The sequence below is a fragment of the Aphis gossypii genome, chromosome 3 (assembly GCF_020184175.1).
Source record: "Aphis gossypii isolate Hap1 chromosome 3, ASM2018417v2, whole genome shotgun sequence".
In the NCBI taxonomy this organism is placed as follows: Eukaryota; Metazoa; Arthropoda; class Insecta; order Hemiptera; family Aphididae; genus Aphis; species Aphis gossypii.
Window position 1 is genome coordinate 34935949 of NC_065532.1, and position 72089 is coordinate 35008037.

Genomic DNA, 72089 nt, shown 5'->3' on the forward strand with positions numbered 1-72089 from the left:
TATGATATTGATTTCAACCGTTTTTTTTTTTTAATGTGTGGTTTGTAATTACATTTTTTTTCATAGTGGTTATTGTAGACTGTAATTACCTACACAGTCCAATACACGGTAGCTTAAATTCGTGGTGACCTTAGTGGGCACGTCCAGATTTGGTCGTAGACTTTACAATAACTCTTACGACTAAATAGTAAATATAATATCCTCGTTCAGGTTTAGGAGGGTTATGACTCATGATTGTTGTATTCTTTGATTTGAATGATTTACCATTAAACAAAATTGACCAGCAGTCGATTACTACGAATATCGAAAAGTACGATAGTCGATTACTGTGATATTCGCGTGGGAACCATTTTAAATCGCGGTGGGAACGTAGCGGAGGTTCGTTATTTGTTTCCCACCACTACAACTATATTGTATTTGTATATTATCTATGGTGCTACAACTACTACTGCGAATGCCTCGTGAGTTAGCTTGATGTTAAGTGATAACGATAAGTGATTTCCCATTTACCAATTTTGTTTTGTAACTGTGCGGCACGCGTGTTATTTACGTTAGCTCTTCGGCGTTTCCCGTTGTTAATCGTGAAATTATAATTTGTAGTCGTTGACTTGTACATTTATACTGTATAATTTCATTTTTAATTTCGATTTAGTTAAATCCGTATTGCATAATGTCAAATAGCAATGAAGAGAGGTTTGATTCAATGCTTCTGGCATTGGCTCAGCAGCATGAGAAAGGAGTAGAACAAGTAATTATTAAAAAAATAAATAATAAATCTAATAATTAGTTATATATATATATATTTTGAATTGGGTTGCTTTTGTTGCTGTGAGAAGAAACGAACATATTTACAACACTAAATAGTTTGACTAAAGTTTTCAAATTTGATAATATTATATTTTTAAAAAGTACCTATATAGTAAAACGTTTTTGTTTATTTAATTTAGATAATTGTACGATTTAGTATTAATTTTCTCAAAGTTTTGTGATGATTAAACTTTTTTTTTCGTATTTTTATTTCAGTATCTAGGTATAATATCTATTATTGATTTTTCTATTGTTATTTCAATACTGTTGTTGCTATAGTAACATACTTAATATAGTTAAAAGTTGATAATTAGAAAAACTAGTAAAACATAACCAAATTATATTTAGGTACTATTTCTATTTATACAATTTATCAATCAAGATGTAATTTTAATTATTTTTTTCTCTTCTCTCTTTTATTATATCAATGTACTTATACTGTCTTATATATGTACGAAAAGGCTTAGCCTGAAAATTCTAAAATGAAATATATTTTTTTATTAATGAAAAAATAATAGGTACTTATCGGTAATCGTGACTGCCTTTCTTTTTACAACATAATTAAAAAAAAGGAATTAAAAATTACTAAAACTATTATAAAAGCAATAAATAAAATTCAAAATTTATAAGTTTATTACTCGGTTTATTAGTAAGAGGAGTAAAATGTTCAGCCATGCAATTTAAATCACTTATAAATGGATTATTGTGCTTTTGATACTACATAAATTTAATCAAATAACTGTTTAGATGAGGATTGGGGGCCACTGTTGCCAAACAAAAATATCCCTCGATTTGCTATGCAACACCACTTAAGGTTATATATCCCTCTATAGGGTTAAGAAACTTAAAAACATTCCATCATATATCAGTAAATGTCCTCAAGGTTACAGTTATTTGGTTAAGTAGTCATGATTACTGATTAGTACCTAAAAAATAAATATTTAGTAGGTGAGTGAAGTACTAGACCAATATTTTGCGAAGAATGGGGGTACCATTCCACTTCACTAACCAAAACATTAAACACCTATAACTTAATATTAGATACTTCAGAATTAAAATTTTTATGTATCTAAATAATACAAGGGTTAGGTTTTTACATTATTTTATTATTCTATTAAATATCTTTATGTTGATTAATTTTTATTGTGTTTTAGCTTTTGGATACATTTTTCAGTTTTCTGGGTCGAAAAACTGATTTTTTTATTGGAAGTCCAGATGAAAAAGCTTCTGAACAAGTATATATATTTATATTTAAAAAAAAAACATTAAATATAAATTTAATATTCTTATTTATATGAATACTATGTTGATATTTTAGATGTTAATGTCAGTATTTAATAGACATCGTGATATTGCTTTAAAAGAAAAACGTGCACTAGATGAAAAACGAAAATTGGAAGCATTAAAAAGATTACAAAAATCACAAAAGGAGAAAGAATTAGAGACTAAGCCAAAACTAAAAGAATTAACTGATGAAGAAGCTGAGCAACTCCAAAAAGAGTTAGATTTGGTGAGAAATTTAAAAAAATATAAATTCATATTTTATTTCATTTTACTTTACTAAAATTATTAATAATTTTTTAGTGGTTTTAATTTACATATTGTATATTATTTGTATTTTATATGCGCCTAAACAGAAAAAATCTATTCTTAGTCATATTACCCAACACATTTACAAAAACTGTCTATGGAAACTATCTCATAAATGCTGATCATCATAATTAAATAAATATTTAGTGTTAAATTCAGTTTTTAGTTAGGTATGTTGTTTGTGTTAAAAAACATAACAAAAATTTTATTTTATTCATTTTTTAATGGTATTTTCTAATAAATTTTAACAAGTTATTAGTATCATTTATAAAGGTACTTTTTAGTAATGAAATAAAAAAATGGTTGTCTGAAGGCGCACAATACGATTTTGTACACAAAAATTTGCTATACAGGAATAAGGATCCTGTTTTATAGAATCAACCAAATTTGATAATTTTTTTTTTTTAACTAATAGAAGGTAATATTTAACAGCCCGCATTGATCTCCGTTTTTTTAATATTTTAATCTCAAACTTAATAATCTGTTTTCATAAATATACAATTTTGTATAAATTATATTTTACTATTATTTTGAAAAAAATAAAAATCGAAGTTTGATGTGGCCTGTAGGAAGTCTTCTTCTTTCAAATAAAAATATAGTTACCAAAATCCGACAATTCTATAAGGCCTGATAATTATTCCCATGAAGTAATTTTTTTGATATAATACACCCTTATCAACCCCCCTTAAATAAGTATTGGGTAGTAAATTAATGGAAAAGTATTATTATTAAGGTGGTAACTAAAATACAAAATTTAATTTTCAAATTTTTGTAGAATCGTGGGAAATTTGAAAATCTGGCCCTGGGCCCCTTAAGTATTTTTTACAGTGTTGCTATTCACATTAAATCAAAATGATGTTGATCAAAATTTAGAAATATTTACTCTACTAATTATTTGACTCTGCCTGTTATTAATGTGAATATTATGAATATGAGCAATGAACAACAAAATAATTTAGTATTATTTTTAGGTTATAATTTATGTGTAATTATTTGTTTTAGTACACTAATATAATGCTGTGGCTTAATATGTCTGCCACCATATTCGTACCTGACCAGGCTGACCATACTATTTGTTGTGTTCAGACCAAATTAAATGAAATATTATTAATTATAATAAATTTTTTAGTTGTTTGAAGTAGTTCCTTCAATTACTTGGTATGGTGTATATAATCCATTTTAGCATAATAAAAATAACATTGTTAATTTAAGTGAATTTGACTATTGTCTTCATCTTACAAACATCCAATATAGCAAATTTGTATTTAATAGCACAAATTATGTGTTCTTAGCTATTATATTAAAATGAATTAACTTATTATTAAAGTTATAGGTGTACTATATATTAAATTTTGTTATGATGTTTACTCAAGATCCATCATCCCCCTTTTATTATTTTTCAATTCATTAAATTTGTGTTTAAGAATACAGCAACATTTTCATTTTAAAATAAAAATCAAGAGTAAATTTAGTCAAAATTTAGAAAGGTGGGATAAACTTCAGATTTTTAATTTTACCACTATATAATTGCATTACTACAATAAAGTTAAAATGTTATTGTTAAAAAAAATAATAATAATAAAATCTGTATTCAATTTTTTGGATATTATAAATTGTTTTATTCTATTATTAGTAAATAAAAAGAAACAAAAAAAAAAAAATATATATATTAATCATTATTCATTACGTTTGAAAATGTTTCAGGAAGTGATATATTTATGATTTGGTAATTATTTATCTGTTGTTACTGTAATATAATCAATTTGTGGTTTTAAATGGTTCTTTATTTATTTTCTCATGTTTTTGTGTTGTGTAATTGGCTGTTTGAAATTATTTATTTTAATAAGTTTGATAATAGGTAGTAAATTAACTTTAATATTAATGCTAACAGCTTAAAATTGATTTTGCCAAGTACGAACTTGGTTTTATAATTGTAAGACGGAGACAACATATTATGCTTGTATTATGTCCTCTTAATGTATAATTTTTTATTGTGAGTTGTATAATTTTAATTTTATAGTAGTCTGTTAAGGAAATTGTGTACATTTGATCTTTATTATTTCTTAACAAATTTTAATATATTTTGTACCAATTTGAATCTTTAAATGTCATGTCAATTAAAAAAAAAATTATTGGATTATTAGAAAGCAACTAGAAGAAAGGATTTATGAACAGTTTATACAATAATTAATTTATGATAATGTTAGGAAAACTTTGAATGTTGCAAGTTAGATACTATAAGACATAAGTAAGGACATAAGTAATACTATAATATAAAAAATGTTTATTATCAGACTTCTCTTAGATTATTCTGTTATATGTGTGGTATGTGTTATATTTAATAGATGATACTCAAGGTGATTATAAATTATTAGCAAAATTATATGATGTTTTTCTCTGGAAACACTTATTATCGACAACAATCGTCACAGTACCAATCATATAGCTATAATACGTCTATAAACATTGTTATTGCTTTATAAAATATATTTTATTTTCATAATTTATTGTAGAAATATTAATTAAAATCATGTATTTCGAAAATTGTGTATCATTGACGACGATTGATGATGGAACAAATCAACGAAAATAACTTTAATACACTAGTCACTTTACAATATAATTATAATATTTTATTTTTGTCATTTTATAATACTCTAGCTATAATGATCTACAAAAATAATCAAAACATTCTGTGTAGTATATACATAATATCATACATATTTGTAGTAATTAAAAGGGAGGGGGGTGATCGCCCACTTGGACTTTTCTTGGGTCTAAACCATCATTTTGTCATTGATAAAAAAATATTTAATGATGCAGCTTGTGAAAACTGCATCTCATCATTATAAATACAAATTTTAATAGTATCTAACCAATGTATTGTATTTATTAATTATTTTTTTTATTAATTTAATTTAAATTTAAATTTATAATTAATTACTCATCATTATTGATCATTATCTATTTTTAGTATAAAAAGTTATAAATATCTATCTTTTTAAATATAATAATTTAAATGTATAAAATAATTTGGACTAAGAATTAAATTAGTGGCGTTTTAATTAGGCATCCAATTTAATTGAGCGATGTGTTTTAGCATTGATGAAATAGTAAAACATTATATAATCAATAGTTTTAGTAATGAAATAAATAAAATTAGTTCATATCTTAATCTCATTTAAAAAAAAATTAGCATTGTGTAATTATTTTAAATTATAATTACTAAAAACTATATTAATGTTCTTATAAACAATTTGCTAGCATTTAATGTATTTTTAACTATTTTATTAATACTGTTTTTTTAATTGTATGTTTTAGAAAAAAAATTTAAAAGCTCAAGATTCAAAAAATTCTGTTGAAACAAATGAACTATCACAACCAATTGAAGAAGATGAAGATGATCCAAAAGAAAAAGGAAAATTGAAACCCAATGCAGGCAATGGCTGTGATTTACCTAATTATAGATGGACTCAAACATTATCTGATATCGAAGTAAGTTATTTTTTTAATTTTTATATTTTTAGTTGACTTTTCTTACAGATTAATTGTTTTTTTCGTCTTATAAAATATTATATTAGATGTTTTGATATTTTCCCCTTCTATTATAGCGTAATCACAGTTATATTTTGAAAGTGTATATAAAATATCCATATTCATTTGATGCATATTTAATTTATTTATATTAGCTGCATTACACATGAGATTGTTTGTGTATTATATTATTACAAATAACCAATTTTAAGATTTAATTCATATCAATTTATTTAATACAATAATTTAAATAAAATCTTAAAGTAGGTGTATAATTAAATATACATTTATACTTCTTGTCTTCTTATATACTACACAATTTATAAATAATAATATTCCATTTTATTATAGTAGTCCATATTTCTTTGGGATCTTGTAATATTGATAAAGTGAATGACTTGGTTTTTAAGCAAAGTTGTTTGTAGAGTTTATTGCACTTCCTAAAAAAAAAAAATATTATTCATTATTATCGTAATAGTAATCTACAAGTATAAAATGTTACTATCGATAATATAGCTAATAATAATTATTTTATGTATATCAATATTATTTTTAATAATTGGCTTTTATAATATGATGTTATTAAAAATGTATTAAAAACAATACCTATAAATATAATGGTGGTTTAAAATTAACCAAAAGTTAAAGTATACAAGTTTCATCTCAATTGATACTGTTGGAAGAAATGGTTGTTTTTTATGCATTAAGAGTTAAATAAATCAAGTATAACTTTTATGCGAATAAGGAAGAAAAATATACTTCTGTAGTTGATAATTTCAAAAACTGATTTGAATTTATTGTTATTTTTTGGACGTATGTTAGAAATGTACTAAATTTATTTTTGTCAAGTAGTGCTAGTGTCTCATTAAAATATATATACAATTATATTTTATAAACTAAATATTTTTGTTGGTTTATATATTTTTAACATAATATTTGTTATTCTTAATGACTTACTGTGAACATAGTAGATGCAGTATACAATTGTTAGGAAGAAAACGATTGTCATAGAAATGACCAATACAGTAAGTTGATGTCGTTCACAACAACATGTGGTAGGCTTTCTAGACTTATGTCGATTATGCCCTATGCCATTAACAATTGTAAAATGATTTGATGATGCTACTGATAAAGTATCTAAATCATTGTTTCGATCAATATATTTGTTATGGGCATCTAAGTTTTCAGCACATAGTAGTAGCATTGAAGTTGTAGATGATTTACTCTATAATAAAAAATAAATTAGAATTATAAACATATTTTAAATATCTAATCAAAAATAAAATTTGTTTTCTTTTTCTAATGATAACATTTTGGCAAATTTAAAGTTGTATAAAAATAAATTTTGAATAAAGTATGTATAAGATATAATTTCAGTATACTTCAGAGTAGTGTTTAAATTTAGCTAGTTTAAAAAATTAGGTACTTAAATTATTTTTATTTTTATGTAGTATGTAATATATTTTATTACTAGCATTGATAATTGTGATTAAAATTATATATTAATAATCAAAATGCAAAAAAATAAATATTTTTTTTTTTATCATATTTATTTAATTTATACAATCCATATAAAATTTTTTTACAATAAGTACAATAGATGAAGGTTAGATAAAAAGAAGAAATAAAATGGATAGGTTGGCTTGATTGGCTTGATTGAAGAAACTATTCAATAATACTACTTTATAGCAAGGGTGGGAGTGATTAGTCGACTAGTAAGTCACAAAAAATAAATATTTATTAATTATAAAATAACTTTAAATAATTATTGTAAAAATAGTATATATCTTGATTTTATTAAAAATAAAATATAGTAAAAAATATATAAATACATAAAAAATTATTAAATTTTTAAGTTTAGTAAGAAAATATAGTTAAATCAACCCTTTTTAAAATTATTTTTAAAAATGTTATAAAATAATTATTTTAAATAAATACAGGTGAAATTAATAATAGTTTTTATGATCATTAAATATATGTATTTAAAATAGTAAAAAAAAGTTGATTTCTGTGGTACAAATTAGAATAATTATAAAAATGGTGAAAAATTATTATTGTATTTTTAATTGAATTTTTAAAAATGTTGGCAGCATTGGGCATTATGTTTTTAGTTTAATTATTTAAGCATGAATAATTAAAAAAAACATTATTTTCTATTAATAATTAAGTAATTCATGGATAGTTTACCTTTATGCTTAGTTGATTAGGCGATGTGGATGAGCTTGGTTGCGATTTGTCACTGGAATTGTCTTGTCTTGATGACGAAAACGACGGTCTTGGTATAGACCATCTATACACCTACATAATAGAGCATGAATTAATATAGTATGTTGTTTTAATCTATCTATAAATATAGTACCTATTACCTACAATTGCCTATGTACAAACGAAAGATATAATTTTATGATTATTGAAGATCAAGGTTATTGATGGGCGTCGTCTAAAACAATACACCTCGTCGCGATACCTACCTATAGGGTATTTGCAATAAGAAGTAATAAAGCTTAGATGCGGGTTATGTAATGTTTGAACCGGATTTTTTTCAGTCAAGTTTCAAGGTCCGGGTCATGTATTGCAATTTTCAGGACTATGTAATCTAATTTTTTTATGCCTTCGGGTATAGAGTTATCCGGTTTTAATGTTATATTCTGATAATATGTTAAGAAAATATTTCTATTATTTAATTTTTTGATACATAAATATAAAAATGTATAACTCGTTATAGGTACGTATGGAATTTTAATAATTGCTTAGTTGTATCTTGAGTCAACTAGTATTGTTTTTTAATTACAATAGATACGTACGAGTATATAAAATAAATACGTATATAATATTGTCGGAATTTGTGATCTTAGTTATTTTTACTTTTTAAAGAGTGCTTAAATTAAAATATTTTATTTCAACTTATTTTTGGTATAACACATTAAATATTGTATTTAAAAGTAATTAAAGATTATCATTTTTTATTTTAAACATCCCATATTAGGTAGTATTTTTTCAGAGACTTAAAATTTCATACTACAAAATAAATAACTAGTTAAATATAATATTCCATGAAATTTTAACTATTACTAATTAAAAAAAATTGCATATTTATACATAATATAATTTATCTTCTGTAATTTTTCTTACTTTAAATGCTTAATTTACTATTATACTTTTTTATAAATATATTATGGATTGCCTACCTAATATAAAATATTATAAAATGTTTGTTCCTCAAAAATTATAATTTTTAGCTATGGATGATACCCTAATTGATGAGTGCCCACTTATTTATAAAACAGTTAATACTACTACTACTACTACTAATAATAATAATATCATGTCTATAAATAGGTATGTCTACTTGTTATAAATAATTAATTAATATGTTATACAATATGTTGAGTTGTGAATTGTGATTAACAGTTATCATACAGGTTTATGTTTTTAATGTATACCGACGATGCACTGGAGGCTATGCCATTAATGAGTTGCTTATATAACAATTTTATTATAGATAGATAAAGACACAGTTATAGAATGAAAGGGGTTTGTTTGACTATTGTCTTTTTGAAATGAGGATAATTCAAATCATGTTTCATTGCCAATGATTGTCATTTATTTTTATGTCAAATGAACATACATACGATTATTGTCTTTTTACTAAATTTTAGTCATAACTTCTAATATATTTATTATCAGTTAATCAAAATAATTTGTAAAAAAACTAATCATAATTAATACATTATTACAAGATATTACATCTAGGTATAAGATCATGGAAGTTATTCTATATATATATATGGTTATTTATAGTTTTAATATGTATAATACAAAAGATATAATAAAATAAATCATTGAATGTAACAATTTAAAAATCTCACATATTACTTTATCTTTATGCATTTCTAATTATCCGTATTATATTTTTTGTATTGAATTTTTCTAAAAACTACCACGTTTTACGATTAAATTATAATTTTGGAATATATATATTATTAATGTAAATAACGTTATTATATTAGATCTATTTAAAACGAAACATTAACTATTTTGTCATTGATAATATTAATTATATATTTCATTTTTGATAATAGTTTTTACTTTGTGATGTCATTGATATATTTTGTTTACGATTTATGTAATTCATTATCGAATTCTTTTTGTGTTTAGAAACTTAAATAATATATATTTAGGTGTAGAAATGAGGAGTAGATATATAAACGGATTTTATTTTAAAATTGTATATAAATACTCCAAGGATTGAGGTTTTTTAGATGGTTTACTAAAATTTTGGTGTAGTATGTTGTAAAAATATTTTAAGGGGAGTAGGAGGAAAAAAATAACTTGACGTTGAACCGCTATCCTTATTTATCCGGCCATGATTAAGGATTATGTATATTATATATTATACTACATTGTTTTTCATAATAATTTACTTAATAATATATTACATTTGAGTTTAATATTTATACTTGAATAAATGCATTATTATTAAAGTTGTGGGTGGGATATGATACATTATATATATAATAACAATGAAAATCTGTGCATCTACGTAATTTATACATCGTATCCTGGTATCATGTCATGCAGTCTTAGAATATGCAAAATTCTGTACAGGTATACGTCACATGGTGTACTCGTATATGTGGTGGTTTAGGCTTTAGGAACACAGATACAAATCCGGATATGAAGGCGGATCAATAGAGTTCAAGAGATCTGGTTTCGGGGCAAGGTCATTTATTTTTAAACTTATATTATTTTTTGTAATAATATATTTGCGCAATTTATGGTCTAAAATCATGTCAATTTAGACATAAATGCACGGTCATTATTATTATTATTATTACAATTAGGTACTACACCAGTATTGATCTTAATTGAAAATTGAATTTTATTGAATTTTTTGAAAAATATTTCTATACAATACATGGATATGTATAATTTCTTGGTCAATAATTTTTCTGTACATAATTTAAAAAAAATCATGGTACATGTGGTATCAAGGTTTTTTCAGTCATGCGTGAATGAATAAGTACGTTAGCTTTATTTTTAAAAATATATTAAAAGTAAATTATACTCAAACATGTATTTAATGTATTATTAAGTTTTTAAATTAGTTATAAAAATAATATTAACAATAGTATTTGTAAAATTCCAAAACCAATTAGTCAGTTATATATTAATCGAATTAATTTTTTTATTAAGTAACAGTTATTTCAAGTGGGTTAATTATGTATTGTTACATATTGTGTATCTTTTAAAATATTTTTTATAAACAATGTGTATTATTGAACTTTTGTTCAAAAAAAGAAAAATAATAATAATTACACAGAATTTGATCTATAAAGATAATTTTAATGTTAAACTATTGAGTTAATCATATATAAAAATTTTACTATACAGAATTTTAATAATTTGCTGTGTGTATAAAGTGTACTTATATTATACTAGTATATAAATTTATTACTAGAAATTAAAAGTGTTAATTATATCATTATGTACTTAAGCTGAGCAAGTTTAATTCATTACCCAAATTTCAATAAGTATATATCATTTATTTTAAAAAATTAAATAACTTCTTTTTATACAATTATTGTAGAAACAATATAATATTATCACTATCAGTATTTAAGAGTATTGAATGAAATAACATTATTTTTAAATTCAGCAATGGTTATTTATTTATTTATTTTTTTAATAAATAAAAAAGAACAAATTATTTATTTTTAAAGTTTTTTTAATGTGTAGGTATCGCTAAGTATAATTTTAAATTTGTATTAATAATATAATTATTATAGTAGAAACATTAAGTGTTAGACGTTTGGATTTTCTCTATTTAAATGCATTAAAATATATTGTTATGTGTAGGTAGGTACCCAATTAAAAGTAGAACAAATTTAAAATTATAATTTTAATTATATTATTTTAATGCAAGTGCTTTATTGTATACACGGTGAATGAAAATTTTATGTTAATCATTGGATGTGCCAGATCATTGTGATATTATATTCTATATCTATATGATCAATACTAGTAGGTTATATTTATTACTAGTTCTATATCGGAAATAAATGATTAGATTTTAATAAGCTAATGGAATAATTGCACGCCGGTATGTTTAATAATGTTGTATTTATTCTTTTATTATTATAATATTGAAATCTCAAATACTGTATGAATGTAATTAATTATTAATATATGTATTATGGTATGGTAATTATTTTAAAATTTATCTGGTACCCTAATAAAATTTTCTCATACTCAATATATAAATTTAATTGTACGTAACTAGGTATACTTGTTTTATAGTTAAAACTTAAAATTATGATATTTAATCATGTCAATATGATTAAAGAAAATCTTATACAGTCAGTTTTGTATCATTCATTAAGTAATCAAGTATATTGGTTTAATTTTGGCGAACAGTATGATAATATTTAAAAGAAGTGTACTTACATCAATAATAGTGTTGTCAATATCAATAACGCTATCTAATTTTGGACTCATAGTTATTCTAAAAAAAAAACTTCCTGCCTCTTAAAGAGGTGGTCTTTTTTTTTCAAAATAAACTACGCTCCTGCATCACTTGATATTCGTTAGCGATGATGTTGATAGTTTCTCGTGGCCGGCGAAACATCACATGCACCGCTTAATACAGCGCACGAGTATTTTATATTACTGGCATAATAATAGTAACCAAGTCATTTTAGTGGAGTGGGAATATTAGTTGATCTCGTTATTGAACTTCAAATTCTCGAGCACTCAGTGATCTATACGATCTATATTTTCTAGCAGTGTGTACGATTGTACCTTACATATTGTGTTTGAATTATGTACAATATAAATAACCTCATAATTTTGTATTCGAATAAATCATTGTTTTAAATAGTATAAAATGCGAATTTTATTTTGTTTAAAAAAAGGTTTGGTCATGGCACTGTCGTAAACATTTTATTCGAAAAATATTTTTGAGTTAATAAGCAGACAGGCGGATCAGTAACTATTTTTTGCGGTTTAGTTAGTATGTTATATTATAATAATAATTGTATTTATATATGTATTTATTCGGTATGTTTGGCTAATTTTTCTCCGCGAACATTATGTGTTTTCATGGTGAATAATTTCTTTGTATTAATAGCTTAAAATTAGTCTTTAATAGTTTAATTTTGTAAAGGAAATAATAATTTACGTCATTGTAAAACATTAAAATATACCTATGTATACGATTGTTATTTGAACTGTTGTTAAAACAATATTGGAAAACCTTGTACCTACCAAATTTCAAACTTTTTGATCGAAAATAAATTATTTTTTTATCAACATTAATTGAAAACAGACTAAAAAAGTAGGCTATTTTAAATATCTATAAATAGAAATATCAACATCAGATTTTTATAGTAGGAATCCTTTTTTTAACAACATTTTGATCATTCTCTTCCTGTGTCTATTTGTGTAAACCTTATTTAAAATATTGTATTTATGGAATTGTTTAGAATTTTTTGCTTCGTAAACATTATTTATTCAAATTCTGATTTTAGAAGAAGTATACTCGAAAGATCATGTTTTAAAATTCTTAAAATTGTTGTTCTAGTTAGGAGTGTTTTGTGTAATATGTTTTAAAAAAAATTTTGATTTGAATATATTGTCTAAATATACCTATTTAAAATCTCCAAAAATCAGATTTTGAATAACTGAATTACTGAAGGGAAAATAGGAGGTGAACATACTTGTTGAATGAATATAAAACTAATTTCATTTTAATTAAATGAGTTTTTATATAGCCCGTTTTTATTCCAACATAAGTTATCGTCTATCGTACTACAAAACATTTTGCATCATAACATTCATAACTCATGTAATAAAATAAATTTTATCACGTGCGTATGTAACTTGAACTAACGTTTAAACCATTTAAGGAAATCTTTACAAAAATTTTTTTAAATAAAGTTGTCTTTTTGATAATTAATATTATTAAAAATCTGTATATCATATTAAAAAAATTTGGTCAATTATAAAAATTGGGATTTAAAATAAGTATTTCTTTAAACAGTAAACAGTCATTATTTTTGAAGAGTTGTAAAATAAAAATAATTTCAAAAATGTTAATACTTTTTAAGATAACGAGTGTTTACTGTTAAACATTATTCTGTATATTTATATAAAGAAAAAAATAATTATTAATTTGTTTATGGATGAAACTGGTTTGTACAATATTATATATATGTATTTATATATATATATATATAAAACCAATTGAAAAGTATCAAACTATTATTACAATTAAGATAACGATTATTAATTATTTTTATTCAATTATTACAGGATTTAGTGGTAATTTTCATATATTCATATAATTTTTTTTTAAACCATTTATTAACATAGAATTATTATGTAGATGAACATATATATCGCATATTTATTTATTTAATTATAAATTAGTTTTTAGATGTTATTTAGGTTATATGAACAATTACAAATTACAATAATAATATTACAAATCGTGTAATTATGGTAATTATTCAAACACAATATATGTCTATAATATTTCTTAAATAACTAATACTAAGAAATAATGTATATTGATTGTTTAAAAATGTAACATATAATATGTCATCCTTTCTTTAAAATTTACCATATAAGCGAATATCTTTCTCTCTTGAATCATATTTTCGTATTATACCTTATTGATTATGCAAAAATTTCATTCAAGACAAGAGATAATATTTAAAATAATAAAGAATTTAATAAAAAAAGACAGGTATACCTTATACCATTTGTACGTATTATTTATATTTATATATTATGTGTAAATTATATATAGTAAATTTATTGTTTTATTAATAAAAAATCTATTGTTCAAAATTTTTTGTAAACCGTACCTAATGGCAACACGCTTATGCTGAAGGTTTCATTAAATTAAAAAAAAATATATTTATTTTACAATTAGGTGTTTGTTTTTGTTTGAGAATTATATAAATTTGATAAAAGTACCATATAACTTCTATACAATAGATAAATATTTTTTTTCAAAGAAGATATTTATAAAATTCTTAATAGTTAATATTATAATTTACGAAAAAACTGTTAAAATTATCGACGTATATTTTTTTATTTCAAAAGATTTAGTTGTATATTTTTATTTATTGCACTTTTTAAAATATATTTTTATAGATGTTATTAACAAAGGCCTAAACTTTTTAAATAAATACATTACAATATATATTATGTTAATTAAGGATATTGAATAGAGATTAATAACTGTAGGTAGTGTAATTTAAATAAGTAAAAGACAATACTTGGTGTTGAGTTTAATTATTATTATTATTATAATTATTTTATTTCTTTTACAAATTTCAATAATATAAAATTATATAAACAGAATATTATGTACATATCATTAATGATTAAATCACCCAGATTCTAACTAACCAATAAATATTTATTAATTTTATTTTGACCTTAAGTTCCTGTTAAAGTGCGTTTAAAAAATGTCTAAAACTATTCAATGCACTCATGTAAACAATTCATATTTTCTAAAAACAATTAGAAAAATAATTTTTTCTAAATTGTACTATTATATGTATATCAAGTATTGTAATTATATTTCGCCAAGTTTTTGCACGTCAAAAGAACGTGATCCAAAAGGGGAACGTGACATTTATGGATAGACGGGTTTTTGTTTGTTTAGGATCGTTTGTTTTTTGTAATTATCAAACTCTGGTCACGTTATTAATTTTAGCTGGTCGTTCATTTTCCACAATCGGGTTTTGTTTTTCAAAGGATCTCATAAAGTTTTTCTTTTATTGATTTGGTTGCTATAGATAAAAAAAAATCACTTATTAATATGGTTTGTATACACATTTTAAGTATTTTAGATACTTTTATCTTATAATTATAATATGTAAAATAACACAATTTATAAAAAGATATTCATTGAAACTGTCTTGGGTGTGATGATCGCCTTGTAGATATGCAGAGCGATATAATATATTATGTTGTGGTTCTTATTTGGTTACTCCCCTTTGTTTATCAACGAAATTGTCGGCATTACTGATTATTGATTAATCATTGATCATTGTTAATTTGTAGCTCTTCAATCCACTACAATAATATTAAATTATGTATTGTATATGCATAAAATGTCCTTGTGATAATGCTGTATCTACTCTTTATACATAGTTAACGTTTTTAAAGTAAGTTATTAGTTAATTATTAACAGTGTGACAATTCAAAATTAATAAATTACAAATATTATCAAATACTTAAATATTTTATTTATTTTATTTTAATTTCCGACACTTGTTTCATGGATCGTGTTTATATTTTATGAATATAAAATGAATATTTACCCGTATACCTCTATGGTGTTAAAACCATTTTATGAGTGAAAAGTTAAGTCGGGAATGTTATAGGTATATTATACTATAGGTATTTACGTGTTGTTTGTCATTCATTGGTCTTACAGTTAATCGTCTATGGATTTTTCGTGATCGTTATGGAAATCCCTAATCTTAACCAAGGTCGCGAGAAAACTGTCAAGACGTTTGTAGCTGTCTTTCAAAAATACATTCTTTATTGGTCACGACTTTTTTTATTTTGGTAGTGACGTTGGGTTTTAATGGTGTTCAGAGAAACTATTCGGAAATGTCAGATCTTAACACTGTGATCTTCAACGGATGTACAATTATTAATATATTTTTAATAATATATTATAAAAGATTAGTTATTTTATAATAATATATACATTATATATTATTATTAATTATAATAATTACACATAAAAGTTATTTTATTTTAATATAATTTCATTAAAAAAAATACATATATATATATATAATAGTTTATAGGCATTTTTGTTTAAATCGAATGAATACTATTATATTATATTATAACGTTTTATCATGTAAATTTCATAAAATATTTAACTTTTTGTGAATTCATTTGAGTGCACCTCAGTTTAGTAATTTAAAAACTGTATTTTTAATATTCTAAGTTACATATTACTTGATTATATTTGATTATACAATTATTATTTTACGTAAAAATATATTAAATTTTTAGATTAAAAATATTATTTGTTTGGTAATTATTTTAATACACTTTAAGATACCTTTTTTAAGATAGATTGTAAAATATAAATAGTCAATAGTTTTAATTTAATTTTTAATAGCATAATAATTAATTAAAATTTGAAATATATAGGACATAGGTACTAGAATTAATTGAATACTGAATACTGACTGTGGATAAGTTATTGCTGCGGTCTCCTTCTAAATTATGCTAGTGATAAAATAATTGTTTTGATTTCGTTTTTTAAAGTAATTGTAAATATAAGGTATTTTTTTTTTGTTAAATTATAACCACAACTATGAACTTGTATTTCTGTAGTTTAGCTTAGGTTATTTATGGTTCATATTTTCAACTAGAATTTTATTTACCATAAACCATAGTTATTGGATACTTAATTAAATAATTAAAGTAATATTTAAAAAATTTAACAATAGCAAGCAAAAATAAAGAACAGTTGTAAAATATTTGAAATCAATTTTGAGTATGACATAAATAATATTTGGTTTTTATCAAACTATGTCTTATGATAATTTCTTTTTAGAAATTAATTAAATCTTATTTAATGCATATTGACACCTATCCTATAGTGTTATATATATATATTTATATTTTTGCTAAGGAGAAATGTCTAATTATTATATTAAATTATTGAATATTAACATTGCTGATTCAAAGACTTCTTGATGAAGAGAAAATGCATTTATCTTTACGTACCTACTTCATATTTGAGCATTAAAATCCAATGCGTGTAATTGAAAATGTTTGACTTGAGTATTGTTGTAATTTATTAAGATTAGGTGTCTACTATTTTAAGACTTTAAGATTATTATATTGTTTTGTTCAATACATTCATATGAGGATTCAATTTTAATTTAAATTCTAATATTTTTTCTTGTCAAATCCTGATAGCCATTAGTCATTACTGATTAATGATCATGTATATTGTATATATATCTTGTAACGTAATGATGACGAAGATACATTTGTAATATAGGCACCTATATAATAAATATAATATGTTCTATATATTAACCTTGAAATGTTCCGCAAGACTCATGTCTAAATCATATATTTTAGAGATTATCAAACTACCTATTGGTATATACATTATATTGTTAATAATTAGATGCTCAATTACTTTAATGTTGTATTTTTTGTTCACAGCTTAAAATTCCATCTAAAGCTGCATTTAAGTTGAGACCACGTGATGTTATTGTGAATTTAAAAAAGAAACACATTTTCGTTAGTATTAAGGGACAACCGCCGATATTGGACGACGAACTACAGCATGAAATTAAACTTGAAGAAACCACGTGGTTACTTGAAGATGGAAAAACATTCCTTATTAATATTGAAAAGGTAAATAAAAAAATAAAATATTATTTAACTTATTGATTTAACAAAGTATTTTCTATAGTGAACTTGACTTTTTACCCAAAAAGAATTGGTAATTTTCTATTTTTAATTCATTGCTGTATTAGTGTGTGTTATTCCTATTTTTGCTCCACCATCACAGATAATAAAAAAAAGATGGATTATTTTTATTTTTAATCCCCAAATTATCAACTGAATCTAATTTGCTACCATAATTAATGCTGAAGATTTGAGTATTTTCTTTTACTGAAAATTGGTCCCATAATACAAAAATAAAATGCCCAATACACCGCTCAGATTCTGAAATGGAATTTGACTAAACTTTTTTGTGTGATCATTAATTTAAATTTAGGTTTATTACTTAATTTATTTTATAAAAATCACAAAAATAAATATATTCGGTACCTATAGTTTAATTATTAAATAGTACCGTACAGAAAGTGTCAGTGTGTTAGATTTTAAACTCCATTACATTTTTTTTAAATCTAAAAATATATGAGCACTTATTATTTTGTATGAGTAATTAATATTATTATAAATCAATTGTTTGCTTTTTAAATGTGTAAATATTGGATCCTGTATTTTTTTTTAAATATTTTGATAATATAATGTATTTGCAGATAAAATATTAATAACATTACATCAGTATATTTTAAGTAAACGTAGAAGAGTATTTCGATATTGAGAGTTAAATAGTTATGATTTTTATTGTACTACAATTCATAGACATTTTAATTTTAACTTAAGTCTCAAACTACATTTTGATCACTCGTACGTAAGCATGCGTTTTCATATTTTCTTAATCTTGTTTTGATTTAATGAAATATCAACAACTGTAGCATTTACTAAGTTCAGTTCATAATTATTATTTGATTGCGATGATTTAATATTGATTTCAAATTAAATATCAAAACACATTATTTTGCGCTCATATTGAAACAAAACGAAACGAAAAACTTAAGTTTTCGTTGCCTAGTGGTTTTATTTTTAGTATCAATTTCCAAATGATGTGTCTGACGGAATAACTATTACTATCATGTTAAATTTGTGACGCTGACTATTTGAATTTAATTAGATCTTATATTAAGATGATGTATATATTATAAGAGCTACCCTCATGCTTTTCGCTGCCCGTAGATTAACCCCATCTTAAACTCCTTTAAATTATACAGATTTTTAGCCTATTTTAACGCGATTACAACAAATCAATATTTATATATTTTATACTAATTATTATTATAGTAATATAATCAACGATAATTATTTAAATAAACAAAAAAATATTATATTTTATAAGTCAAAATTATTAATATCTAACTATTCATGCGTGAGCCACTATAGTAATCTATAATGGTTAAAAATGCTTCAAAATCTCCAAGTTCTAAGGAATCTATTGAAATAACTTTTATTAAAATGGTTTAGTAGTTTTAAAGTATTAATTTCGGATATACCAACCTCCATTTATATATATTATGTAGTTAGATTATATTTTACTTTTTTTGCAATTTATTTTATTATTATTATTTTGGTTTAACAACCACTCAATTATTTATTAGTATTTAAAAGTTGTGTTTTGATCTATTTTTTAATAGATAAATTTACTTATCACGAGAAAATTCTCATCAATTTTATAGTGTTTTACAATAGTGTGATAAATAAATCCAATGGCCTACCTTGAGGGAAGTCATAAGAACTTTCCATAAACCTTCCTTGAATGAGATGATGCATTATATTATAAATTATAATATTATTCATAATAATGTTTAATAAAAAATTCCATTTATAATTTATGAGTATATATAATTATGGTTGTGGAGAAAAGTATACATTTTTGAAACGATAAAAATGTTTGTTTTTTAAAATACATGTAGGTTGTTAATTGAGCCGAGATTATAAAACTTGAAAGTCGACACAGAATTTTTTAAACAGTAATTCACCTGCAGTTTTCAAACAAATACAATATATATAACTATATACAAAGCCCACACTATATACTTATAATTGGATAATCCAGTATCTCATTTTTATGGTATAAATGTCCAATTTTAGTTCCGAAGACTTTAAATTTGAATATTAGGCTTATCATATTATATATTTAAATAGAAATTTCTATTCTAAGTAGCTTGGAACCCTCATTTTATAATCTTTATATTATGGGTTAAACCTCTAAAAAAGTTTTTCTAAAAATATTTTATCCATTTCTGTAAAATATAAATACAAATTTCGTGAATAGTTAGTATAATTATATTACAGTAATCAAATTTGTATTTATAAAAAATGTATTTCTCAATATATTATTTGGTTTATTTGATAATGAAAAGGTAATGAATAACTACTATGTAACAACTATTTTTAAAAGTTAATTTATCAGATCTTATAAAACTACGTTATCATTGATTATGTAGGTATCATTACTTGATATTGCCTATTAAAGTTTTTAATTTTTAAAGGAATATTTTATAAATAATAAATATAATAATTCCGAAGCTTTATCTTTGTATTTAATATTTAACGATGAACAAATTTGAACAGAACTTATAAATATGATTAATACATAAAATAGAATTAAAGTATAATAATTTTAACAACTACTAATTACGTTTTTAAACATCATATTTGTCTGGAGTTTAAGAAATGAACCGATTAATATCGATTTTTATAATAAAAATCGATTTTGGTTTGTAAATTGATTGGTAAAGTATTTTAGATGATAGCGACGTCTGTTTTATGACTTAAATTTGTATGTAATCTATATGGTTTCTGTGTAAAACATTCATATATTGTTTTATTAACTGTTTGCATCAAGTTTTTATAAACAATTTTATACCGTAAACTATTTTTTTATTTTTTATTTTAAATTCCAAGGGATAGTGTTAAATAATATATAACACACAAGAATTCAAATTGTTTTGCAAAATTACTTGGGAATTATAGGACATCAAAGGAATCTTGTGAAAAGTACCAACAATTTTTGCTATAAATATTTTATTCTCGAAAAGTGACAAAGTAAAGCAACTTCAATACCTATCTAATAATTTCGTATTATAATAATGATAATATCTAAGCGTTTTTTTGATTATAACTTATTATTAATTTATAACTTCGATACTTGGTAATTGGTCTCTATGTACAGTAATAATGTATTGTACTTATTTGATGTTGGGTTGTTAGTTTTTATTTTAAAATGTTTTACTACTATACCAGTATTGTTATAAAATGCACATAAATAAATGCATTGTTTTTCATAGAAATAAAGCGTGTTTATAATTGAAATATTATATTATAATATTCATAAATATTTTGTGATATTGTGGTTCGTACAAGCTAGGGCCTAGGAAGTTACGTTAAGAAGTTATTAAGTAAACAGATGTAATGTTGTACTAGTATATAATTTCAAGCTAAGCCATCTTTTTATCCATTATGAAATCATATTGAAGCTATATTTTTTATTGATTATATACTTGTATTTTTAATATTATATATTTTAATATTTAATTTGTCTATAATGTTTTTATTGACATATTTAAAAGGTGTAAATTAAATTATTAATTTATATTTAAACTTATAAAATATATTAATATAAAATTATATATTTACATTAATTTAAAATTATTGCTACTTAATTAGTGCTACTTAATATAGTCATACCTAATGATTTGAAAATATAAGTATAATATTTTTTTTTATGAATCTTAATGACATGATGTTGCGATAACAACCAGTTTTGATTTTTAAAATACTCATTACATTTTAACAAAGAATTTATTAGTTTTATAATGTGGTGTTTTTGTTAGAATTGTTTATTTGTTTCTTTTATTTAGTTTTATTTGTTAATATTTTGTTTAATAGGAGGATACCAATAAGTATAAAGCATATTATCTTTATCTTCCAACTTAAAATCGAATCATACATATATTACATAATATACAATACATTATATACATTTATTAATTATTTATCTATTTGCTAATTAAGAGATTATTTTTTTTTTTTGAATAATTTGCTTAAGTACTAAGTAGGTACAAGAAAAAAACTATGAATAAATATTGTGACATTTTTGGTATACTCGGTTTTAACGAATTTGATTAAGGTTATTCTGTTAAAACTCAATAAATAATTATCTCATCAAAGTATTTGTATAATACTAAAATGTATACCAGTTATTTATTTCAGTATTTAATTATGTGAAATAATTTTCAAACAATATTCATTATTTTATGTTAACATAAATATTGTGCAAATGCATAATATCCGATATCTATGCTTTCTCAGTTATTTATAATAACTTTTTCTATTTTTTTTTTATGTGGGTGTACACACTATACGTCTACACGGAACAAGCTTATATTCATTTCGTGTAAAGTTGTAAAGTTTAAAAGTTATGTATACTTAATTGTGTATTACTCTTTAATGTGTAAAAAATGAAATTTTGTTTGATGAATTTCTTATTGGACTTCATTGGCTTTTAATACTACTCATTCGAGATTTTAAATATCAGTTTCTTAAAATTAAATGGTGCTTTATGAAAATATATTGTATTACATATTCATTCAAATGGATAAACTCGAGGAATTTAAAAAAAAAAAAACCACGCGAATAAATAAATAAATAATAATTTAATTACACAATAACAATATTAGGTAATATACTTTTATTGTAATGAAATCTCATCAAGTGTGTCACATGTTATGTAACTTGTATCTAAACTTAACACACATTAATTCTGCCGAAGTAGATATATATTAATATATTATTATAATAAAAACTTATAAAATAAAATATTTATAACAACAGATCAAATATAATACTCATGTGTTTTCTTTTGTAGTTGGTATTATAATAAGACTTGCGAATTCACGCAGTTTAATTGGTGTAGTTTATTTTATTACAACTATTATATAAAGTAAAACAGCCATTAAAATGTTGTACACGTATCTCACGTAGTCGTTTTAAAATTTAAACTATTTACAAAGTCATAAACAATATTATCACAGTCGATTTTGTTTTGGAATCAAAATGAGTATACTACAAAAACTATAGACACTGGACCTTCGTCTTGAAGAGTTCTTGAAGAGAAGTTAGTGGACATAGCTGTATTCTTATTTTATTCCTATTTGAATTTAACGATATGAGCGTAGCTATAAGATTACTAAATATTATTTTTAAATCGCAGTTGCACATAACAAAATTACTATTAAATATATTGAATATATATTATATAGTAATGATATAATTTATGTATACTATATAAGTAACCTTGTACTAAACATCAACTTAAATCTACAAATTGCATTATATTTATTTATAAATTTATAAATTATTAAGTTATCAATATATTATGTGTTAGGTATAAATTGTATTAGAATATAATAGATATCTTATAATTTTTATCATACAATTTTAATTGTATCAATAAAAATATGAACGACCAAATGTTAAAATTCATAAAATTAAACGTGTTTCTATAATTTAAATTTCAATATTAAAAAATATATATATATATTTATGTGTTTTTAGCTAATTTTAAAGTATCTATGTGAGAGCGTGTTTTTCTTTTTTCTTTATTATCGCCTATTGGCGAAGTTAAAATGCTTAGGTTTTCAATACAGTGATTTCTAGTAAGTAGTAACAGATTGGATCTAGTTGGTATTTAAGGCCAAAAGTAAAAGTTCATAATTTTTTTCTGTTAATAATCAGGTAAAATAACGGAAACTATAAAAAAAACCTAGAATCAATTTTTTGAAAAATCGATTTTCTTATTTTGTTATTAAAAAATAATAATAATTGTGTAAACTTAACTAGACATTTATACTAAATTTTAATATTAATAAAATAATAATATAAATGGCGATTATAGTTAGGTAGGATATGATGGCATGTGTGTTGCTGAAATTCCCAGGTGGCCATCCGATAGGAATGATGTGGATGTTCCTTTGGGAACTAGGAATGGAATTGGTAGCTTAACATCAGCGTCGTCGGGCAACTGGTGCGTCCACTGTTCCATGCCATGTCCCTTTTAGTATTTTATGCAGTATAATTTTCAAAACATGTATACTGTAATTAAATAAAAAGTTGAGCGTAAATCTACAATAATTATTATGAGGATTTTAAGTTAGAATTTTGACGGAAAATGTTCAATTAGTTATATATTTAAGATTTCAAAATTTTAACTATTTTAGGTTCTTCATGACTAGTTCTTATTGAAAATTAGAAACCTAAATAAATGTACAAGTATACAATTTTTTTTTCATATTTGGACGAAATTAAATACTTAAAAAATGCATAATTGTTTTTATCGTTTTGTTATAATTTAAAATAATATGTATAATGTATATATATATTTATATATATTCTTTTTACCTACTATATGCAAACATATTTTTAAATTATTTAGATTAGGTTTAAGGTATTGTCTATGTATAGTATTTATAGTCAATGTATTATTAACATAGTAAACTTAATAAAATTATTATATATTATAAAATATTCTAAATAATATAGGTTGACATCAGGTCTTTGCTTATAGGATTATTTATCATATATAATGATTTATCATTGAATTTAAATTTAACACATCCATTACAGTAACCTACTGAATTATGAGGTTACAATCGACTCCTATTATTGTTGAGCGGTGTTAACCTATATTTTCCCTCTTTTTTAGGGTTGAAACTACAAGTATTTAATTTCAGTATCTTTTATAGGTGAATAAAATGGAATGGTGGTCTAAACTGGTAGTTTCAGATATCGAAATATCTACCAAAAAGATCAACCCAGAACCGTCCAAACTTTCTGACCTAGAGGGTGAAACCAGGTCCATGGTGGAGAAAATGATGTACGATCAACAACAAAAGAATATGGGATTACCTACGTCGGACGAGCAGAAAAAACAGAACGTTCTCCAAAAGTAAGTTTATTTTATGTTTTTACTTTCGTTGTTTTAACTGTTAATATTTTTACAGGTTTATGGAACAACATCCCGAGATGGACTTTTCCAAGTGTAAATTCAATTAAACCCGCTCAAAACCAAGAAAACAAAAAATATATATATAAAGAACAGCATTAAATGAGAATTGAAATAATAAAAATAATGTTATCACTTACAGTTTCTTTAGATGAATTCAAAAGTTTTTGGATTAAAATAAAAGTATTGTAAATTTAATTGTGGTTTTGTGTCCTTCGACCGAGTTCCATACAATAATGTGTTACCTGATTGGTTCATTTTATTAAATCGTTCGACGTTATCTGTTTAGTCACCCGGATCAGCAAAAAGCGTTTTGGTATTATGCTGCGCATTATTGGTATTATAATTTCAAATTAATCTCCAATCAATTGATAACGCGTATTACATTTTCTTTCGTAGGTAAATATTATTGTTTTTAGCTAAACTTATAAATTTAACAATACAAAAAATGAATATGTATATTATTATGTATGGTTTCGATTTAGTGTATACAGCTTTTTCAAGATTGTTTAGTCATTGAATAATACACTTAGAAAGAAAAATCTGAATTGGTATGTGCACTGAAATTCTCCATGAGCGTTTATTGAAAAATAAATAGTATGAAACGTTGTCAACAATAAAATATCATATTATTTTAGTCGTGTCGAATAAGAAACATTACTTAGTATGAAAAATAATTCTTATTAGGTAATATAAGTAGGTATGTATACTTTGAATAGATTTTATAAAATTGTGCACTTATTATATTTAAAACAAACATAACGTCAAAAAAAAAAAAAATGTTAGAATACATTATCTGCTCGTGATTTATTTGATAATGGTTAGGAAAAATAAAAAAATATCGCTAAAAACTAGGAACAAGGTCTTAGATACGCTTCTTATTTTACTTGTACTCGATTAATGGCTATACGAAGGTATGATAGGCCGCTATTGATTGTGTGAGATTCTTAATTGAAACTTACCGTTGGTTCCTGTTCAACAGTGCGTGGTGTTTCCGTGTATATGCATTACTTACGACGCGACGTGAGTTCTGTGCTCAAGAAATTAACGTACCTACCCACGATAAGACATGGTTAATGTCAATGTGTCGGGACTCTGGGGACTAAAAGCTTAATTTGTTTGAAAATTACACAACTGCGGCGTTCTAATATAATACTCGGAATTTATTTGGTCAAATTATATTAACGTTAATGAACACATTTATCACTGATTGCGTAAAATGATTGACCAAGTGATCTACAAATTTGAATTACAGCCAACGCCGCGTTGTGTGAATAAATTAGATACGTACGTAGATGGATCGAGTCGGATAAATATGGAAATTGCGTAAAATTAGGTATTCATTATCGAGATAAATAACCTAAACGCTTAACCGAACGAAATCTCGACATTCCACAAGGTTAAACATATATCGTTCCACTGTTAAATATATAGCATTGGTTATCAATTAGATATATTATCATACCTATATTTATTGTCAATGATTATAGTACTGTAGATTGTTGCAGTATATCGCTAATCAAATATTCCGATCACGAGCACACGACTGTATCCATAAAGATTATGATATTCTTTAAACTGTAAGTCGTAAACGTTTAGGGATCGTGCGAATTGTCTTTTTATTCAAAAAACGAAACGTGTTTTAATTTGTTTTACGGGCGGAAGTGAACGTTTAATAAAGTCATAAAAAAAAGTACGCCCGACGACGAGACGAACAACATAATAATAATATTCTACTTTGTTTTTGACAGCTACAAACGGAAAATCATTAACAGAATTATATTCTGCTGATAACGTAACATGATGTTTATAAACGGAATAATAATATAAAGTTTACTGTAAAGGTTATATCGTCTAATTTAATGTAATATCGCATTGATAGAAAATCACAAAAGAATACTTACTACACAGCAAAAGGTACTTCACATAAAAATATTCGTTTATGTTAGCTATACTGATCTGTAAATGAGTCCGTACTAAATACTGTATGCTGAATCATTTACAGAACATTAATAAAATGTAGTTTGAATTAATACATCAACGGTCAACACGACAATTCAATAAATATATAACTCGTTTGTATAACGTCATCGCTACTATTACATTTTTATCCCGTTTATGGAAGTACTGTGCGTAGGTATATAGCAGATATAGTCTATCCTCTGTATAGTCTATAATATTATGATATGCAATCGCGTGCCTACAAATCGATTTGTGTCCGGTTATGCGTCACACTGTACACGTGAAAAATGTACGGCAATATCAAAAAACGGAAATCTGAAATCGTTGTTTTTATTATTTACGAGCTCACATTGTGATTGTATCCGCTCGGAGCGATAATGGAAAAATCACTAAACGAATCAACGATAAATGGAACTTTGATGGAGATCAATTGGGTATCGAAATCGCAAATGTCTTTTAGGTATTATATTATATTCTATAAGTAATAGAGCCGATAGATTATGACGTATCTCACGTACTTACCTATATTGTTATAATATTAGTTACTACTAACATTGTATGCTTTTAAAAATGCCATGTGAATATTATATCGAATGTAACTCATGTATATCTCACAACTATTGGATTTTTTTTTTTAGTTCTATTATATACATGGATCATTTTTAAAAATTTTCGTTTTTATTATTTTTTTTTACCTTATTTTTATGTAGGTTGTGTATTATACATTTATTGCGTAATTTCGGTTTTGAGACACCAGTGCAAAAATAATAAAATATTTTTGACACACTTGCCCCGTCGATATTGGTACAAATACTGTGAGGCTTAGCTCCCAATTGAAAATAAGTCTCTGTCACATATTAATCTTTATCAATGTTTTTCGGCCTTCAATTTTTTATTTTTACCTATATTTTAGAAGATGCATTTGTGTAAGATCGTAGATAAATTAAACGGAACTTGGTAAAATTAAATAATAAAAATAAAAATAAATACAGTATTTTATAAATTATCCAAGATATTTAAGTCAATTAATATATATATATATTATATTTAAATCAGTATTTTTTTTTTATTTATTTATTTATTTATTTTTTTTTTATTGTGTAAATTAACACTTTTCATGCTTAAAATATATATTTAATGTTTATTATAAAGAGTTATAATATCATGCTCACTCATCTTTAAAATTAATAAAAAAAGTTTAAATTCTTGTGTTTGGAATACTAAAAGATTATATTTGCAAAACATACTGTATTGTACTATACTTTATACTATATAACTATTTTTTTTAAATTTTTTTTATGAGTGTCTTATACTTCTGTAATAAGTAGTAAAAACTTTTTTTTGTGAAAATCTGGCTAAATCTTAATTTATGCGCTTAGTTCCCTTAAGTGTTTTTCAAGCCTCTCTTAAACTAATATTAGGTTCTGAGTAAAGAAATAAATGTAATAATTTTACAATTAAGTGTATTTTACGAGTCTGTAAACATTTGATACTGTAGAAAAAATTATTCGATCTTCGTCTTCAAGAAAAGTTTTTGATATACATGTTATATATTATGTGTATTGTGTATATGATGTATATATATTGGATCTAGTTTGCACTTTAAGGGACTAAAAGTAGAAATTTTCCAGTAAATTATAAAATAATCGAGAAAAAAAATACGAATAATGAAACTACTTATGTAAGTAATACAAGTTTTCTTAGAGATTATTTAAAAAATAACTGTAATTAACCATGTTTTTGAATTTGTTAGCTTCACGCTCGTGTGTTATTTTCATTTGATAGTGCGGTAAAGTGGACATTTCAGAATTCATCAGGTTTGGTTGTTAGTCTGCTTCTCTGGTCGCTTGTTTTTAGATGATTGACCACCCACGAATTAAAGTGATAGGTACAGTATTATACTTATAACAGTTTTAACTTATGAGACTCGGAATTTAAAGCATATTATGCTTCTTTTTTTTTTTTTATAAATGAGATTAAAATTTAATTTTTATTCGTAAATTCGTTTTACATCATTCTGATTCCAAATAAACTAATTTATTTTTACTTTTTTCGGTTTTATTTTTATGTAAATGCTTTTTTGTTTTTTTCGGTTATTCCAGATGTGAATTTTTATATGTTTATTATCTTATAGAAACAAAAAAAATTAAATTAATAAGAAACGTAAAAACCCAGAATGCGTTATAGGTATTGGATTATTATTACTGCTTTCGTTATCGGCTTGTTTATGGAATGTATTAAACGTATAGAATAGATGACCATTGACCAATCTATATGTTATAGTCTGCAGTGCCTATACGACCAGTCTACCTATAACATCGATGTCGACCAATTCAAAATTTAAGATATAGTGTTGTAATTTGAAACCTCTTGTATGAAGTATGCACCGATCACTTCAGTGGATGTATAGAGAGTTCGTTTTCTACGTTTGAAAATATTCTGTCGGACAATAGTCAGTTTTACTACTGCAAATCTAGAAAAATACAAGGTAAGTAATTAATTCTTTTTTTAAATTTTATATTCAGTTTAATAACTAGTTCATGTTAATTTTTTTTTTAAAACAATCGTGTGCTTTTTTTGTTATTCATTATGATTTAAAATCCGAGCCCTAGTTGGAACTTATATTTGAGATGTACGATTTGTACCTAAGTAGGTACAGATAAAAAAAAAAATATTGTATTGAACATAACGAATTTAATATTAGTTTTATAGATGTCTTGAATTTTTGTGCGATTAATATATAACTAGTTAAAACCAATATAGTCGCATAAAATTTTAAATTTAAATATTTAATTTATTTAAAAATTAGATTTTGAACTTTTTTTTGAATATTATGTATATATATATTTATATACTTACCTACGTTCAATAATAGATTTTTATATGCTTTTGCAGTTCTATCATTTTTCAAATGACCATATAAATCATATGGGCAGTTTAATTAAAAATAATTTTACTGGGGAGACTTTGGGCCCCAAGTCTTCCCCTCGGTCACGTTCCCGCGTATCGTTTTATTGTTTCTCCGGGCACTTGCTTCAAACGTATAGGTATAACGTGGCTGTGTTTTAAAATATTTGAAAATGTATCATTGTTCGACACCTATACACACACACACACACACCCACACGTGAAAAGGAAAGACGACAGAACGTATTTGTCGCCATGTGTGTGACACGCATATGTATAGGTAACAGCTGTATACATAATGTACAGCATAGAAAATATCGATTTTCGATGGCAATATTCGAGTCGCGGACTACTCTCCGCGCGCGTCGTTTCACCGGTATAGACGCGAGAAGAATCGTTGTGGGGAGTAACGAGAAATCCGACTTGACAGCTAACACGTTAAGGTGGTATATAATAATAATATGTACGCGTGCGCGTGTTTTTAGAGGTTTTCCCTTGCTTTTAGTATAAGCTTATAGTGGGCTCAACATCGGAAAATGGCTGACAAGACGAATCCGCACGTGTCCGCTTTTACGGAAAAATGCGATTTCGTGTCTTTAGCGCGTATGTGTGTGTGTGTGTGTGTGTGTGTGTGTGTGTGTTCTATATAATATTATGTGGTGTATAACTATATTATATTAGTGCAGCTGGTGGGCATGGCATTGCGGCAGCGGCGTCGTACGCGGAAACATATTTTTTTCAACAAACTATTATATGGGCTGCCGTCGCAGCTGCGAGCTGCAGACTCGCAAAGAGCGATTTTCCGACGTTATTGAATCTTGACATAATTAACGATATTGTATAATATGTACAATGAGAAGTATTATTATACGACTTGCGATCGCACGATTAGAATACTATATAATAATATTCAAGTCGTCTGATCAATCGTTACAATTAGATGATTTGATGTTCTCGTCGTCGTTCGCGACGGTATTATATAAATTTTGAATACGACATATTATATGTACAACGGGCATATGATTACATACTACGAAAATATTTGGCTTTTATACAATATCATAGTCGGTAACAGAATTACTACAATTAATATCGTCGTACGCAAGATTATATTGTTCGTCTATTCTAATAATTAATAATACTATAATACGTGTATAGGAACCTACGTACAATAGTATAATATGTACGTAAGGTATCTCGAGTATATATAATCTGAAAGACGGAGGGTTTAAAATATATGTTTGTCGGACTGGATTACATCGGGATCGTACGGCGAATGGACCTGAAAGAACTTGGCGGGGTTTTCAGAATGAAAAAAGTGTCTGAATCACATTTAGGTCAGATTTTTAATAAGCTCGCGAGCTTATCAAAAAAATAATATTAAACGAGTTTTGGAGGTAGGTATTACAACACTACGCGCGTATTATAGGCTTATCGCTCATGATAATATTATTATCATTACACACGGTAAATTAGTCGAATGGAATAATGTGTTAATACGATATTAGTTAAGTCAGTAAAATACATTAAGTACATTTTATAAAATTATAATGATATTATTAAATGCACAGACGGATATATTAAATATTTTTGACTTGAGGTGGCCGAAAACGATTCAGTTTCGCATATCTTTATAAAGCTTGATTGCAATTTATTTGCAATACACATTATTATTTTTTATGTAATACGTCATGATATAAGTATGGCTCAATAGTCCAACATCACATCAATTATTATAGCCGTAGAAAATCAATTTATTCAAGAATTTCCAACATTAATCCATAAATAAATAGGTTCAATTTAATTGAACATCTATATTTCAAAAACCAATTGTGAAATTTGAAATTTATTTAAAACAAGTTAATTTTTAAAAACTGTTAATTGTTTGTCAACTCGAAATCAAAAATAGTTTGTTTTTCTACATTTTTATAACAAAATATTATTTTTACAAATATCAAAAAGCTCACATAGTAGGTATTGTAGGTATTGTTAAATAAAACTTAATTAATTTAATTTTTTTTTTTATATGAATAAGATTAAAAAAAGCTTTTAATATTAATAAAAATAATTGTTAATTGTACAACCACTTGAAACATTTTTTTTCTGTATGCGTGCTATTAATTTATGATTTTCTTATAGATTACTGTTGAAAAAAAAAGTCATACTTAAATATATTGATACTTTCCAAGAAGATACTTTGAGTTATGCTGGTTTTTGTTGTGGACACCGTTCGTATCATAAAGACAAACACGTACGTATTTATGATTGTATATACGCCCTCCATCTCTGCTCACCAGATATTAAACCGAAAATCGTGTTTTATAATTTAGGAAAAGACGGGCGCGACCGAACGTATAATACATATATACCTAATGGTATCACACCCTTCATAAACTATATATAAATAAATATGTATGCTATTTAGTTAGTGGACGTTTCGTTAAATCGTCGGTATAATATATTCGCAAACGGAAATGTTGCCTTTTTTGGCAAAACATTTTACGCGACACGTGTCATTCGGTGGACCCCGCTATAAATATTCATAACGATATGGCATGGTGCGAATAACGGACCAAGAAATCCGCTATAAAGTTTCATTTAGAAAATTGCACCGATATATTATATAGGTATATGCACTTTACACGATGTTGTTTTGCATACATTATCGACCGTGCGCGCGCATCCATATATTATTTTGTATAATGTACCCAGTGTGAGTGTTTAGACTCACAATAAACAAAACGAACGTGTGCGACCCTCGAAGTCTTGGCGCTAAATCGCGAAAACGAAGTGACACCGAAGAACGACATTAGTACATAGTTTGTTTCTGAAAGTGCACTCACTTATCTTTGTCTTATATTTTTATTACTACGAAAACCGTTTGAGCGTTCGCCGTAGTTCAGTGTCGTGTGACACACATATATATATGTACATTATGGGTTGGATATACTCGTACATAATATATATAATATACCATATTATATATAGGTAGATACAAGATACACCGTTATTCATTAACCTTCACCAACGCCCCCATTTAACCTTCTAAGAACACACACACGCATTGAGATTTTTGGGAATATTAACTAAAAACCATAATATTTTCAAATACTTAGGTATATATTATGATTAAAATAAAAAACTCAAAAAATATATATTCATTTTTTTTTTTTAGACGAGAACCACCCTTTTTCCCCACTGTGAATTATTATTAAGCTCCTGGACGTTTTGGCCACGATGAAGCTATGAATGTCATTATAGGTATAATATGGTCTTATAAGCATAATTCAAAATTCTCAAATTTAAAATTTAAATAAATACGTTTTAAAAGAATAAATGTGAGTATGAGCATAATTTGTTGGTAAATCATCCTATATTATATGAAACATGATAATATATATTGTAATGGGCGTGTGACCTTTGTGTTGCTGGTGTTTTATACTCTTGGATATTATACGACGACACGATGACGCGGAGCATCAAACGTCGAGCTATTGGTTTGTATATAATATAACAATAATAATATATAAAACACGTGCGTTTGCTATTGTTTCGTAAATTTATAATGGTCCGACGTCGAACGTATATGTGGCGTATATTGTACGCCGACGATATTTTATGGTCACGACAATATATTATTTTATCGTTTATCGCGTACCTACGACTTATTAATCAATATAATAATTATTGTTGTTTTATGCCGATGCAGGACGTTGTTGTATGTTTAAAAAAAAAAAAATAATAAAAAAAAAATACTAACATAGTAACATTGAATAATTATAAAAAAATTAAAACAATAGGTGCGGGGCTCGATTGATATCATCGTGCAGCCACTCCGGCAGCCAAATGCGAACATTGAATAACGATAATAATATACGCATATGTACCTATATTATAACAGTATACATGATATAATGAAATGACAACGTATAATAATATTGTAACGATGGTATTACCTAATATGACATGTGATGGCGGTGAGTCCGAATCGAGTTTTTCGCTTCGGAAGTTTGGAATTACAAGCTATAATAAGTAGGGGAACGCGAGTTTTAATATGATTATGCATTTCCATCATCAGTTCGGCGAGTACCTATCGTCAATATTTTGTTTTTCAGTGATAAAGTGCTATATGTGTACGTAATTATTAAACTGTGCAGCTGTATATACCATTTTAGGGAAGAGACAAGATATAATAAATGTTTATTTTTTATTCTGCTATTGACGATTTTGTAAACAATATATTTTCTTGTTTGCGCTTTATTTTGTAAATTTTTTTAATAAATGTCATACTTTTTATTCTCGGTTAGTTAGATTTACAATGTTAAATTTGTTTGTTGGCAAAAAATTATAATTTATGGGATGTGTTTAATTATAATATTCGTAATAGGTTACGTTACTTATACTCAACTACGTAAAAATGTGAATAAAAAATAATAGTTTCTGCATCTTTGGTGTCGTTTACGAATTATTCGAATATTTCAGTACTCCGATATGCAAGTTATAACCGTTTCTTGGAATTACAGAATGAAAAATCGTTTTATGAAGAACTCCGGAAAAATATCGTTGGAGTAAAATATTACTTATAATATTTCTCTAAATTGTTTAATGAGTGAATGTGTGATTGAGTAAATATTTTTAAATCATTTACAATATTATTGATAATTAATTATAAATATGTAAATTATGTAGAAGTATAGATACTTATGAATTAACGAATATATATAATTTATAATTTTTTTTTTCAAAAAATATTATTAAGGTTTATAGTTATAATGACAAAGACCCTGGTTTAATGAGTGATTTCCAAGCATGACTGTACGAGTAATAATTAATAATAAAAATGGTTTATTTTTAAACTATAAATTCAGATACAAATAACAATAATCAAATAGTTAAAAAAGTATGAACAATTTTAATTATTGTGTTAAATACTTAAATAGAAGTGGTGGTCATATCTTCGTTTTAACAAACAAATTATATTTGAAAAGTTTTTAATAGATATACGAAGGATGCTTTTAAAATATTAATTACTCAAATTGAAATTTAATGAAGTGTGTATAAGTTTTCATTATTTATAATTTAGCACAGCTTAATAGCTAAGTGTGGGTCACACCTGGAACCAAAAATGAGTAAGTCGGCCGTACATGGGATAGAATTTAATTACATTTTCAAAAGTTTCTGTTTTAATCTTTTAGCAATTTTTATGAAAAAGTTGGAGTTTAAAATCGAGTTAGATGAAGGCGATTTGTTTTTGTATTTTACTAAGGTAAACATAAATTCAAGAAAAATACTTAAATATGTTTTTACTCAAATCATAGCTCGGCCTACAATCTTATTACTATTTACTTTTACCGATTCGGTGAGATATATTTCCCTAACTCTCCTGGCCAGTTCAACTTTGCTGCATGCTATTATTACATTACACTCATAATAATGTGGCCGTTTGTCCAAGCACTGCAGGACGACGGCGGCGGTGACAGAATATGAACTTTCGTATAGTCTTAGGGGACGAAAAAAAAAGAAAGTAAAGTTTAATTCCCGTGAAACGGTCTTTGTTTTCCAACTTTTTACGTGACTATTACGTTTCATGCGCAATAATAATAATAATAATATTTCATTTATATATATATACACACATACGTACGTACAGGACGTATTAACACTAATACGTAGACAACATCACATATATATATTATATACATGTATATATTATGTATAGAATGTCGTCGTTGTTTCGCTCCGTCGACTACATAATATAATATATATATATAATATTCAATGTACTCACAACTATGCGTGTGTCGTATATAGCGAGAGTGTTGTGAGAGGCCATCGTAGTAATATAATTGTGTTCTCTCAAAATATTTCTCTCGAGTGCGGAGTACACACGATTTTATTATACAGAGGGATTCTTTTAAATCAAACAATACCGTTTTATTTGTTGGAACCATCATTTTGAATCCTATTTGGTCAAACACTATACATAGTAATTTATTTCACGCGGTTAAAAAAACCATTATCCTCCTCCCTCGTTAAAAACATAACATTATCTTTATTATGATATTATTATTATTATTATTATAAAGAGGACGCCTCACTGGTGATTATTTTTCGATGCGTGTAAACAATAATATGGTGGACTTATAGATGATCGGATTTAAGTCATTATTTTAACAAAAAGTTACAATCGTTTTAAAAACAAAAAAATACACGTCATATTATTAAGGAAATCACTAGAATATAGGTACAACACAGTGAAAACCCGATACGAGATGCCGTCTAAAACGTATACTATTATATTATTCATTTCTAGAACAAGTGTCTTGGCCCTGAAATCATAATAGAAGCAGTAACAGTCGATCTCCGTCCACTCGTTTGTTGCATTTACAATGCATTATTGTTTAATCGCGCAACGACCAACTGCAACTGATGACTACGCGCGGTACGTATTACACTACCGTCAAAATTGCGACTATACAGCTATACTATCACAGTATATATTATAATACTAATAACTACATTAGTGTTTTACAGACGCTATTATATTATAATATAGCCACGGAAAACAAGCTGTCCGAATCGAGTCATCATCAGACGAGTCGCGAGCACGCTCTGTACATATGAGCGTTGATGTTGCTAGAATTTTTGGAAACATTCTACGCGTTCACAATAATATATATAATATAATAATATATCTAACCGTTGTACGAGCGTGTTGTATACGTAACGTTCCCAAACTCATTATTGGACACCTTGCGGTGTGTTTATATATAGGCACACCCTATATGCGCATATATATGTGTGTATTATATTATATGGGGCCGTTCAGGATTTGCTCGCGGGTCATTGCCGATTCAGTGGCAGTCGCTACCTCGCGCCCGCGAAAACTTCTGACCAATTTCGGAGCGGAGAAATCCGCAGAGGGTGGTGGGCGCGCGTCTCTCTAACCGTGGCGACCATTATTATTATTATTATTATTATTATATTATTATTATTATTCCTCTTCCGAAGCTGCTGCTGCTGCCGCCGCCGCGAACGTGATCGGCGCGCACAATAACACCGTGATTGTCGTCGGCGTCTCTATATACCGCGGTACATAATATAGGCTATAGCCCTACAATCCTACGTGTACAGTAGGTCGCGGTCGAGGACCGAGGGGGATGCGCGCCAATGTGGTTCACGGCCATTTCGCCGAATTCCGACTCGCGCGCCGTCATTTTGCTCATTTGCCGGCAGATTACGGATAAAATACACCGCGCGGTCTCGTTCGATTTCAAAAATCTTTCCGCGATTGGTCGCAGATCGGCGCGATCTCTCCCGTAATGTTTTTTTTTTAGATTTTACGTTTACCGGGTATAAAAAATATGACCGTTTGTTGTTTATTTCGATACGTTATCTGTAGATACGCGATGTAACACCACTGGGTTATAATATTATAATCTACGTTATTTCTGGGTTGCACGAACGATCGTTAAACGTTTAACAAATCAATAGTGATCTAATGGTCCCTTAAACATGATTTAATGGCTCGTGAATCGTGATTGGTCCATTAAATTTTATTGAACCAGTAAAATAATAATAATTTTATTACGACCTGATATGTATAATATATAATATACTAATATACTATAATATTATATGTTACTATATTATAATGTAATATTGTATAGTAAACATGACATAATATTATAACCCCGCAGGTAATTTATTAATATACTAATTACGGTTTAAAATATACCATGTCACCGTGATGCTGATCAATGATCATATAGATTCATACCTGAGAGTTTGAGATCTATAAAACATAGATGTCTAGTTTATCATCATAATCAATAGTAGATACTATAAGGATAATAAAATTAATACCTAGTGAAATTTAAAATATTTAAACAATATTAGAACTTGTTAATTTGTCCTTTTTTTTAATTAAATAAAAGCTGAAGCTGAACCATTAGTCATTGATCCACATCACTTGTATTTTTTAAAAAATCTGCTAGGTGAGATTTTAGTTGGCAAAACGTTTACGAAAAATACTTGATAAGAATATATAATGACTCATCAAAACGAGACTAATTTATATAATAAAGTAACTTTTATAGAAAACAATAAAAATTTTCTATAAAAAGAGCTAGCTTATATTCATTGCTCTATAACTTAATGTATGCAAGTAAAAAGACAATAGTGGAAAAAGTAAAAGTTTTTTATTAAATTATACAACTTATCAATATTTTTATTATTTTATATATCAAACTCGAAAATAATTCTTAGTTTTACCACTGTGTGTATTCAATATTGTATAATATATTTAAAATAATAGCCTGCCAAGTTTTGAGTTTTTCACCAATCTTGTTCTTGAAAAAAAAGTCATAAATATCACCAAGTCGATTCGTATTATTATATAAAATTGTAAAAACAAATACAAAGGTATCATTTATATGTAAAAATATAAACCATAACGGTGGTTATTTTTGTGACCGAATTATTTTTTGTCACCAACTGCCGTCAACTAAATCGAATTTTGTTCTCAACAAAACCCGATACCTTATACTGAAAATGGGTTGTAAAACAAATATCTGTATGCATAGTCGCTACTTTTTTTTCCTTCGTTTTTCGACTATCTATTATATGACTTTTATTAACGGATAAACATATTGTAGTCAAATTTAACCGACACACGTTTAGGTTATAAAATTTAACAACGAATAGGTAGTTATAATTTTCTTTTACTCAGGGGTTTTAACACTTATTTTTATCCATATGTTTTATACTCGTAAAGATTTAGTATTTACATTACAATCCCACGGCTAACAAAATATTGTATAATCGGTAAAAATGTCGAGAAATGTCAAAATTATTGTTTTTTTAAACTGTTACATAAATTATAATATTATGTTGTACAGCCATAATCGATTATATACGCTATTGTTAAAATGTTCATATTATAACAAAAGTATCCTTTTAAATTTCAAATTAAACATCGAACATACAAATTTAAAAATGAATACATTATTAGAAATCGCTATTAAACCATATTACATATATTATCACGCAACCACTTTCTGATCACAAATATTCTAATAAAAAAAAATAACTAAATCCTGGCAATCCTCCCAAAACACTAAAAGGAAATGGTGTTGTGACCTTATTTCCGTAAACCGTTCTTAACCCTATAATCACATCCCAGGAATTCCACCGGTGAGCGGGTTCTCCCCTCAATACACTGAACTATACATAATTAACCTCGCTTAAGCTTATTATATAACAATTGTATCGCTTGTTTAACTCCCCCACCCACCAAAAAAAAAAAAAAAAAAATGTATACAATCATCAACAAATTGGATTTATTTCTGTAAATAAATAATAAATATAACAAGAAACATACGAGATGGGTATCATGTGATATGTATCTATAAATGCATTTTTATTTATGAATATCATGAATGCATGATTATATGTTTATTCTTTTTTTGATTGATTCAATTGAAAAATAAAGTTTGCCATGGGTGGTAGAAAGTATGGGTAGAAGCATACACATGTCACGAGAACCTCCTCTTGTCCACTATTTACATGTATATACACCCTGTACACTATACATTAAGGTGGTTCATTAAACACGCTCAATATTTCGTTGCGGAAAACATGGTCACACTTGGAACAGTAATAGTCGAGTTTCTGTTAACCCTGTGCTGTAAAAATATAGTGAGTTTGTTTAGCGTGAAATCCTATCACACCTATATTATTGGATACATAATGATATTGCATAATAGCGCATATTAATATTATTGAGATCGGCTAACGGGTGCAAAAACATAAAAACCGTCGTAAATATAACCGAATTGATTTTTGTAATGTTAAAAAAACAGTCGTTAACCACGAGGGTAGGTAAAAGTAATAAGTAATAACCAAGCTTTATACACAGTAACCAAACTTCATTATACACATTATATATGTATATACCTATATACTGTATTTTAATAGCAGACCCTCTCCTCCGGGCCGTGGACGTGTCACGCGTCATCGTCAAAATAATTACAATAATGATATACAGTTATACACACATATATATATATGTTCATTATATTGCTATAAAAACCGATCGGCTGTTTTTTTTTTCTTAATTATCATTACGGTTAAGGCCGCAATAACACGGGGGTATATATGGGATCAAAAATTAATGGACGGGGGCGTGTCGTATCCATTATTTATTCGTTATCGCTAGACGATAATAATATTGCATCTCCACTTCGCGCTGCTGTTCTATACATAGATCCAAGTATCCAACTTAATTATTATCATGATCACGATGTAATTTGGGTCCTTAGGATAATATATAACAATATTATAATGTATGTTTTGTGTTCACTTCTATTCGTCGTGCGAAAGATGTATTATTATATTTCACTATATATGTATGTTCATAATTTTTTTCTTCCATACATAAGTACTAGTTCATAGTTGCATTTAAACCTAAAATAATTACATTCACATACCTACTGTATGAGTCGAGGAACGTCAATAAATCGACACTCTTTCAATCAATTTTATAATATATTTCTGCCTATACATTTGTTTAGTTGTGTGAAGTACTCAACGTTTGAAAAACGACACGAACTCAATTTAAAACTCGGCTTCTCTTTTCGTTTTTGAGTTGAATTTGATAACACACCCATTTTTGTTTTCCACCAATAGCATATATGCAATATACATGTACCATTGTACCATTTATATAGGTATGTATATATTTCAAATTGATATGATAACAAAACGTAATGCTTAGTAAGTTGTTGAATACAATCAGAAGTACTACATTTTAAGAAATATTGAAAGTTTAAAATATATACCTAAATTAAGTTAATTTTTGCAAAAAATGATAAAAACATGTAAAATATATGAACATCATTAAAATAATAGCCTAAACTATGTTTAATAACTAGTAGTCTGAAAACTGAGGCATAATATATTTTTTTTTATTCGGAAGAGTTTCCAATTGAAATTTTACAAACGAAATATAATATTAATTAGATCTATAGATTTTGTACAATTTTTTTCCAAAATTAAACAATGATAAATTCATTGAATCATAGACAATTATTTATCATTATTTATTATAATTTATGAGCTATTTATACGCTTCACCCACGGTATAATTTTCGTTTACTTCACTGTTAAATATAGGTAAACGTTCATACGTCAAAGTATACCTAAATTATATTATAACTGTTAATGGAATGTTTGATTAGTGAGTAGGAAACTTATAAATATAAGAATTAACAACCTCCCACGGTTAAATCAAAAATATCAAACTACCTACCTATTAAAGTGATAAACACGCCTAAATTTATAGTATATTCAATATATTGTATTTATAATATTATTTATTGAATAAAATTGATTATGTGGAAATAAAATGTAGTTTTGAACTTTTAGGGTTCTTGATGCATATTTAAAATTTACAGATTGTGTATATAATAGACAAATAATGATTTATAATTTTATTTCATACTTAAATCTAATTCAAATATAGAATTTAACACTAATGGGCCGTATTTCAATCTCGTTAACCTTCGTCCTTCACTATAGTTAAACTTTAATCATTGGCTATACATGAACTCGTTATTAATCAATAAATATATGTTTTGTAAAAAAAAAAAAAATGTAATCATTAAATCTAAAGTGCTTTATCCAAGTGTGATTATGTTAATATACTATGTTACACTTCATTTTTTTTTTTATGAATACCGTTGATGGTGAATAGAGGTTATGGATTAATTCAACTTTTTAGTTTTTATACAGTTTTCTGATGTTCTTCCTTCGAAAATTATTCAAAACTTTTAAGCTAGGAATATATATTTTCTATTAGTGTTATCAATTATAACATTTTTAATACGTATGCCTAAATATTGAGTATTGTTTATTGTTATAATTGCGGAATCACATACGATCATTCATGTTCTTTATAATAGTAAGTAATAATAAATTCCAAAATAAAGTGTAATCAAATCTAGAAAAATATTTTAATTTAAAATTTTGACAGTCAGTCTACATTTTTTTTGATTCAAAAAAGTGTTATTTCAGATTTGTTTTCTCTTAAAATATCTTATAATTATCAAATATTATATATTATCGTTTTATACTCTAACTGATTTGTGAATGAGTGGTTTTTTTCGGTATATTCATTATTATTTTATAATCATATTGAATCAGAACATCAATCACATTATAATGACGCGATTTCCTCCTGAAGTTTGTTATCAAAATGTAACATTCAAATTTAAAATTTTATAGAATCTTGATTGAAATAATAATCAATAAATTCAAATACTTGTATCCGTATTATTATTTCGTTTTAAAAGAGTAATCTGTAGAAAACATGCTTTATAAAAAGAATAATATTTGGCTTTAAATAAAAAAAAAACTTTAACGGTATGCAACAGAATCAATTGAGCTGTTTTTAAATTATTTAGATACGGTGTTTGTTTTATATAGACTAAAAACATACAAACACGACATTCAGTATACTTTCCTGATATAAAAATTAAATATATTAACTAAAACACATTTAATAAAAAATAAAAAGCGGATAATTGAGTACCGCTCTGCTGTACATTAGGTGCCGCATGGATCATTATTATATATTATAGGAGTGTGAAATTTGAATCTAATGATAGGTATCATTCTATACGAAAAACAATTCTGAACGAAGATGATTTTTCAACCTAGGATATCATTTCGAATGGTTGGTGAAAAAGGTGGTTTATGTTTTAATGGCCTGAATACACTAGAATTTAAGTTCTTTTTTAATTATTATAAGCTAAACTTATGGAAAATCTCGTAGTGAATTTTCAACTTTTAGCTATTTATACTCGTACAAAAATTTTTGTGAGTTATACCTACAAAATAATTTGCAAATATTCATGGTTTTGACGAATTTTTTTCAATATTTGAACTTTAAATGCTAATAAAAAAAATTGTGCTTATGTATTATAATTTTTTAATCACTATAAGAATAACTTATGAGGAACTTAAAGTATTAAATTTTCAAGTATTTTGATTGTGACTAACGATTTTAATTTTTTTTAGCTACAATAAGAACAACTCATAAGGAACCTTGTTATAAATTTTCAAAATTTTTTTGGTCATCAAAAATTTTTTTATCGACACATCAAAAAAAAAAATTCTCATAAAATTTCAGTGGTCTATAAATAACTCAAAAAATTTAGCTATATATAGATAACACTTGCATAAACATTTGTTTAAAATTTCAAGTATTTATAGTGATTAGTTTTTGAATTACAACTATATAAAAAAATCGATTTGGTTGAAAACTGATTTTGCATAAAAAATCCCGTTTTTCTGTCATTTTTTTTTTTGTTTTTCTTGATTTTTTTGAAAACTGTTGGATAATGTTTACTTTTAACCTCTATAATGCACCAAGGATATTCACTTTTCCATCGGAAACCACCTCCAAACTTTGAAATTGAATCATTATTATTTCAATTAGTTATGCTCTCCACAGACACAAAAAAAAAACACACACATCATTGTATAATCAATACGCATTCATTACTCTGTTCAGAATCTAAAATAAAATCTGAAATGAACCTTAGCCTTAGGTTTATTCATTTGTTGGTATTTTTATGTTTAAGATAAAATTTAAAAAAAAGTTAATCTTTATTTCACCAAATTATAAAAATATAGATACTTGAAATTATTAAAAAAAAAAATATGTATAAAAATATTATCACTTCTGTTAGCAAAATTTTTATTTTTTTCTTAGTTTATAATATTATTTATTATTTATTTTTAAAATTTAATTAAAAACATTTTGAAAAACAAAATTGTATTAATGTATGCAGCGCTTTTGCCTGTTATTGTCTTCTATAATACCTATCTGTATTAAACCTTATACTTAATATTGATCACAAATCATTAAGAGTTAAAAATTAAAACGTATGATAAAATTCATAAGAAAGAGAAATAAATTTTTAACTAGTCGTTAAAAATTGAATTATTACGTTTAGAATTTAAACACAATAGTAATATTACATTATTCCGAATGATATTGTAATAAAAATGTTGTGATATAAATATCACATAATAAATTTATTTTATCTTGTCCATGTAGTTTTTTAGCAATATATTATATGTATATAATTGTATTATTATATATGGGTATTTAGACCTTTATAAATGAGAACTAGCAGGAAAAAAGTATTTTGTATTATACTAGTTGCAAATTTTGATTGAATTAGAAAAAAAATTGATCAATTGAGTACAATTTTTCAAATTTGGTGGAATAGAAAATGATATTATTTTGACGATTTACGGCTCTGCTTTATTATTCCCATTTACTTGAAAATTATTTATTCGAGTTGAGTACGCAGTTCGCAATGAGTCTATAGGCTATAGATCGTGGGACGCGTTTTGATGTTTAGGACATTTAAATTACTGTGCACGACGAGTAAATAAAGGTGCTTGAGCGGAGAGCATATAGTATTAAATGTGACACTAAATCGAGTCCTACGTTGACGTTAATCGGCATTTAAATAAAATAAAAATGGTTTGGTAAAATATTTCGCCCAGTTATTTTTTCGACGTTTACTGAACATCTCGAATCTTGATAAATGAGTGCGTGTTTTTCAATATTTTGTTTAGCGGTAACGTACACGTACACTCTTGTATTAAATACAGAAACACATTGTTTGCAATAAGAATATGCTATTATAATATGATGGTAGGCGAGAAAACATCCACAATTATGATAATATACGTAATACGTATCAAGAGAGTTATATTATAATGTCTAAAGTTGTATAACCTTGTGGCCGTTTATGTGTATCTATAAATTATATATTTTATTACAAGCGACATGATTTCACGGGATACTGAGTGAGCATAATAACATTATATTTGTGTCAACCGAAGATGTTATAGATGTCTTATCACAGTCTCCTAGACTATTGATCTCGTTATACTCGTGTCTTATACATGTAAGTATATTATATTACATTTACCGTACTTCTTACCTCCTCGTCCTGCGAGAAAATCCTTAATACGCTTCTATAGAGCTGTTCAGAGAAGTATAATATATAATATTATATTATCGTCACGTCGGCGAAGCATTTAATTATTATTAACGTCTAAAACGTGTGTTTACACCTATTGTCTGCTGACTGAATTCGTCAATCACCTACACCGAGGCCTATAATTATTTTAACATATATTCGTTTGAAACTATGCAAGGGTTAGGCGGGTTTTTTGTGACGTATTTTGTTGATTATTTGGTCGAAATTTTAGAGTGCCTAAAATAAAAATTTTATACAAAATATAAAATAATTATTTTATCTAAACTCAATATTGTATACCTATTGTTTGTATTAACGAGAATTCTATTTGTTTGGCGCTAAAGTGCCCCTCTATAGACCTTTCTGGAATATATTTGAGAGTCGAATTATACCTATAGGCAATTTCGTCCAATAATGAAAACCATGATTTGTATTATCTGTAATATCATTGGCCACAGCGGTGATGTCCGTAAATATAGATTTTCGTGCCAATAAGCTATATATATAAATAATTTAAACTTTAACAAACGTTTACTCAAACATGATTTCCAGGAAGATTTATCGTGTTGTAAAATGAGTGTTCGATTAGGTTAACATGTACGTATAAAATGGTCTCTTTGTCTATTATAATAATTATCGTTGATGTTGATTTTATACAAAAAACAAAATATCTCGTTTAGATTCAGTTTGTAATCCGTTTATATTATCGAAAAACTAGGCTATAGGTCACAGAGTTTGGTACACACTAGGCTGGGGATGTTGTATAATGTATAATGACGCCGATAGGGGCGTGCATTATTTATTGGAAGTGCATTAGAAGAAAAGGATAACATTAATAGTATTTCGTACTTTTTAAAATGGCGGTAGTTGTAATACATAATTTAAAATATACTATGAACTTAGAAATATAAGTAGTATATTATAATGTTTTATTTGTTTTTTGTAGTATGATAAAATTTACTTATAATTTTTTTTTATAGCGTGTAAAGGAGACCCTATATAGGCAACATCATTTACATGGTGTATTGTTGTAAATAAACCAATTGCTCTCATTACGTCATGATATTTTGTTGTGAACTTGAACTAGAACTAGAAATTCGATGCGAAAATTTTAAACCAGTCCGTGTCTGTCATGTTATTAAGTAATCGGTTTATTCAACTATTATATAATAATCGATTTGCAGATAAATTATATTTATATCTATATTATCATTCTTGTTTGCATAAATTAGGTTTATATTTTACCTACTTTTGTACATACGTATACATTATAAATATAACTTTGATAATGATTATCGTATTGAAATTAATACTTGTAATATAAGATGAGCTATCGGATTCTGGAATCCCAATAATCTTGACATTATTGGGGTTCCTAGATTCAAAAATATTATATGCTACCCAAGGAAATTACGTATTATATTTTCTAGTAATAACATAACTTATTTGTAAGTTATTTATGTAACTTAAAGAATATTTTGTAAATGTTTTCTGCTAATGTAATTAAAAAATGTATGAATAAATTCTTTATTTATCATAGGTATATACAATCCAAATAATCTATCTGATATTAAGAATGGAATAAAATAACCATAATTATGTCTATACTAATGTAGTTATTATACAAAAAAGTGAATTAACACAAAAATAGAGGAATAGTTTATAATTATATTAAATTGGATGATCTTTACATAAAAAAATGTCGTACGATAAAAATTTCCATTTATTGTATTCATACGAGTTTTTACAGGATAATATAATCATTTATCATCACGTATAGGCTTATTTGGAGTTTTATATCTCTTGGTCAGAAAAAAATTAATCACATATTATATTACCTATATGTTACGTTGAAAATTTTGATATGATGGAAAGACAATTGTTTATTTGAGTAAATTTTTAAACTTTGTGGAATTGGGATAGACGTTTTGGTGGTAGATAACCGCAGTATTGGTTTTTACTCGCGTTTTTGATCTATTACTCTTGTTTACTTATTGAGTATTATAAAGTTAAATATTACATTAATTCAGGTTCAATTTTAGAATAAATCGATATTAACGCTAAAATTGGATATCAATCAACATTGAATCTTGATTCTATTTTTATAATTAACGTTTTATCACCAATAACCAGATTTCAATACTCGGAAAATTCAGATATTCTTAGATCTATAAAACGATATCGAGTACTTTTTTTTTTTTTTGCGAAGCTTTTCAGCGTACTCAATTTAGCGACTGTAGCTATAAACACGTGTTATTAGTGCCGTCGGTATAATATTATTTGTATAATATCGTGTTATTTAACGTCGACGAATTTCAAACAACCATTCCAAATCGACACGAACCAATATACATTATGTGTATACATACTAAATATACACGCGAAATACGTCGTGTCAATGGCACCACCAACACGTGCAGTGGTACTGCCCGCGGCGGACTCGTTATTATTTCTATAATATTACACTCGTCGGTTGTGACTTGTGAAGTTTGAATATTGAGCGGTATTGCCGCGTTAGTTAACATGGCGTAATAAATATGCTCAAGCATCGTGGATGTTGCATACGTTTGCGTAATTATTAATCCGTTATTTTGCCCGTTGCCGGCGATTCGATTCGAAAGAAAACCATATTTTTATATATAGTTCAACGTGTATTCGCGTACTCACTCCAACGCGTGAACGAGACTTCTATAGAATAACTTTTTAGTCAAAACATGTATAGCTTTTTTCTTATAAATCGTCTTTCTTTTTATGCCCTAATAGCCTATAAATATTTTTAATCCGTTGTGCAAGACAATAAAAACATTTTATTTATATTTAACTTACTCGACGATAACCGCACGTGGGTAAATTATGCGATAAAAAAACTATTAAACGCACCTTATTACACCCAACCCGCCATGAAAAATTCTTAAATATGTAAAATAATTTTTTTGTTAGAATTCTTTGTGCTTTAATGGATGTATTCGTATAATATTAATTTGCGGAAACCAAATACGGATATAATATAATATAATAAACTGTAACAACTGTTAGGTATATAATATAAGTCCTACACCCTGCTTATATTATACTTATTGTGCTTTATTATGCCGGATAAGACCTGAATCACCGTCCCGGCTAAAACTTGCAACGATCATGCACAAGTTCCAGGGAATTAAATTTGTGCTAGAACAAACATGCAATATTTTTTCCCCAACGTCGACGTCAAAAACAATAATACGCGCGGAGCATGCTGTGTAACCCTGAAGCTTTATGGTCATTGTAGATTTATGTCCAGTCGCGCTTCCGTCTGCCTTTAACCCTACAACACCAACACCCTTAAAACACCCCAAGCCCTAGTGACACTTCCTATTCTATTTTCGTTTATATACTCGTATATTATTATTATATTTCCGCAACCATAATACCGCTGAAGGCTTGACGATATTTTATATTATAATAACAAATTATATAATTGACATTATTATTTTTTGTTTAAATTTTATATTATTTTATTATATTATAGGTACCTATATAATATTATTACCATTGGTACATTTTTTTTTTTTTTTTTTAGAACGTTGAGTTTTGGACACGATAGGTTGTAGAATAATGATTCAGCCATTAACCAATAGGTAGGTATACTTGTTTAATATTTATTTACGAACATATTTAGGATTTATTGTAAAATTCGTACAAATATATAGATAATTTTATAAATTAAGTTTTTAAATAGAACTAAAAATAAGTTTGAAATAGATGTTACATTTAATTTAATATTTGTTACAATTACAAATTAATGCGACTGTTGTATTAACTAACATTTTTAAAATATCGTATAGTTATCAATTTCGTCAGACAGATTTCTTTCAAGTTTCAATATTTAAAATATATAAATCACTAAATCTATTTCGTATCATAGTAGACCTTTTATAAACTATTATCCTACTTATACATGAAAAGGTCAAGAGGTCGCCCAAATAAATTCGTATTTACATAAGTTCCTATAAGTTTGTGTGAGAACTTTTTCTCATAGGATTGCTTGAAATACATTTGGAGCATATATATTATGTCCTCCTAGCCCTTTCTAGTTAAACCAATGGTTATATTATAGACACCTTATACCGTTTAAGCTACAGTGATTTCTGATTACAGTAAACGACGAAATAAGAAGGAATAAGGATTAATATGTATTTGTTCAATTAATGCTGACTGTTTGTGAGTTGTGTATTGTGTGTATTTATTATTTAACATTATTCTACATTTCTACGAAATAATATACGCGCACACACGTACATGGTATATATAAATTATAAATATTACACTTGTATAAACATGATGTACCTATTCGTTGAGATAACGTTGAATACAATATGCTCTTGAGTGCGTTAATAAAATGTCAATTATTGTTGTATTAAGTTCTAAGCTCATAAAACGGGTAGCTGATTCTCAATGAATTGGAAATTCTAGGAATTGTGTTTTGTCCCTCTCTGTTCATATTACATCTTATTTTAATTACATTTTATTTCAACGAAACAACAGTTTTTCAGGACAATAAAGATAAACTATCCAGTTTCTGACAAACACTACCGTGGATAGACAACAACAATAATCATTGTTTTGTTATTAAATTAAAATGTGCAAGACCATACAGATTTGTTGGTGACTGATGGTGCAAGAATGGTTGTATTGAGCTGAATAATTCGAGAGGATTTTATAAACTTTTCTATTCTTTAACGCAAAAGCCGAACAAGAAAAAGCGAACTATCATATATATAATTTTTTTTATTTTTTTTTATGATTGATGACAATAAAATATAATATATTCTACCCTGAATAATATTCCGTACGTTGTAAAAGTGGGAAAATTATTTGACGAACTGTATTTTAATTTTCGTAATTTAAATTTTAAACTAATATAGTAATATAGTTTAATTCGAAGATAAGAAATTATTACCCAATCACCATGTGCCTATAGCAATGAACGTTAAAGTTTCAAATTTAATTACCTGCGCATTGTTTGTTTATATCTAGGTAATGTCTAAATAAAGATAGACTAACATAATAATGATTACATTTCCATGCGATCGTATATCAAATAATTTGCATAGCTTATTTGATTAAAATATACGAGTATTGATTTAATAACACGCGTGTCGAGAAACGTGATGGAAATGCAAATTTAAAGATAATAAGTATCTAAAAAAATAATAATAATAATAATAATAAACTTAAAGTATACTATAATATATATATTATATACCTATACAACGTATATTATAATATTTTCATTTTAAATATATTTTGAAAGTCATACCGTAAAAATGAGTCTTATGCATGTATTTATATATTTAAAACTCTATCATGGCAAATACAATTTACTTCTACAAGTTTATTATTAAATGCGATAAAAGTCTAATTCTTATATAATATTATTAAATAGTAAATAATATATTATATTATGTAGGACTATAGAAATCAGAACAGTTTGAAATCGAATAACAGTATTAGTTTTGAAATTAAAATACTATTTTATTAGATGTTAGATAGTAATGATTTTTGTGCTTGTCAGTTAAAGCAGTTGGGTATTATAATACTATGGAATAATAGCTATAAACACCAAACAGTTTTGTTAAATATTTGAATAAAAGTATTTATAATAAATACCGTCTTAGACTTTTTTGTCGAAACACATTTTAAAATTCTAAATAATTATACTTATTAGTAACATTTTAGTTATTTTTTGATATTCATTATATTATTTTATTTGTGATTTAATTCAAATTAATATAAATGGAATTGAATATTTATTTATTTTATATTTCATTTACAACCGTTTATTGTTAATTGATATATTTTAAAATAAAAATATAATAAAATGATAAAGGTTTTTTTATTTTTTAACATAAAATTATGTAGATTTTATAAAGTTTTAATGATTTTTAATGATATTATAACTTATTAATAACAAAATAAATTTTCTTACCTAGTAGTACAATTAAATAAGCTAAATTAAAAAAGTATTTTGATAGTTGCTAAGTATTTGTTCTTAAAAGTAGGTACCTATATAAAATATTTTATGAATTAATATGTATAAATGTTGTATACATTGTATATCATATTAAAGGTATATAATCAACTCAATAGTAATGAGTAAAAACTGTTTCTCAATCGATTGATTAACTCACAATACTATAATGTTTTAATTATTTAGATATAAACATTACCATAATACTTACCATCGTTGACTATCGGTTAGTGTATGTGATTAAAAATGCATATTATTATAGGAATTTTAGTAAGCTATTATTTTTATGGCGTATTGGTGAAATTTAAAAAACAATTATTCTAAAATAAGAATTAAAAAAAAAATTATAGTAAATCTATATTATGGACATAATAAGACATATTACACAATGTCTCATTATTTGAATGTACTCATTTATATTTTGATATTGGTCGGATGATTGTTAAAATAGAAATTAACTAATTCGTTTTGTTTGGGGACAATAACATAGGCGTCCATAGGCAACATTTTAAGGAGGGAGGTCAAAATAAAAATATTCTCAAATGTAAGATAATTAAGATTTAATGTTATTATCACATATAAATGTAAATATGCCATATTTATGTTCAAGTTTATAATATTTTTTGCTCAGGAGAGTTAAGCAACCCCTACCTAGAATCTTACCCCTCACCCCAATGAGCGCCCATATTATCACAATAATAACACTGTTAGAACATAATATTTAACAATATTTATGTAGGACCTTATTATATGTATTACGTATAAATATAATATAAATATTACCTATCATAATATAAATATTAAATACCTACTTGCGATATTTTTGTCAACATTGAAATATCATAATTCATGTTTATATTATCAAAAGTCATAAAATCGTTAAAATCATTAAAATCAGCTCATAAAATAATGGATTATGAACGAAAAATATTAATAAAAAAAAGTGTAATGTAATATTAATAATACCCACACCCACATGGTTGTCTGTGGCATCGGACAAGCAAACAAGCTGTAATTTGTACTTCGGAGTGGGATCATTTGTGTGTTAAGTTAAATACTCGACTAGCACATTCCGTTCGTTCGTGTACGTATCAATTATCTATAATTATTTTTAAAATTAGAATTTAATACTAAGTTTGCAATAATGTTTATAATTTAACGACCCCCGCCAAACGGTTTTTTTTATAATTTGAACCAGTTATCTATAATAGGGGATTTTTTTCTTTAAGGTAAACAGTATTTATCTTAATACAAGCTACTTGTCCCGTTTTTATAATAATATTTTTGATTTGGACACATTATAATATTATTGTCATGGAAATGACTATACAGTATACATTACCTCAAGATCGTTTACACAGCAAAATGTTTTCATTTATGCATTAATATTAAAATTATGAGTTCGGAAACTTAAAATTTACAAGGTTAAGTTTAATATATGTTATCCTAAATAATATATACTTTGGAAATTGCAATTTGCAATTCGTACGACTGTTAAACTTAAATTACAATATTAATACAAAATTACGAATAACATCTATGTTTTCATTATTATTTTCCAGTGGAATTTGTAATATTACTATACTCTTTATTCAATGTTATATTAATAGCAAGGTATTTATTACTTATTGAAGTATTGACGATTTGAAGAAACCCGATACATTTCATCATTGTTTACGTCGTTCATGGTTTGTAACACAGAAAAAGAAGCATATAACAATGATATTTGCTAAATTAAACAGAACAATTTTATAATCGTAATAATTACTTTATCTATAGGATGTCTAAGATGAGAAAAATAATTAATTTAAACGTAATATCTATTCTTCTTCAATTTCTAGTAGCTTAACAAAATTTTATAAGTTATAATTAGTTTTTTTCAGTTACTTTATTTCATATTATGCAGTATACCTAAATACTTTAATATTTTCATGTAATATTGTTTTCAACATACTTTACAAACTAATTATATATAGGCAAGTTAAAATACGTTAGTATTTTGGTTTTCAATTTTTTTTTCATTCTTATCTGTGTCACACAGAATACTTTATAGTTTATACTCGGAGTTTAGGGGACTTAATAACTACTAATATTAATTTCATATTGATTATAACTAAGAACATATAACTAGTATTTGTGGTAATAAATTAACTTAGATGATTTTAGTTCTTCAGACATCTATAAAACCTATATACTATTCATTTTTTTACTATTAAGTAGCAACATTATATGTAATATAATATGTTCAGTCGTCCAGCATTCGATTTTTAGATTGTTCATAGATAATATTTTTAAATATTTTAATAATTATAGTCATTAACTTAAGTCCGATATAACATTATTATGTAATATTTGTGTAATATAGGGTAATTTATAGTAATGTAATAATATATATTATTAACTCGATTTAATTTACATATTTATTGGGTAAAATATATAACATAATAATTATATTAGTGCAAATATTATTGCAATTAATCATATACCTATCTATTTTATTACATATTATAGTGAAATTATATAATGATCTCCAGAGTATACTTATGTGCTGTAAACAATATTAAAGATTTTACATTAGTTCTAAAAAATCTTACTGTTAAATACAAATTAGTTTGTATTTTCATAAGGTAGTAATTGTTTTTATAATCTCATAAATTAGTAAAATCTATACTCTATTATATTTTAAATGTATTCATAAGTATATACAATATTTTATAAGGATAAAAATTATTTGCATTTGCGTATTATATACATATAATATATGTATAAAAATATATATTATATGCTTGTATTACTCTCTGTCTTAATATTTTACTTTGGCAAAAACAATTTATGTTTATAGGTACCTCTGAAATTTTGGCATTGTGCCTATGAAAGAATAAACTCAAGATAAAATTTTAAAAACACAAAAGAGTGGTTGACTATATTTATATAATTAAATCAGAATATGTATGATCTACATATTAGGGTACATCATCATTTAATTATTTTTATCTAAAAATTGCCTAGGTTCAAAAACTTAAATAATCAAATTCTAACATATTAATTTTATTATTAGTATGTTAGTATATATCATGAATGTTAATTTTTCAAGTGGTTAATTTATTTTTTTAATGAAATAATTATTGAATCATATTAAATCATATTTAATTATATTTAAGTTATTTTGTATAAAATTATAGAGCGATTTACCTACCATGTTTTTCACAATCTGATTTTTGGAATTTTTAAGTATAATTAAAGACCAAATTTTCATATGAATGAGATTTTTATATTACTAAAGCCACTAAAAGAGTACAAACTCTCATTTTCATTGAAAATTATTTAGCAAAAAATGTTTACGAACATTTTAATCGATCAAAATCGAAATTCGAATGACTAATGAGTAGTTTTGAGTTGTTTGACTTTTTGTATTAAGGATAATATAAATTCCAGTTCATAGGACATAGATTTGGATTATATAAGTGACATGGTAATTTGAAAATATTACTAATATAATATATTAATCCATCGATACATTTTATTCTTTATAAAAAAGTTCTATGTATAATAAATAAGAAACTATACATTGAAACTTGAAAAATGGCAGATGCTTTATGTATATTATTAAATATACCGATACATTTACTATACAAATATCAGGATAGAAGTTGTTATTTTATAAATTGATAAAAAATAGTTATAACGGGCTCAAAATTATACTGAAAATGGGTGTTCTAAAATTGTATATATTTATTTGTCGGTTAAAAAATAAGTATACGAAATACTCTAAAAAAAATTAAATCCACCGTACTTCAACTCTTGTTCCTTCTATAAATTTTAACAAAGATTCATAAAAAAAAAATCTTGATTAAAATAAATGTTACATTCATTTCAAGTGTTCGAGTTTTTTTTTTTCATAGCAATATAATATTTATTGTTATAGAATATATTTAAATAGCATGAAAGTTAAAATATTATTTTGATTTTACCAAGGTCATATATTTTTACATATATTATTTATCATATTATATTATATATATCTGTGACGTAGCGATGAGGAGGGGGTGGTGTTGTAGGTGTAGTTACACTTACACCCGACGGCAGACACCACGCTTTTTTACAAGTATAATATAATATAAAATGGCAAAATACGTATTCGTTACAATACAGCCATTAATAAGTAGTAATTATTTTTTAAAATAAAAGTATTAATATTGAATAATTTAATGTATATTATATTTCTTTTGTCCATTATGTTTGTTATTTTTATAATCAACCCCGTCCACCATATACGATATTTCTGGCTACGTGACTGATATTTATGTATGATCATAGTCAAGTCTCAAGTATTTAAAAATGTTTTCATGTTTGACACTCGTTAATAGTATCTAGTGATATATTAATATATTGTAACCACATCCAATGTTGGGTTACTTTGAAACTAAATTATTATGTTAAACAATAGTTAGTATAGTTACGTTTATGTAAGGACGAGTCTTTCACTTCACCACAGAAATCCTAGTATACATAACAGAATAGTTTATCATTGGGTTTGATTTATGCATTAACTGAGGCTATTATTACAACAGGAAGTTCTAATTACAAGATGTTGTGTATATTAAAATATTCATATTCCGAGGAAATATTACTTATAATACGTATCAATTTAATCTAATGTTAGTAGTATATCTGTATGTCACACGAAGTAAAAATGAATTTTTATGGATTATATACTCATTTATACAGTGTCGTACAAAATTGAAAATTTTTTAATAAATATTAAAGTTTATATATGTATAGCAAAAACTCTGTTGCATTAAAAAGTTGGCCTATTCTTTTTATTTTGATATACTTATATTTTTTCCATTTATACATGTTCTAAGTTTTTGGTAAACACGTAAGAAACATAGTATTATTTTATAAACAATTATATAACATACTCATTATTTAATATCGTTCTTGATGCATTAAAAACTGCATTCGTGACCTGAGAATTCCGAAAAAATAATATTTAAAATTAAAAACTTTTTGAAAATTTATGAAATTGAACTAAATTTTTATTAAATTAATTAAAAATATATTTTAACAGTCTATTAACTATTAATTGTAAAATTAAAATGATAGATATATTTATTCTTGATATTAAACGAATTCGTTGCCAGTTTAACAGTAATTACATATAAAAATACAGAAGACAAATTAATATATAAAAGTCACCAATATAATTACTCTATTATTTTATAAAATATAGCATGTTAAAAGTAATGAACTATTCTTAAGTGTTATTTTATAATTTTGAAAAGATTCTTAAGTCATTTATAGAATAAAAAACTAAACTCTAATAAACAAATCTTTTTCCAAATATGATTTTTCATTACTTTACAATTTTAAATAATAAACTACTATCTTATGTCAAGGCAAGTGAAATGAGGCAAATGCCAATACGTAATTATACTTTATATTCTGTCTATTTGTTACGCATTTCTAAGGATCTAAGGATTATTATATAATGTATATATGTGTATAAATGTGGGCATACTATTTTTATCATTATATTATACAATTCTTCTATATAATATATATTTTATTTTTAACATATTTTTTACAACAATAATATACAGCTGAATGGATTTTTTATGAATTCTTTCTTATCCGTTTATATTTAATAGGTAGGTAATTTCCTGTTGTCGAGTCTTTTTTAGTTATCTTCAAGTAATACTTGTCCTATAAGCATGTATACTACTATATTGATATTATAGTACCTAGATATACATATATATATTTATTTTTTTCTATTTTTTTTCTATTATATTATATCATTTTTAATTTTTAGTTAGTATTTTTTTTGTTTTGAAATATTTTATTGAAAAAAATGATGAGTTATTTCTCATAGTGTTGGAATGCTTTTTTGTTAAATTTGTGAATATTTTAAAATTATATACTAAAAAAAATATTCATGATAATTTGTATATTTATTATATATTATAAATTTACATCGATAAAATAAAATGTTATTAGATCACAGACATTTGAATTACTGTTTATGATAAAATTAGGTGTAGTGAATAAATTAATTTTTTCGTTATCACATAGATTCAAAAATAATGAAATTAAATGCTATGTACATAATCATAAAATGTCTGATAGCTGGTTATTAAAAAAACAATAGAATGTTAGATTACACAAAATTATTTTATGTATTATAAAATGATTATGTTAATTTATCACGTCCTGTTATTTAATCATTTTCAAATAGTTGTGAAACATGTTTGAAAAAAATGAAATTTCTCCCTAAACAAAATATGTAGTTATAAAACTTATATCTTTAATGAAATAATTGCTTGCTACAGGTCAATTTAATCGCCATAATATAGTATTGAAATAACGATGGGTGTAGATATATATTAAATTACCTCTTAAATTTTCAAAAAAAAAAAAAAAATGTTTACTTCTTTTTATGCTTTGAAAAACGTGTTTAAAATTTAATTTCAAAAATTACATAATTTCTAAAGAAATATTGTATAATTTGTGTTATGAATAAAAATCACTGTAAACATAACAAAATATACAACTTTGGATTTTATGCCTGTGTAACACGCTTCATGTATAGGTAATATTGTTATTTATGCCATTAGCAAAATTATGAATCCACGGCGTCTTAAATAGGCTATTTAGCTACGCATATTATAGTATGTTACTTTTATGACTAGGGAGCTCATTTTTACAATATAATATCATACTATAATTTTTTTTTTTTAATATATTTTAATAATAAAATTATGATTACATAATGATGTAAAACATTCTGCAGTACACATAAACAATTTAAAGGCATAAATGATATGTTTTTATATTATTGCACGTAAAAGTATTTATATTACAACTGATTCTAGAATTGAATACATTTTTTTTCTTTAAATTAATAATATTGAGTTTTTAAGTTTTTAAAATGCAGCCCCTAATTCAACGGTACTTAAGTCCCTAAGTGCTAAATGTTATTTGTAGGTATTCGAATAAGTATTAAAAGTTTTCCTTACATTTCTTGTTATGGTTATATTATTTGTATTAATTGAAGTAAAATAAATGCGGTAACGTTTCCATATAATTTGTTTAAATCATTCGAGCAAGTATAAGTGATTGGTATCAAATGTCAATAAAGCTAAAAAGTGGAAAACTTAAGCGCAATAAAGTAAAAGTCTTGAAACTAATTTTTCGTTTAATTTTGGATGGCTTAACAAGCAATAGTTTCAAGGTTTGACATAATTTAGATGTCTAAATTTTTTAATTAATCGTTAAATTATAAATGTATAAATAACTCATCAGATATTAAAATATTATCATTGATTAATAAATAATTTTAATACTTATTTATGAATGCGATGAAATTTTTCGTGACTTTATAATGCATCTATAAAATGATAAGACGGTAAATCTTTAATGAATATACATTATAATATATTTTATTCACATAAAACAAAATTTTTTTTACTTTTTTTATTAAAAAAAAAAAAAGGTACAAGTTTGAGTATCATGTGAAAAAAAAATACTAATTAATTGAGTGTCATGTCCTATAAATTATAATGATGCTTTTCACTTTGCTAATTTACACTAAATGCAATTATGTTTACTCTGTGACTTACCCAGCGTGCCATGGCATAAAGCAAGTTGATGGGTATTTTCGATTAGCTGAGCGTATCGACGGTATACTGCCGAGTAGGAAAATTACAAACACAGCTAATCGCCGACATGCAAAATGCACGAATAAAAGGTTCATTAATATTTGCAGTGCGTATGAAGTCGTTATATGCGAGCATTAAGAATCAGTTATCGTATAATTGTACGGAAACCACTCGGATGGATTTTCTATGTATAATTTATTTTGATGTTGAATAAGTATAAACTATAAATAGGTACAAAGTAATTTACTAATTTGAAAACGTTATTCCAGTTACAGTATCAAAAGAATACTTTTATATATTTTATATGTATTTCCATTGGGTTGTTATAAAGATTAAAGATTATTGATTTAAGTCGATATTATTGTTATTGCACAATACTTATAGCTTCAAGCAAATGTATAGTATCTAAAAATATAAACAATATTGTAATAATATGGTAAATTGCGAACGATCGCACTTATCCGGTATTTAGCTGTAGCGTTTGTTGTGGCTTAACTAAAATGTAAAACACAACCTTTGTGTAAGGTTAACGCTCAAAATTCATCTTAAACGTGTTACCTGTAGGTATTGCACGTTTGATCGTCTGTCTAAAATATTAATTTACAATGGTTTAAATAATCGAATTCATTTTATGATAACCGTTGAAATATGTCAATGAAAATAATTCACGGCTTGTATAATTATAATATAATATACGACGCAGTCTCATGCTTGCTGCAAAGTGCAAGTATTACAGCTCAGTGCTCACCAAAATAGTCGACTTACGTTGTTTGTTTTATGTTTCAGGACAAGTGCACAAAAGATAATATTATTATTTACGTATGCACTCGGGACTCGGTAGGTATACCTACTGTATATGACAATTGTATCATTCGTCACTAATTGGTTATTAGTGCATCTGGTGCAGTAATGCAGGCGGATGCCGCATGGTTGATAATGTTTTTGTCGTATTGCTAAGGGTTTCGATCGAGCGTGAGAAAATTGACTAGATACGTATATCGTTAACCTCTTTTGTGCGATTCGCAAGATATACGTTTCGAAATATACCTTTGCGCCCCGAAAATGGAACGCGTGCAATATTCTAATCGATCAATCCGTTTGCATAGGACGAATGTCCTTTGTCCAGATAATACTCAACGAAGCACATTCGTTTCGGAAATACCATCCATCCATCAATCCGTTCATTGTTGTTTGCCCGCCGCTCGACGTAGACGACTATAGAGTAAAAGGACTCATTACCTTTTTGTCGTCAATCGCGTAATAATACTGTCATTGTTTGGGTGAGCACCGATACTATCAGTGACTGGGTGAGAGAAGGTCGCGTCGAGTGCACTTTCCAAGAATCGACGGCACGCACGCAGACCATCCGTGTTTTCATTGCACAGGCTGGGTAAATAAAAATAAATCATCGATGAGTCTATTTGCAATATTTATATAGACACAATACGCGTGGTGACACGTTAATATTTGAGTAGGTGTTTATTATTATTATTATTATTTCCTTATAATTTATTCGACTGCACAGCAGTCTGATGATGAAAAATAATATGTACTGTAAATTATATTTAAAATGATTATCAGGGCTAAGATTTTAAAGCATATGCTATTTTTTCTATATATATATAAGATAGAAATCTAATTTTATACATATAAATTCGTTTCATGTCATTCTGATTCCAAACAAACAGATTTATTTTAGCTTTTTTTTAATGTAAATGTTTTTTTTTTTTGGTTTTTTTAACTATTCCAGCCGTGGATTTTTTTATATGTTTATTATGTTACTATAGTAATAATAGAAAATTTAATTAATAAGAAACGTAAAAACCCAGAATGCATTATAGGTATAGGATTATTATTGTTTTCGTTATTGGCTTGTTTATTAAATGTATAGATTATCGATTTAGCAAGCAGTATCATTAAGGTCAGTGTGTCTATAACATCGATATCGATCATTTCAAAATTTAAGATTTAGTGTTGTCATTTGAAACCTCTTGTGTGAAGTATATACCGATCATTTCAGTGGATGTAGAGAATTCGTTTTCTATGCATAAAAATATTCTGTCGAACAATAGTCAGTTTTATTGCTGAAAATTTAAAGAAATACATGGTAAATTTATTTTTCAAATTTTTTTATTCATTCTTATAACTAGTTCGTGTTAATTTTTGGTCATGTTTTTTTGTTTTGATTTTTTTAAACAATCGTGTGCTTTTTTAGTTGCTTATTATGCTTTAAAATCCGAGCCCTACTTATTATGTTATTGTATTTGTCATATATTTTTTTGAAATGAAGTGTAAAACTATTGCAATTTTTGGATCATGTGAATATCTATTTGTAGATATTGTTTAACTCATGGTTAACGAATATTTTTTCTTTAATAATATTATGACTTAAACGCAACAACCGGTAGCTTTTATAGGATTCATATAAATGTCGCATCGATTTGTCAATAAATGTTAAATAAACGGTTATTATAGAAAGGTCACACAAAGGTTGTCCGGAGATTTAAGATTACTATTTTGACTGTATATGCGGCGACAAAAAGAAACCTTTGTAATCCTTTATACTTTTATAGTTTACCATGAATATAGTTTATGAATAGAAATTATATATTGTGTTGCATCTTGCATGCTTTTAAAAATAATTAATATCCATTTATTCAATATACAAATAAGTATTATTTTTTATATCTTGAATATTTATATAAATATCAAAAACGCATATTGTATGTAAAATGAATTATAATATGTGTGATGATATATTATATATTTTTTTAGTGTTATGAACAGGTAATACAATGATTTACTGGATTATTTTGATATAAAACAAATATGAGACACGACACGCGACAGTAGCTATATAATGGGTATAATATTACACTTTAAAGTCAACTCAGGTATACTGTTTATAATATACAGGTATGTAATGTATAAAATATAATATAATACCGTATACTATGTATATATAAAGAAAAGTGATATATTAAATATTTTTTTTGATAGGTATGATGAAATAAATGTAAAAATGTTATTACTACACTTACCGTGAAAGCCTTTATAGCTGGTTTCTATATTCTAATTTATAGGGGGAAGGCGTTTTATTATTGTCGATGTAATTTTAAATTTTTAATGTTGAAATTCTTTAGTAGCCGATCAATAAAGTATAGCGTACTTATGTTAATATATACATATTATAGATAAATAGTTCTCAAATTATTATAATAATTATTGTTATCGAATGAAATTAGTTATTGATGAATATTAATTTTAATTTATTTTTATCCATAGGTTATTTACTGAAAGTCATTAATTATTGCTTATTATTTTAAATTTATAAACATTTTAAAATTTGAAGGAATATCACTTAATATAATCAAAACTAATGTCAAAATCATGGATATGTGTTTATAAGTATCCGGCATGAGGATGTTTGTATTATTTATTAGTTAAAACCTTTAAAATAGTTGTTTTGTAAAAAAAAATATTTTAGTCAGTTGTCATGAACAGATACGTTGAATTTGGTGTATTAATAGTTTTCTGATTACTAATTGAATATTGTTTGAATACTTAAGTAATTATTTTAAGCTGTTACTTTTTGAACAGAATAATTTAAATACTTAAATAATGCAAATAATATATCATATATAGGTATATACATATAAATACATATTTAGTATAAAAATGCTGACGTGTTATTCTTTGATACAATATTTGCACTTGAAGTATTTTATTAGGAACTGTTATAATTTTGTATAAATAATATATATGTAATCTTTTCTTCTTACCAAATTTTAGTTTAGCCAATTAAAACATCAGTTCAATTGATGATTCAGTTGATGATAAGTAAGATATTATTTTAAATAATAATTTCAGTTTAAATATTATGTTTGTACGTTGTAGTTTACATTATATTAGGAGAGTTTGTTTCAATATAATAATAGTTTATTTAATGTTGATTTTTAAGCTTAAGTGTAAAACGAGACCGATATAATCTAAATCTTCTCTCATATCTATTATATTTGATTTCATGTACTTTTTATACATTTTTCAAATGCAACTGCTTGTCTATTTTATTTTTTTTATTACAAATTATACTACCCACTTAAATCATATTCCATAAATCTATTTATTAATAGTGGAGTATGTTTATATACAAGGTTTTAAACGTTTTAGGGAAGTCAACATATTTACGTTAATGGTATCGTTTCTATATGTGGGCGCTAGATAACCCCATATATGTGTTTATATGTATATTGTATATATAAATAAACAAAAAAATGCTCAAAGGAACTTGTGCTCTATCGCTTGATTCCTAATAACTAGGTATGCAACTATATGACTATATCGTTGTATAAACTTTAACAAACTAAGATTTATTTATACTTTATATTATAAAGGTTCGTTACATTTTACATATAGCTCTTGTAATATGTCGTTTGATAAGTACCTACCTACATAATAATATTTATTGATATCGTAAATTAAAAAATATTACTTTATCAAAGACATTAAAATAATAAGGGTGAATGTAGGTAACCGTTATGCTGTGCAGTAATGCCAGTAAAAGTCAAAAGTACCTCGTTATGGAATAGGCAGTAATTGGTCTTAAATTTTAATTCAATGATAAATAATTGTACGCATATGACGATAAACAATTTTGAACACAGACGGACCAGACAGTATAAATTTTTGGTAACCAAGGTAACCAGACAATTTTTTTAATAAACATATTACAATTTGTTCACTATAAAAAGTGTCTAAATAATAAATAATTGGGTTTAGATAATGATAATGTCAATGTAACTCAATACATGTCTTATTAAAACTATATAATAGCATTGCTTATTTATTTATTTTTACATTATTTTATGTGTAGATAGTAATCATAATAAGAATTTATTTTTGATTATGCAACACAATGATTTTATTTTTTAATAATAAGTCATGATTTTGAATCTGAATTGAGTGAGAAATATTTTGATTTTTCAAACATTTTTTTTATGTATTCTTTGTGAATAATGTTTGGTTAAAAAAAAATATTAAAAAATATTTTATGAAATCTTACTTTAAATTTTTTTTTTAATAGCATGTTTTAAATATTTGTTTGTTCAAGTGTAAATACAATTTGTCAATAAGTCTTCAAATATTTGTGGATTAATAAATGGCTATTTAAAATTAATGCTCTTATTAAGTTAGACGAGCTTGATTCGAAATCGTTTTTTTTTTTTTTAGTAAAATAATTTGCGATCAATTTTAAATGTAAACTCCAATAGAATTGCACTTTATGATATTGGGTAGGGTATTTGCATCTCATATTGCTTTTTTAATTTTAAAGTATTCTGAATTCTAAAAATAAGATGAAATGTACATATTTGAAAATCGATACTACAGTGTCTACAGTGTGAAGACGGCAAAATGTATAAAAATTATCTCTCATTAAATACCTAATAAAACTTATTTAGTTTATAATAACATTTAACTGTTTATGATTTGAGGACAAATAAATATAGATAATTAACATTAAATGAAATGTTGTCCAATAGCCATTGTTTGTTTCACATTCACTATTATACATATTAGTATTAAATTATTAAGTTTTTTTTTTTTTAATCCATATTATTTAAATAGCAAAATATTTATCTTTATATTTTGTAAATTAAATTAATTTAAATTAAGTGCTTTACTATAATATAAAATAGGTATGTGCAATAATTAGTATCTAAATATAGTGATATACTAATACTTGATTATATTTTGGAAGCATTAAGCTTTGTATTTTGTATGTAGGTATAGGTAATTTAAATAAGGTTTGTTAGTGGTTAAATTTTTCAAAAGGTCTTTAGAGAAAAAAAAATAGGTAATTCTAAATAATGTTGATTTATTGTAAAAATACGAATTTTTCGATATTGGAAATATTTTATTTAGACTGTATAAGATTATATACATATTTTAAAAATTATTTGTTCTATATTTTGCAATTATTTAAATCTATAAAGTATTAAAAATGATAATTTTACATCATTGCGGTTATTTACTTCACATATTTTGTGTGTCTTAAGTAAATAAAAAAAAAACATTTATACACTTTAAGGAAAACAGAATAATTTTATATTGTACCTATTAAATTATTTGTACATTATATATTTATTAGTATAAATAAAAATTGAATTAGAATAATTGAAACTTGGCTATGGCGTGGAGTGTACTGCAGCCAGGGAACACATCAACGTAAATAATGTTATTTTAAACGAAGCTCGTCCTTATGATTGCACGTGTATATACAAATAATTTATTGTTTATTCAAGGTTCTGATAACAGGAGCTCGTTAAGTGCAGAGAAAGAGTATTAACTCTTCTATTATATGAATGCAATAAAAACAATAATGGTCTATAAATTGACTTTATGAACATTTTTTATTGCTTTTAAGTCGTTCAGTTTGTGCTGTACACTAAGATAGTGTGTTAAATAATTATTTTGTTATAAATTATAATATTATGTGTGCCTGTGTTAGCATTTCAATGAGTGTCATTGGTACTATGGTTGAGTTTATTGCATATCACAGATTCCACGTCAAATAATTATACGTGGTATGTGCCAAAGGACAGATATTGTTACTGTTTGTAAATTGTACTTGACATATTATAGTTTTGTTGTACAGCGTCTTGAATTATATATTAGTTTTTTACGTATTGATTCAATAATTTTATTTAAGACAGACATACATGCTAGTTGATATGCATAATACAAAAATCGCCATTTTGAGCTTATAAATAATAGAAAAAAATTTCACGATAATCTTATATAGTATAATATAATTTAATAATATTTTTTTAAGACTGTAACTAACAACTGTGTATACTTATTTAAAATATACTAATATAACTACTACATGAAACATTTTTAAAATCCCATGGTTAATTTCGATCTCTAATTAATTCTACACAGATGTATGTTGTGTGCTATAGATATGTTATGATATAAAAGAAGGTTGCTTAATGCTTATAGAAGGTAGACAAACCAATTGTTTATAGATTACTTGTATTTATATTGTTTTTGTTTGAATGATTAAATTGTTGAAGAACAAAAAAATTATAATTCCTTTAAACTTATATTCAATTAATCTCTTTTTCTGTATTGAAAAACTATATTACATTGATTATCGAAGACTTTCATTAAAATAAAAGAAAAAAATAACTCAATGGTAATTGTGATATTATAATATAGAGGTTTTCTTTTATTATTTAAATATCATTAATACAACTTTATTTTAATAATTAATACATAATAATAATATTATAATTAAACAGTTACAATTGTATAATAAAACTTATATAAAATACAATTTATAGAATAATGAACAATTATTACTATGATATAGTAGTAAATGTGCAATATTAGTATAAAACTATATATTATACAAAATCAAAGCCTAATTAAAAGCGTACAGGTAGAAAAAACTAATTCTAATGACTAATGAAGTTAATAATAATTAAAAATAATGAGGAAGAAAAAATAAACAATGGATTATATTGTTTGTGTAATGTAGACATACAAAGTAAGGAGTGGAAGGATAGAATTAATTAACGTGGTAGATTTTGAAAGAAATGTAGATATAGGTAGTATACTGTTAGATAATTTGATATTGTTGGAGTCAGAAGCAACGGAAGGTATATGATGGTAAGATTTGGATGGTCAGACCAGATGAGAATTGAGAAAAGGTGTTATGTATTTTTATTTCGAATTTAATAGTTTAACTTATTAATTCAACAACACTTCAGATCAACTTTGTACATTGGACATCTTTTTTAATTAGAAGTGTGATTACTTCAGGTTGCATTCTTATCTGCTTTCGTAGTTTTATAATTGATACAGATGTCTGAGAAGTGATTTTCATACTTGACGCAGTGGGAAGGAATCGATCGTAGTACTAGGTGTGACAGGTCCCTGGGATTGACAATTTGCTCGATAAAAATAACTTAAGCAAGGTTGTCGGATAAATTGCAAAAGAAAACAGAAAAAATTAACCTCCTTTCCTTTGTGAATTTTTTAATTTGTTGGTATTGGTAGTGCAGGAGCATCATTTCAGTTTTTTTGAGGTGTGCGAGCTTTTGGGCATGACAATTTTAACCGATTTTTTACTAATTTAGACTGTTTAAAATAATGATACATAATAAAATATACATGTATAAATGTAGGTACCACATAAATTATTTTCCCTTTTCCTTTTATAATCCTAATGGCTAATTTCAATTGTTATTCATAACGACTAATGTACTTTTCAAATAGCTAGCTATTGAAAGAATTAAAAGCTTACAAGCAAAAAGTGATATTCCACAATATAGCTGGAAAGATGATATTATACATATAATTCAGTATAGGTAATAATTAATGATTGATTAAATACTAAAAAAAACAATGTATTTTATACTTTTATAGTTAACAATATGTGAATTTATTACACATATGTTTATATATAAAGTAATATATTAATTGTTTTATCAGCACGTGTTGGAGGATTAATGGATTATTAATACTTTTTAGTAATTGTTACCACCATACATCCCCCTCCCCCCAAAAAAAGTAAAATAATAACGATTTTGTGATAGCTTCTCTAGAGAATTGATGATTTTTCGATGCCAATATAGTCTACTCATAAGTAATATACTCTCGTTGAAAATAAAAACTGCACATAAAGATATAATTTCGTTAACAAAAAACAGTGATAACAGAACGATAGTATTGAATAAACGAGTTTCATGAAGAGGTTTACTATCGATCTAATGTACTTATATAGAAAGTTGGTATTAAAAATGTAATACTTATAGGTAAGTTTGCGTTAAAATTAGCTATATTAATCTAATAATGTGTATGTGATATTATGGTATGAATATTTTATTATCTGTTCTACAAGCAGTGGTATTTTATCGATTATCTAAATTCTAAAGCCTAAAGATATTGGATTTGTAGTAATAATTCTCGTTATTATACTATTAAAAGGCCATGTACGTATATTTCCTATCGTAGTATAATATGTATTATGTTTATACTATTATAATACTGAAACCTGGTGGGTAATTATGTAATATGATATATTTCTTATCCCTAATAATTGTAATGATCAATAGGTACTTATAATTTTGAATAACTCTGAGTAGGTAATGTTAATTGTTAAGTAATACTCGAAAATAGCTATCACTTATACCATACATACATCAACAATAATTTTCAAGATCACTGTGTACTGTACCTTTTTAATGTGAACTAGCTGCGTTGCCTGTCTGACTGTTCATACATCCATTATAGAGTTAATCATCGGCCACATTAATAAATTATTATAAAATACGTTTCACTTTTGAATATTTCTTGAAACAAAATATATGAAAAATATAATCCATCTTTACCTAATCAGCATCATTTTTAGGCTTTTAGCATAGTATAATATAGTTTTGGATTATATATAAATATATCGTTAAAAAGAAAGGGATGTTTATAAACACTGAAAACATTTCCTTCCCCCGTAATTACTTTATGTGAGCTGATAGTAGAATATAGTATAAAACTATGTTTTTTTATATACCTATGCATTATGATGATTTTGGAGTTGGTTATGCATAAATGTATCCATTTATCATATATAAATTATAAAAGGCAATACAACATTTAAAGGAATAAATGGTTTAAAGTCATCGGTAACACTAGTTCAAAAATTAATGAATATATTTTATTTTGACTTAGTAATGTTACTTGCGATACGTACAAATTTATGATTTTAGGGTTTATTATAGTATAGTTTGTGAAATTTTATAATGATAATTTCAAAGTTAAACAGTGATAATAATTAACCTATAATATACACGTTATATACGCTTGTGCATTTTGATGTGAAGACGATTGTACTCTATTCGGAATGAGATCGTACCTTATTGGCGGTCGACTTCTGCGCACGGGCTTGGCTTTTTCCGCAGCGCTAGCCCTGCGAGCTTTCATCAATCGTATTATTATTGGATCGACAGCTGAAGTGAACACATCATTTAAAATTTACTTAATACTTATAGTACGGTGCGGTACTTTCGACCACGCAGCATTATGCGATCGTTTCTCCGAGGTACGATCCTATTTCGAATAGAGTACAGTACCTAGTTAGTACAAATTATATATAATCTATATAATAATTATTTCATCGTATAATATGTGTTGAAGGTAACAAGTTCGTCAAATAATTGTTTGATTTTGATCAGAAATAATTATTCACTAGGTTAAATCTTTATAAATGAATACAAGATACCACATACAACCACATACATTTTTTATGTCTATATAATATTTATAAAAATACATAGACGTTTTTTTTTTTGTATTTGCACTTGAAAAATAAATTTTGACAAAATTCATCGAACTTCATCAAATCTTAATAAACTATTTTATAGTTAGCAGTTAGAAATTCATAAAAACTTTTCTTTTTTTTTTTTTATCGAAGTTTTGAACATTTAATGAAAGATTCTTCATAAATAGTTTATACTTGAACTATAAAATCTAATAATATGCAAAGAAAATTATTTTTATAGACCTATTTAATTCAAATTTGAACGAAATTCCTTATTTAATAATTTGTTATAATTTATTATATTTAACACCCAATAACATTTTTGTTTTATTTTACAAATCTATTTTTCCTTTTTTACGGTATTTACAGAATTACAATTGTATTATGTGATGACATATTGACTATTGAGTTATCTAAGTTGATAATATAATAATTGTAATATGTTATAAATTATAATAGTTAAGTACAAATAATCTAATTATTGAAATATTTTTGAGGAAAACCTTGATAAAAAAAGTTGATACAATTTGCCGTAATATAAATGATTTTAATAATTTTATCAAAAAAGTATATTACAAAATATACTTAGTGAGATCATTGATTAATATGTATAGGACGACAGGTTGTATGTGCTCAGAATCGTTTTATTTTTACAAAGACATATTAGTGAATACAATTTAACATGCCCATAACTCAGTGATTCACTAAACAACTAATGTACAGCAGAACGGTATCCCCATGCCTACTTTTTTAAATTTTATTATTTATGACCATGTTCTATTCAATATTTTAAAACAGTGTATTTATCGTTTTCTGTAATACAATCCAGATTAAAATTGACTGACAAATTTTCACACGATTTTCATTGAAATCTACTTAAATATTTATAGTTAATATCAAACATATATAAAATGATGTGCAATGATGTACACTATTTTAAACATTTACGTGATGTATCGTTTATTTTGATATTGCTTTAGTATACTGAATAATAAGTACTTATCATGATACCATATTCAGTACTAACTCGATAAATTTTAATGTATTTTTGTTTAAAAATCTGGATTCCTAGTAGTAATATATATTTTTTCTATTATTTATTAGCATTATACAATATACTAGACGGCGAATCACCAAGTATGCTATTTACTCTTTTTTATTCTTAAATATTACAGTTATTCATAATCTGATTTTTTAAATTTTCAAATGTACTTTAATATAAGTACTTTGTTTTTAAATTGTTGAGATCTTTAGTACTATTTTGAATTATTAAGATAAAAGCCCGAAACTCCGAATAAGTATAGTTTTTGAATTATTTAAATTCTTTGGTCAATTAGATATTGTCCATATAGTCAACCAAATTATAAATTTGTTTTCTGAATTTAAATATTTTTCTGCATATCCACCCTGGTAATTATAAAATTGATACGGGATCTGGACAAGTTTTTTAAGTGCTACTATAGAGTAGACAACTCTGATGAATGGAAAACTAGAAATACCATCGACAAAGAAGGCGTGAAGCTGGCGCCCGTTATGATAGACATAAGTCAAATAATATGATGATGAATTATTTCAATGGTAAACGGAACTATACGAAGGGACTAATGCATGTTCAATCGATAAAGCATACATCTGCTGAAGTAACCAGCAAAAATGATAGATTCATCGAAATTGAAGTACTTATAATGAACAATAATTAATAATTTATTATGATCTATCACATTTTATTAATGTTTTTTTTTAGTTATTTCGTACATCGGTTTTAGTTTATTAAAATAAAAACTTGTAAAAGTACTGATGTTTATTCGCTAATCATGTTTTAAAATCAGCTTATAATAAGCTTAAATATCATATTGAAGTTGAAATAGTACATAACATATTATATAAGACTGTAGGTAAATAACATTGATTAAACACACAATATTTTGTCCGTATTTTCAATAATAATTAATAGGTCAGTAGTTCTGTTTTTTGAAAAAAAAAGTATCTTAACAATAATTTATTAAGACGAATTAGTTTAAAATTTAAGATACCGCAATAATTTAATTAAGTTAAACAATTTTTTTAATTATCTAGATCTAATTAATTATTTTTATAGCTAATATAGGCGCCAGTATTGGCCTATTAACTGTTTAATCCACGAATTAGTTTTTAATTTTGCTTTATTTTTGTTTTATTGGTCATAAATACAATCAGCAGAACCATTTGCACTATAATTAATATACAAACAATTATAAAAAATAAAATAATTTAGGTTATTAACTTATACTACTTAAGTAATATGGAGTTAAAATATAATAATATAAAAATGTAGATCATATTAAATATAATTATTATTTTAGATTACATATTATACTTATTTTTTTTAATTTGATTCGGTGTTTAATATGTACTTACATAAATTGAAGATAAAAATACGTATACCTCGCTCTACTCAGAATCTAATACGGAGTCGTAAAAGAGTGATATTTATATAATATAGCACATAAGTTTGATTATACTAGGTATATGTTTTTCTTAATCTTGCCAGAGTCAGCCATTGTTGTCAAAATCGTTATCATCATCACTTTATACAGTCATAAAAATATTTTCGATAATTTAAACCAAACTTAGACATGAACATTTTTAAGAAGGAAAACGTCAAATTCGCACATTATACAGGCTTATAATTTATAATATAGGCCTACAGCATATTTTGAAAATGAAAAATAAAACTTTATCGTATCTTACTACCCTCAACTATACCAAACACGATCAACCATTTGTCTTAATTATCCTCTATCTCAGAAAAACATAGTAATTTTTTTTAAATAAACTATTGCAATCAACTAAA

At 25.4% G+C, this 72089-nt stretch overlaps 2 protein-coding genes and 1 long non-coding RNA gene across 3 annotated transcripts; 2 read left to right on the forward strand and 1 right to left on the reverse strand.

The window, feature by feature from the left end:
* The first annotated feature begins 384 nt into the window (after positions 1–384).
* LOC114131239 (nuclear migration protein nudC) lies at positions 385–25528 on the forward strand. The gene is made up of 7 exons (XM_050204769.1): positions 385–748; positions 1962–2042; positions 2126–2317; positions 5719–5892; positions 18157–18351; positions 25071–25273; positions 25329–25528. Exons 1-7 carry the CDS (start codon positions 671–673, stop codon positions 25378–25380), a joined length of 975 nt encoding a protein of 324 aa, XP_050060726.1. The 5' UTR covers positions 385–670; the 3' UTR covers positions 25381–25528.
* Positions 6137–12566, reverse strand: LOC114131244 (uncharacterized). The gene is made up of 4 exons (XM_027996417.2): positions 12379–12566; positions 8119–8229; positions 6889–7156; positions 6137–6371 (listed from the first exon to the last, which is right to left on the reverse strand). Exons 1-4 carry the CDS (start codon positions 12427–12429, stop codon positions 6337–6339), a joined length of 465 nt encoding a protein of 154 aa, XP_027852218.1. The 5' UTR covers positions 12430–12566; the 3' UTR covers positions 6137–6336.
* Positions 25529–29672: 4144 nt separating the features above from the next.
* LOC126551394 (uncharacterized) lies at positions 29673–33543 on the forward strand. Its single transcript, XR_007605296.1, has 3 exons — positions 29673–29780; positions 32339–32450; positions 33375–33543. It is a non-coding gene; the product is annotated as an uncharacterized LOC126551394 (long non-coding RNA).
* Positions 33544–72089: the final 38546 nt, after the last annotated feature.

What these genes read in the sequence shown, in the direction of transcription:
- LOC114131244 (XM_027996417.2), bottom strand. Translation starts at nt 12,429, where the DNA reads ATGAGTCCAAAATTAGATAGCGTTATTGATATTGACAACACTATTATT. An exon ending in TTGACAACACTATTATTGAT is followed by an intron (nt 8,230 to 12,378) that starts GTAAGTACACTT and finishes TCTATTATGTAG; the next exon opens with GTGTATAGATGGTCTATACC. An exon ending in CTAATCAACTAAGCATAAAG is followed by an intron (nt 7,157 to 8,118) that starts GTAAACTATCCA and finishes TTTTTATTATAG; the next exon opens with AGTAAATCATCTACAACTTC.
- LOC114131239 (XM_050204769.1), top strand. Translation starts at nt 671, where the DNA reads ATGTCAAATAGCAATGAAGAGAGGTTTGATTCAATGCTTCTGGCATTG. An exon ending in TCCTTATTAATATTGAAAAG is followed by an intron (nt 18,352 to 25,070) that starts GTAAATAAAAAA and finishes TATCTTTTATAG; the next exon opens with GTGAATAAAATGGAATGGTG. An exon ending in AAACAGAACGTTCTCCAAAA is followed by an intron (nt 25,274 to 25,328) that starts GTAAGTTTATTT and finishes ATATTTTTACAG; the next exon opens with GTTTATGGAACAACATCCCG.